The sequence below is a fragment of the Setaria viridis genome, chromosome 6 (assembly GCF_005286985.2).
Source record: "Setaria viridis chromosome 6, Setaria_viridis_v4.0, whole genome shotgun sequence".
Taxonomy (NCBI): Eukaryota; Viridiplantae; Streptophyta; class Magnoliopsida; order Poales; family Poaceae; genus Setaria; species Setaria viridis.
Genome location: NC_048268.2, coordinates 22,494,121 through 22,565,447, shown reverse-complemented (window position 1 = coordinate 22,565,447; position 71,327 = coordinate 22,494,121). Strand labels below are relative to the sequence as shown.

The following is a 71,327-nucleotide window of genomic DNA, read 5'->3' as shown; positions in this document are numbered from 1 at the left end:
AGATTCCAAACAATGATACAAAAATTACCAAGAACAAACGACTACGTACCTTGGTACTCTGCGACCCTTCAGGGGTCAAACTCGACATCGAAGAAGACTGCACGGCAGCCCTCTTTCGAACTACTCGCCATTTTTTCGCAGGAGGAGAAGGCTCATATTCAGAGTCAGCCATGACTATCTCCTCCCCCTCAGATTGCGATAGATAGCCAAAAAGAACCCGGGACTGCAAACAAATTGTTACTCGAAGATATCCCAACATCTCAAAAAATACAAGTCAAGCAAAAGAACATACCTCTTTCAGCCCATACCAACTGTCAAATTGATGAAGGACTCCTGGAATAACCGGTACCCCCTGATAGTTCCTGAAGAACTTCGCCAGCAAAGCTTCCACATCATCATCAGATATGTCATCAGGAGACATACGCGATGGGTCATCATACCCAAGTACTCCGAGCCTGAGTGAGCCCGCTGCTGCAAAGGCTGAACCCTCCGCTTGAGAAAACTGGCAGCCACATTGATGCCAGTCAAGCCCAATGACTTCAACTCAGCAATTTGAGACAACAGATTGGAAATCTCAGGGGTGTACTCAGGCTTGCTGACCCAATTCTCCACATGCTTTGGAGCATGTCCAGTGACTACCGGCAAAACAGGATCATGGTTCCCAATATAGAACCATCTCTTCTTCCAGTACCATGCGAGTCAGGCAAAACGTAGTTAAGATAAGCACCCGAGTTCCTAAGCTGAAACCCGGCACCTCCAAAAACTTCCTTCCTAGTTGCACTAGGCTGTGGCTTACAGCGAAACAACTTCCTAAATAGCTCAAGACTGGGAGGGACACCCAGGTATACTTCACACAAGTGTACGAAGATAGACATATGAAGCACGCCATTGGGGTTCAAGTGAACTAACTAAAGTTTGTAGTACTCGAGAATACCTCTGAAGAAATCAGAAGTGGGCACCGCCAGTCCTCTCTCGACAAAGGGTGCAAGCATGACAGTCTCCTTCGGATGCTCCTCGAACTGCCACGCATTGCCAAATGCAGGCCTCCACTCGAGTTGAAGTTTCGATTGAAGAAGATTAGCATCAAGTAAAGCTTGGACCGCCGGTTCCCTCATCACGGAGTGTTGCCAAGTGACTCCAGGCGGCAGCGGCGCAGTTTGATTCGTGGGGCCACACTTCGGCGCCAGCAGCACGAGCTCTTTTCCCTTTTTTGGATTTAGATCTCGCCTTACCAGCAGCCGCGGCTTGGCCTTGAGTTTTCTCAGGTTTCTTCCCCATCTTCTTGATGCCTATCAGTCAGCCTCGGGGCTAGCAAAGAAGGGAAGGATCAACGTCGGATCTCTCTCAAGGGCAAGGAGAAAGCAACAATGGCGGTGGCAGCACTGGAAAGCACGACGGCTCAAAGACGAACAGGAAAAAGGGGGGGACAAAATAGATCTGCTAAAAAGAACATAACCCTAATCATAAGCGGGCCCGCCCCATTATATCTCCATCACCTCTAGATTCCAAGCGTCAATTAAGCAACGATCAGATACAAACCGGATTTATCACCATAATATCCAATGGCTACTCAAATCAAGAGGTTTGACCACTTCATCGACCACGGAAAATCACCTAAGTGCTCGAGGGCTGCGGATACTGCACCCGCTGGACAAAGTTTTCTTTTTTTCAAAGACTGCTAAAGTCAAAAAACTAGAACACGAGATTGACCCTCAGCCTGATTATTCGATTCAAACTAAAGCTCGGGGGCTACTCCATATGGAGTATGATTTTCATCGCACTACCATATAATTCCTCCAAGGCAGAAGCAACTCGAAGCAAAAAACAGACGAAGAGTACCTTCCAGCCACACGACAGTATTCGAGTACTCGAAGACACTACAACCGCTGAACTAGGAATTACTCGGGTAGTGGCTTCTGAGTACTCGGAACTGTTCCGCTCGACTACAAAGTACTCGGGGGCTTGTCAGGCATGCATCCCAGGCCAACAAGTAGGCCCTGTGCGGCCCACTAAGGGGCATACTCAGGCGTAATCAAGACTCGGAGGCTACGCGACAAAGGAGAATAGCCCACTCAGACTCCCAGAGACTAGTCGACATACATATGGAAACTACCCTATCTACACCGAGTACGACTCTGTAACTATATCCGACTAGGATTCTAAGCTTGTAACCCTGCTCCCCTGATCATATAAGGGTGGGCAGGGACCCCCTCAAAGACAACTCAACTAAGTTCAATACAATCAACACACATGACGTAGGGTATTACGTGATCTAGCAGCCTGAACCTGTCTAAATCGCGTTCCTTGCGTCACCATTGACTCCTTGATTGTCGACGACACCCACCGCACAAAAGACCACCTAGGGTACCCCCTAGGCGGGGTGTCGGTCTAAAACACCGACAGGTGGGCCCACTTGTCAGGTCTGGCCAGTATGTGGTCGGTGGGGACCCATGGGGTACCCATATCCCTCTAGTCCCTAAGCGATGTGTAGGTGAATAGGACGTTAAGGTCATCACAACGAAGCTTGGAATGTAGTTGGCTGAAGCTACGATGGCGTCATGGTGATGGAGAGGCTGCACAGTGATAAAAAAAGATGAAAATCCAAGCGAATGTGGAGCCAAACACGCAGAGCGAAGTCAAGTGCTGCGTTGATGGATGGTGGGCATCTAGTAAGTCAAAGCGAAGGACATGGAGGGCGTCACAAGATGCACTTCATAGGAGTAGCCCTCGAGGATTGAAGCGATGAGTATAATCGGTCCAATGGTCAAAAAGGAAGAAAAAAGTTGATCCCAATAGCAGGTCCAAGTGCCTGAACACAAGGATAGGTGAAGCCATAGAGGCATGCCGACCAGAAGGAGGCACCCAGCCCTTGAGGACGAGGACCGGCAGAGCCATGGACTTGAAAACTTAACGGAAAACCCGTGACTCCGTCCAGCGCGTGCGCCGCGATAATGAAAAACCTGCATATTCCATCGCTATGGTTACGCCGTCACACCCTTCAAAAGCCCAAGAGGTGCAGATCCATTGTCATTTCCATCTGTTACACTCGTTGAGCCACCGCCATAGTCAAAAGAGCACTTCACCGCCGCGCTGCCGTGATTCCCAATTTGCTTGTGTGCACTTCGCCACCGCCGCTCGAGCCGCCGTGCCGCCATATGCGCATCAAGACCCTAACATCCATCAGATCCAAATCACAAGGCTTGGAGCCTGAAGAAATGGTGGAAGCGAACATTCTGGATCCATCCACTCATCGACCGGGGCCACCTCGGGCCCTAGGCACTGTTGGATTGGAAGTCAGCCACCGTCCAAGATTTCCCGATGGAGGACAAGACAGAGACGGTGGTCTTCACGTCGTTCTTCGAGTGCAGGTTTCAGGATCATGTGTGGAGATTTCTTCTGAGGTCTTCTCCACTACTACAAAATTGAACTAGTCATTTGAATCCAAACTCTATCTTGGATATATCTGTCTTCATCCATCTATGCGAGGCATATTTGGGCATTCCCCCGCATTTGGATCTATGGCGATATTTATATCAATTGAAGCCCGTTTCAACCAAGGGGAAACAACCACGGGTGATTGGGGGTTGTGGCTTTTCTCTGCGATTGAAGAAAGTCCAGGAGTACTTCGACCTCCAATTGAAGGATTCCAACAAGGGCTGGCACAAAAGAGTGGTTTACAGTCGCTAATCATCAGCCCGAGCTCCCGTCGCACACTGGATACGGGCCAGTGGTCATGCCCGAGTGGTCGAACCAACTGACCTCGGAGGAACAGGTGCAGTTCAAGTAGTTGCTGGCAAAGATCGCTAACTTGAAAGCATGACGGCTTACAGCCTGGGGTGTCAGCATCAACTTTTACCGAAGATTGATGCAGCCGATCAAGAACTGAGTGCATCTGGCGTATGAATACACAAGGCTGCATGACCCATCCCGGGAGGCCCAGCGATAGGTGCCCAAGGATGAAATCATCAACTGGGTGTCCAACTTCTTTGGGGGTGTTATCTAGAACAAAAGCTACCCCAAAGCTTACTCTTTGAAGACACCGCCGACCAACCCGGTACAATCTTAAACGACGTTTGATTTTGGCGTATTGTTTGTGTTGTTGCGTTGTTGTTGACTATGCTTGAGGATTGATCAGGACGACGAATTTGCATTCTTTTGCCCGGCGCAGCTTCCTGGAGGGGCTGAGCAGCAGAGGCCCAAGGTCCGCCCGGTCGATGAGCCCAACGGCCTGCCTGCCGACCTGGAGTGGGAGTCTGACTCCTCCTTTGGGTCGGACGAGAGTATGCTAGAAGAGGTTGGCCTGGCCCATGGCTCCAAGCCAGTGGGACGCCAGACACGTCAAGCCATGCACAAGCAGCCCACCTCCAAATTGCAGAAACTGAGTGGCAAAAGAAAGAAGATGGCCGGTAGGAAGGAGAAAGTTGCCCCTAGCGCAGCCTTCACAGTCAGGTCAGCTAGCGAGGCGAACGAGGAGTCCGAAGCGCCAAGCCTGATTGCGAAGAAGAAGAAATCCGAGCTCCTTGAGACAACCGCAGCTAACGCGGAGCGGGTCAAGGAGGCATTGAAGGCACAGATCCATGGGGGGGTCTAGCGGGGATGCGTCAGCATCACCATCACCATTACACCCCAAGTTCTGGGTGAAGAAGAAGAGCACCTTGTAAGTGCATTCTGGCTATACTGTCTATCTTGTTCCTATTTTTATTGTTGCCACCTGTCTTGCTGAGTTTACTATTCACACTGACAATACAAGACCGCCATGCTGGATGATGAAGTTGGCTCTGGGGCTATGGATGCTACTGTGGTCGACTCCAGGGTCGAGGAGGTGGCTAATGAGGGGGCCAGAGCTGAGCCTCACTACGAGGAGTTTCCCAGTGATGATCTGCCATCGAGAGGTCGACCGGGGAAGATGATGTCGACATGCAAGGTGGAGAAGATTCTGACACCTTGAACCTCCCCGAGTCCAACCTTGCTAGGGATGCAGCACAGAACAAGAAAGATCTGGCCAGGCTGCGGCAATCATCATCAGAGATTTCTAAGCTATTAATTGTAAGTGTGACGACCAACCCAAAGGGCTTGTATTTGAATTCCGGTTTCCTTGCCGAGCTCTAATTGTTAAGATGCATGCAGAGTCTAGCCGAGCGTGCTCAGAGAGGGCGGATGCCATCCACCAAGTCGAGTCCTATCACCTGAAGGTGGAGCGTCTCGAGGCCGACCTCAAGAACGCTAGAGAGGATGCCGCAAAGCATGCCGACCAACTCCTGCAGAAAGACCTGGACCATGCCTTGGAGAAAGAAGTTCTTACTTCGCACTTGAGAGGTATGTTGTGCCGACCTGTTGACTTGGTTTTGTCCTTGTAGTCTTGATGCTGATGTATACTTGTTTAAATGAGCAGATGCTGTTGGAGGTATGCCCTAGAGGCAATCATAGAGATGATGATATTCCATTTGTATCCATGATTTGTATATTGTGTTCATTGAATATCCATTAAAGGCTACTTGAATTGATTTGCAATTATGTGAATTGTATGTGAAACTCTTTACTTGTATGGTTATTCTAAAGTTGTCCCTAGTCGGAGTTCATGTGAGGACACACATGAATATTAGACTAGCACATGTATTAGTTGATGACTATGTTTCACAAGTCATGAACATGGAGATGTTGAACTAATAATGTGGACACATGTGGAGACATGTGTTAGGACTGACCCAACACGAGAAGTAGTTCTCTCTTTAAACAACATATACGCTTTGTCCTTAGACCTGAGATTGTCGCATGTATTCTAGATGTGGATCGACCTACTTAGGGGCTATCAAACGCTACGCCGTAACAGGGTAGTTATAAAGGTAGCTTTCGGGTTTGTCAAGAAGCATGCTATGAGACATGGTCAATCAAGATGGGATTTGCCCCTCTCTGATTGAGAGTGATATCTCTGGGCCCCTCGAGTGATTGGATCCGAAAATGCATGGCCATGCTACGTACGGTTAAGAGTTAACCTACAAAGGGATCCCAAATCACAGGATCGAGAAAGAGCGGTCGGCTTGAAGCTAGACCAAATATCGTGAGGCAAAGGGAATAGCATGTATATTATGTTGTGATGGTTCGTCTGATATGATCTTCGTATGCGTATAGGAGTTGGCACGTCTTGCTAGAGGCCGCTACCGACTATTGGGCCGAGTAGGAGTACTCGGGCCATGTCTATACGTATCCGAACCCATAGGGTCACACACTTAAGGGGCTGGAAGCCAAATTCGGATCTGATCCGAGTTGGATTAGGTTTGGGAGTACTAATGGACCTCGGATCCAGAGGCCCATCAGGAACCTCTATAAATAGAGGGGTGGGGGTGCCCTAGGGTTTACACCTTTTGGCTGAACACACTTGCCGCGCCTCCCACGCCCTCGCCTGTTGCAACTCGCGGATCTAGCAATCCGGCTTGCAACGCTTCCTCCCTGCACGTGTGGATACCTTGGAGGTGTTGCGCCTGCAGCACTTGGACGAGCCATCGACGAGCCGCCGACGAGCCACGACGAGCCGCCGACGGGCCGCGGTACCGGAGGCGATCTTGCTGTGCACGTGGACGAGCTGCTGAGGAGCTGCTGGACGTGATCGACTACGTACGACTACGTTGATCGACTACGTACGACTACGTTGATCGACTACGTACGACTACGTGATCGTCTTCACTGCATCGACGCATATCTACATCTTCCGCACCAGTAGTGCGTCGAGTGGTAATCCCGTGATCCTTATACGGCAGTTCTTCCTGGTTATACGCGGTAGAAATTTTGATTTGCGCTAGCGTAGCCTACCTCGTATCCCAACAGTGGTATCAAGAGCCGTAGCTGCTTAGTTTTGGATTCGGGATGTGTGCATATGGAGATATGCGGGTTCTCTGTTTGATCTATGTCCTGATTTCGTGCCCTTGCTGCAATGGTAGTGTAACGACATACTCCTACCGGTCGGTTTCCGCCATCGGAGTTAAGTGATACACGTAAACCCAGTTGCAGTGAGGGAAGATCAATATGATTGGTCAAATCGAGATCCAGGGTCATACGCCAGGCGCATTAGATTTGCAATAGTAGATAGGATCTACTGCCGGGGTCGGGATTTTGCCGTATGCGTATGCTTCGGTAAATCAGCCGTAACTTTTCGGTACGATCTCGGATCGAGGCGATTTCTATACGAAAATTGATCTACAGAAAAAGTTACACATGAATTTCAACGCTTTGCCGTTTTCGGCGAAATTAGATTTGCCAAATTCGGCTTGGAAGATGGAGTTTCGGGCCTCCGAAGTTTGGAACGTTAGGACGCATAACTCTATTTTGCAGGATGTATGCATGTATCTTGTGATCAGTATGGCTCCTTGTGTATGTGATGCATGTGTGTAACTAATTCGTGACCTGCGTGTCGCGCGTACGGCAACACGGCAGGAGCCATATGTGTTGTCACTTTATTGTAATTAATGGTCTGCGTACCAATCTGTGATGATCCAAGCAACTATGTAATCTTCATTACTAGATTCTTTACTAGCTATTAGGCGTAATAGCATGCTCTAGTTCTTGGAGGACTCATCACCAGGAGGATGGCGCACATGGAACATGGAGATGAAGATCACCATGGTGAACAGGTTCTATGGAGATGGAGATCACCATAAGAAAAAACGGGCCATACTGTGTCACAACTGTGTGAATGCTATTCTGTTTATGTTTTACTTTCTGCATGCTGTGATGTTAGAAGTAGAACGATCCCTCACAAAGTTTAAGTTAGTATACCCTCCCAACTAAAACTTGCACCGTCCCATATCTTGTACAATTAGTGGTGGGTCTATGAAATTAGGGTGCCACTAGTTTTCCTTGACTAGACGGGTTTGTGTCGGACACTTACACGCATAAGGGTTGGTTTGCTTAACGAGGTCATCTTAACGGTTAAGGACCTTGGGGCATAAAGGTTGGGCACCGAGACATAGAGATGTCACCCAACAACAGGAGTCATATGTGATATGATTAGCAAAAGTTGCTTACCGATCTACCTCGTTTGCTAGCGGTGATGCTAAAGCTCACTAGTGGACTTGTTAGTTGTGGATCCTGAATCACTAAGTTTCAATAGAGGGATATTGATTTTAGTGGGAGTAGATTCTGTTAAAATAGTTTAATGTAATTTGCTCTATCATGGATACGTTTGTCTTAGTGTATTTTGCATTACTTTTGTTGTAGATTAAATGGCACCTAGCAACACCACCACATCGTTTGCTTTGCGTTCGGTCCTTGAGAAGGACAAGTTGAATGGAACAAACTACTCGGATTGGATCCGTAACCTGAGAATTGTTCTCAGGGCTGAGAAAAAGAAAGATGTTCTAGACAACCCACTACCAGAAGAACCTGCTGAGGATGCACCCGCTGCTGCTAAGAATGCTTACAAGAAAGCATGTGATGCTAACCTCGAAGTAAGCTGCCTTATGCTTGCTTGCATGGAACCCGAGCTGCAGATGCAGTTCGAAACAAACCATGAGGCGCACGATATGATCGTGGCGCTTAGAGACATGTTCCAAACACAGGCTAGGACTGAAAGGTTCAATGTGTCTAAGGCCTTTGTTGAGAGCAAGCTAGCAGAAGGCGCAGCAGTAGGACCACACGTAATCAAGATGGTTGGTTACACTCAACGGTTGGAGAAGCTAGGCTTCCCACTGGGCCAAGAGTTGGCCACTGATTTCATTCTTTCGTCTCTTCCTCCTAGCTATGGGAACTTCATCTCGAACTACCATATGCATGGGACGGAGAAGGGTCTGAATGAGCTGTGTGGTATGCTCAAGACAGCAGAGGCTGACATTAAGAAAAGCGCTAGTACCAGCCATGTGATGGCGATACAGAACAAGCCCAGCTTTAAGAAGAAGGGCAATTCTTGGAAGAAGAAGGGCAAGGCTGGAACGTCCAAGCCAAACCCACCGCCCAAGGTTAAAGCTGGACCTGGACCTGCTCCAGACAAAGAGTGCTTTTACTGTCATGAACTTGGTCACTGGAAGAGAAACTGCAAGCAGTACCTAGCTTCGTTGAAGAACGGCGGAAGTAAGAGTACTTCTACCTCAGGTACGCTTGTTGTTTATGTTATAGACAACATATTTCTCGCTGATACAGTTATTAATTCTTGGGTATTTGATACCGGATCGGTTGCTCATATTTGCAATTCGATGCAGGGAATGATAAGAAGTAGAAGCGTGGAAAGAGGAGAAGTTGATTTCCGCGTGGGCAATAATGCAAGAGTTGCTGCTTTGACCGTCGGGACGATGCAACTCCACCTCCCGTCAGGATTTATTATGGAGTTGAATAATTGTTATTTTGTTCCTAGTTTAAGTCGAAACATTTTATCTCCTTCATGTTTGATGAAGGATGGTTATTCATTTGCGAGTGAAAACAATGGTTGTGTGATCTCTAAGAATAATATGTTTATGGCTTTTGCACCCATTGTGAATGGATTGTTTGTTTTAAATCTTGATGGTTCACCTGTCTGTAATGTAAGTGCTAAAAGGCCTCGGCCTAATGATTTGAGTCCTACCTACTTGTGGCATTGTCGTTTGGGTCATATAAGTGAAAAGCGCATGAAGAAGCTCCATTCTGATGGACTTCTAACTTCGTTTGATTTTGAATCATACGAGACATGCGAGGCTTGCTTGCTAGGCAAGATGACCAAGACGCCTTTCATAGGATTTCCTGAGAGAGCAGTAGACTTGTTGGAACTCGTACATAGTGATGTATGCGGACCAATGAGCACGACGGCTAGAGGAGGATTCCAATACTTCATAACTTTCACTGATGATTTTAGTAGATATGGCTATGTCTACTTGATGAGGCACAAGTCTGAAACCTTTGAAAAGTTCAAGGAATTTCAGAATGAAGTTGAAAATCAGCGTGGCAAGAAAATTAAGGCCTTACGATCTGATTGTGGAGGCGAGTATTTGAGCCACGAGTTTAGCAATCATCTAAAGAGTTGCGGAATTGTTCCACAACTTACGCCGCCTGGAACACCTCAGAGAAATGGTGTGTCCGAGCGACGTAATCGAACTTTGTTAGACATGGTTCGATCAATGATGAGCCAGTCGGACCTACCGTTGTCATTTTGGGGATACGCTCTAGAAACAGCAGCTTTCACACTAAATAGGGTACCATCTAAATCCGTAGTTAAGACACCATATGAGATATGGACTGGAAAGGTTCCTAGTCTGTCTTTTCTAAAGATTTGGGGATGTGAAGTGTTTGTCAAGTGACTTCAGTCGGACAAGATCACACCCAAGTCGGATAAGTGCATTTTCGTGGGATATCCAAAAGAAACTTTGGGATATTATTTCTACAACCGATCAGAAGGCAAAGTGTTTGTCGCTCGGAACGGGGTTTTCCTAGAGAAAGAGTTTCTCAAAGGAGAAAAGAGTGGAAAGACAGTGCATCTTGAAGAAGTTCAAGATGAGCCAATCGGGCAAGAATCAATGAGTGATGCTAACGTAGCAGAACAAGTTGAGATACCCATGGCAAGAGAAGCACCGCCACAACCACGAAGGTCAGCAAGGCTCCGCGAAATGCGAGAAATATTATTGTTGGACAATGATGAGCCTGCGACATATGCAGAAGCAATGATGGACCCAGACTCCGAAAAATGGCAGAGTGCCATGCAATCCGAAATAGAGTCCATGGGAGACAATCAAGTTTGGAACTTGGTTGACCCGCCTGATGGTGTTAAAGCCATAGAGTGCAAGTGGATCTATAAGAAGAAAAAGGACATGGATGGAAATGTTCACATCTATAAAGCACGACTTGTCGCAAAAGGTTTTCGACAAGTTCAAGGAGTTGACTACGACGAGACCTTCTCGCCCGTAGTGATGCTTAAGTCCATTCGGATTATTCTAGCTATAGCTGCACATTTCGATTATGAGATATGGCAGATGGATGTCAAGACAGCTTTCCTGAATGGAAACCTAGCTGAGGACGTGTATATGATACAGCCCGAGGGTTTTGTCGATCCGAAAAATGCTGGAAAGGTATGCAAGCTTCAGAGATCCATCTATGGATTGAAGCAAGCATCTAGGAGTTGGAACATTCGTTTTGATGAAGTGGTCAAAGGGTTTGACTTCACCAAGAACGAAGAAGAGTCTTGTGTTTACAAGAAGGTTAGTGGGAGCTCTGTAGTATTTCTAATCTTATATGTGGATGACATATTACTGATTGGAAATAACATTCCTATGCTTGAGTTCGTAAAGACTTCACTGAAAAATAGTTTTTCGATGAAGGACTTAGGGGAAGCGGCATATATTCTGGGTATTAAGATCTATAGAGATAGATTGAGAAGGCTTATAGGTTTAAGCCAAGATACTTACATTGACAAAGTGTTGAAGCGGTTCAGCATGGAAGAGGCAAAGAAAGGGTTCTTGCCTATGTCACATGGCATACATCTCAGCAAGACTCAGTGTCCTTCGACTGCTGATGAGCGGGATCGCATGAGTAGAGTACCATATGCCTCGGCTATTGGATCTATCATGTATGCAATGATAAGTACTCGCCCAGATGTTTCATATGCGCTAAGTATGACAAGCAGACACCAATCTGATCCAGGTGAGAGTCACTGGACAGCGGTGAAAAACATTCTTAAGTACTTGAGAAGGACTAAAGATATGTTCCTCGTCTATGGAGGTCAGGAGGAGCTCGTTGTAACAGGTTACACCGATGCTAGTTTCCAAACCGACAGAGATGATTCAAAGTCACAATCAGGATTTGTGTTCATGCTGAATGGTGGTGCTGTTAGTTGGAAGAGTTCCAAGCAGGAGACGGTGGCCGATTCTACGACAGAAGCCGAGTACATCGCGGCTTCGGAAGCCGCGAAGGAAGGTGTTTGGATAAGGAATTTCCTCATTGAGCTTGGTGTGTTCCCGAATGCGTCCAGCCCATTGAATCTCTACTGTGATAACAATGGGGCAATTGCGCAAGCAAAGGAGCCAAGGAACCACCAGAAGAACAAACACGTAATGCGGCGATTTCATCTCATTCGAGACTTCGTTAACCGGGGTGAGATCAAGATATGCAAAATACACACGCATCTGAACATTTCTGATCCGTTGACAAAACCACTCCCGCAGGCTAAGCATGATGCGCATGTAAGAGCTATGGATATTAGGTACCTTCTAGATTGACTCTAGTGCAAGTGGGAGACTGTTGGAGGTATGCCCTAGAGGCAATCATAGAGATGATGATATTCCATTTGTATCCATGATTTGTATATTGTGTTCATTGAATATCCATTAAAGGCTACTTGAATTAATTTGCAATTATGTGAATTGTATGTGAAACTCTTTACTTGTATGGTTATTCTAAAGTTGTCCCTAGTCGGAGTTCATGTGAGGACACACATGAATATTAGACTAGCACATGTATTAGTTGATGACTATGTTTCACAAGTCATGAACATGGAGATGTTGAACTAATAATGTGGACACATGTGGAGACATGTGTTAGGACTGACCCAACACGAGAAGTAGTTCTCTCTTTAAACAACATATACGCTTTGTCCTTAGACCTGAGATTGTCGCATGTATTCTAGATGTGGATCGACCTACTTAGGGGCTATCAAACGCTACGCCGTAACAGGGTAGTTATAAAGGTAGCTTTCGGGTTTGTCAAGAAGCATGCTATGAGACATGGTCAATCAAGATGGGATTTGCCCCTCTCTGATTGAGAGTGATATCTCTGGGCCCCTCGAGTGATCGGATCCAAAAATGCATGGCCATGCTACGTACGGTTAAGAGTTAACCTACAAAGGGATTCCAAATCACAGGATCGAGAAAGAGCGGTCGGCTTGAAGCTAGACCAAATATCGTGAGGCAAAGGGAATAGCATGTATATTATGTTGTGATGGTTCGTCTGATATGATCTTCGTATGCGTATAGGAGTTGGCACGTCTTGCTAGAGGCCGCTACCGACTATTGGGCCGAGTAGGAGTACTCGGGCCATGTCTATACGTATCCGAACCCATAGGGTCACACACTTAAGGGGCTGGAAGCCAAATTCGGATCTGATCCGAGTTGGATTAGGTTTGGGAGTACTAATGGGCCTCGGATCCAGAGGCCCATCAGGAACCTCTATAAATAGAGGGGTGGGGGTGCCCTAGGGTTTACACCTTTTGGCTGAACACACTTGCCGCGCCTCCCACGCCCTCGCCTGTTGCAACTCGCGGATCTAGCAATCCGGCTTGCGACGCTTCCTCCCTGCACGTGTGGATACCTTGGAGGTGTTGCGCCTGCAGCACTTGGACGAGCCATCGACGAGCCGCCGACGAGCCACGACGAGCCGCCGACGGGCCGCGGTACCGGAGGCGATCTTGCTGTGCACGTGGACGAGCTGCTGAGGAGCTGCTAGACGTGATCGACTACGTACGACTACGTTGATCGACTACGTACGACTACGTGATCGTCTTCACTGCATCGACGCATATCTACATCTTCCGCACCAGTAGTGCGTCGAGTGGTAATCCCGTGATCCTTATACGGCAGTTCTTCCTGGTTATACGCGGTAGAAATTTTGATTTGCGCTAGCGTAGCCTACCTCGTATCCCAACAGATGCTGAGGTCAGGGAGCAAAAGCTCAAGCGACACCTCAAAGAGTGCAAGGACTCGAATGCTTGTATCTAGCAGGAACATGATGTGGCGGTTCATCGTGAGTATGCTGTATTGCAGAAGTTGATTTACGAAGCCAACGCGTGCCAAGATGTTGAGCACTACTTAGAGGATGCAATGCATTGTCTTCAGCGTGACCAACATGTGATTGCAGGGCTGGAAGTGGAGCTGGAGGATCTTCGCAAGGCGGCCGGCTATGTGATGGACATGGTCCAACTAGAGGTCGACCCAACCACACCAACGCCACTGCTCGATCGTCTGAAAGCCATGCCTGGTCGGCTGAAGGTGCTGCTAAAGGACACCGTGGTGGAGTGCATCAAGAATGTCTTGGTGCTGGTGGCAACACACTTCCCGTGGATCCCTTGGAGCGTGCTACAACAAGAGTCGCGGCCCACTTTGATGTGGATACGCTTCCAAAGTTGGCCGACCGACTAGTATTATGATGTAGCGGATAACATTGTGAATGATCTGGACCTGTATCAAACTGTCTGATAAGACATGTGATGTAATTAACTTGACGTATGTGAGGAAAAAGGGGCTCCATCCCTTCGTTGGTGTATACGATAGGATAGCGTGTAGCTGAGGCTTGCAGTCGCTAAGCGCCTAGCCTTGCCTGACCAGCATCCTCCTGAGATCGGATCTCAGATTGTAGGAGGGGTGAACACAAGGTTGTCTAGGTTTCACGTGCTAGAACACCGACCACACGAGTTAGTCATATTGTCTCGAGAGGGGGAGAAGAAGGATACGAGACCTAGAGGTCGGCGTCGGGGGGAAGCCCCCGAGCTTGAGAGCGAGAAGTCTGTCGAACAGGTCGGACAGCCCCTGAGCATCATGAACAGCTCGGACAAAGGAATAGAAAGTCAGTAGGTACGCAAAGAACCTTAGGGGTTTTATTCATTCAGTAAAAAGAGGAAAGTAGAATACATAGCTTTTAGGCCTTAAGGGTAGAAGCGCCACAGGTGCTTGATGTTCTATGGATTGGGGATGCCTGAACCATCCGCCCATTTGAGTCGATAGGTGCCTGGTTGGATGACTTCCTTGACGATGAAGGGGCCCTCCTAGGAGGCGGCCAGCTTGTGCATGTCCTTGGTGGACTGGATTCGGCGAAGCACCAAATCGCCGATGTTGAAAGAGCGTTCTCTAACGTTCCGATCATGGTAGCACCGTATCTGCTACTCGTGGTGAGCATGCTGGATAAGAGCCACCATTCTATGCTCCTCGAGGCTATCGATGTCGAATTGCTGACTTTTTTCTACTTCGCCTTCCTCGTAGTACTGGATGCGTGGGGCACCAAAGGCCACGTCGGATGTTACATGGCCTCTGAGCCGTACACCATGAAGAAAGGGGTGTAGCCAGTAGTCCGTCTCTTCTAGGTCCATAGGCCCCAGATGATATGGGGTAGCTCGCATAGCCACTTTGTGGCGTACTTGGATGCGTCGTCAAAGATGCAAGACTTAAGGGACTAGAGGACCATCCCATTCGCACGTTGGACCTGTCCATGCAGCGCAGGTGCGCTACTAAGGAGTAGTATACATCAATGAGGTTATCTTGGCAGAAGTCCCAGAACTCGGAGCCTGTGAACTGCGCGCCAAGGTCGGTGATGATCCTGTTCGGTACTCCGAAGCGGTGTGTAATTTCCTCCATGAACTGGGTGGCCTTGGCCAACTCAATGCTGGTGACAGCCTTGACCTCAATCCACTTGGTAAATTTGTCAACTACCACGAAGATATGGGTGTAGCTACCTGAAGCGGTCTTGAAGGGTCCGACCATGTCCAGCCCCTAGCATGCGAAGGGCTAGGATGGTGGGATGGTGCGCAGGGCTTGGGCTAGTAATTGTTGTTGCTTGGAGAAGAGTTGGCACCCTTTGCTCCTTTGGATGAGCTCCTTTGCATCGGCTACCGTTGTTGGCCAATAGAAGCTAGAGCAGAACGCCTTGCCAACCAAAGTGCCCGAGGTGTCGTGGTTCCCTCATGTGCCCAAGTGAATCTCGTGAAGGAGGTCGATGCCCTCGTTGCGCAAGATGCACTTCATCAAGATGCCTGTAGATATGACCTTTTTGTAGATCTCCTTGCCAATGATGACATAGTTTGCACTGTGCTGAGCTAGTTTTTCGTGCTCTATCTTGTCCTCTGGCGCCATCTGGTCTGTGATCAAGGATATGAATGGAGCGTGCTAGTCTTCTTTTGCCTCAATCATCATGATGTCAGTAGGAGCTGGGTTGGCCAAAGCTAGAGTGCCAGCATTGTTCTGGTCTGGGTCCAGAATCTTGATGAATGGTTTCCAAAGATCTTGTACGAAGACACCGGCCGGGACTTGCGCACGCTTGGAGCTGAGCTTGGACAGGACATCGGCGGCAATGTTGTGGTCCCTGGGGATGTGGTGGAACTCAAGACTAACGAAGTGGGCCTAAAGATTGTGGATTTCCATGCAATAAGCATCCATGGACTCCTTGGTGCATTCCTAGTTCTTGTTGACTTGCTCGATGACAACCTTGGAGTCGTCGTACGCAAGGATGCATTTGATCCCGAGGGAGACGGCAATGCGGAGGCTGTGGATGAGAGCTTGGTACTCGGCACCATTGTTGGTGGCCTTGTAGTGGATCTAGAGCATGTACTTTAGCTGCTCGCCTTTGGGGGTTATGAAGAGGACCCCCACGCTGGCTCCGTCGAGGTTGAGGGCGCCATCAAAGTACATAGTCTAGTGTTCTGGCCTCTCCAGGGAGGGTAGCTTCTAGATCTCTATCCACTCAGTCACGAAGTCAGCCAGGATTTGTGACTTGATCGCATGACTCGGGCAGAAATCGAGGTCGAACTTGCTGAGCTCCATGGATCACTTGTCAACTCGGCTGTTGACATCTCTATTGTGGAGGATTTCACCGATGGGTTACAAGGATACCACTCGGATCTTGTGCGCTTGAAAGTAGTGGCACAGCTTTCTTGATGAGATCAGAACTACGTAGAGCAATTTCTGAACCTGTGTGTAGTGGATCTTGGAGTCGCTGAGGACCTCACTAACATAGTACATCGGTCGCTGCACCATATGGATATGGCCGGGCTCTTCATGTTCCACAACTAGCACGGTGCTGACAATGTGCGTCATTGCAGAGATGTAGAGGAAAAGCGTTTCTTGGTCGGCCGAGGTCGTCATGATGGGAGGAGTGGTGAGGAAGGCTTTGAGCTCTCCGAGTGCCTTGTTGGCCTCGTTATCCCACTCGAACTTGTCCACCTTTTTGAGCAGCTTGAAGAAGGGCAGACCCTTTTTTCCGAGTTTGCTGATGAAGAGGCTGACGGCTGCCATCATGCTAGTAAGCTTCATAACGTATTTCGTGTTAGATGGTTTCGCCATGTTTCTGATTGCGTCCATGTTGACGGGGTTGGCTTTGATGCCGCGTTGGCTGACCATGAAGCCCAGGTGCTTTCCAGACGGGACACCGAAGACACACTTGCCCGGGTTGAGTTTCCAGCGATAGGCCCGGAGGCTGTTGAAGGTCTCGCGAGGTTAGCTATGAAGCTTTCCTCATCCTTGGTCTTGACAACCACATTGTCAATGTAGGTCTTGACATTCCTGTGTAGCTGCATTGCGAGGAAACTCTGGATTGCCTTCTGGTAGGTAGCATCAGTGTTTCTCAACCCAAAGGTCATGGTGTTGTAGCAGTAGATGCCGAAGGGTGTTATGAACACCATCTTGTCTTGGTCGGCAGGATCAAGGGCGATCTAGTGATAGCTCAAGTAGCAGTCAAGGAAGCAGAGCAGGATGCTCCCAGCCGTAGAGTCTACGACTTGGTCGATGCGCAGAAGAGGAAAGGGGTCCTTAGGGCGGTGCTAGTTGAGATTGGTGTAATCGATACACATTCTCCATTCACCAATTTTCTTTTTTACAAGAACCGGATTTGTTAACTAGTCAGGATGTTTACATTCACGGATGAATCCGACAGCTAGGAGCTTATTAAGTTCTACCCTAATGGCCTCCTTGCGATCTTGGGCGAAGCAGTGAAGCTTTTGCTTGACCGGTTTTGCTGTCTTACTCAAGTCCAAGGAGTGCTCAGCTAGCTCCTGCGGGACACCGGGCATATCGGATTGCTTCCACGCGAATATGCTCAAGTTTTCCTGAAAGAAACTGGTGAGCTCGAGTTTCTATTTGGCGGAGAGGTCAGACCCTATGAGGGCCATCTTAGTCAGGCCTTCCAAGCCGAGGTAGATCTTCTTGACCTTGGGGTCGGGCTGCAGCGCCATGGGTGTCGGCTCCGTCTCCGGGATAATGAGCTGGTCCTTGTCCACCTTTTGGGCCTCGGCTACCATGGCGATGGCCTTGGCCCGGTACTCCAGGGCTTCAGCAAGCTGCATCGCCTCCGTGTCGCGCTTGTACGAAGTCTCAACGTCGTCGTAGATGGAGAGGACACCATTTGGAGCTGGCATTTTGAGGATGAGGTAGGTGTGATGCGGGATTGCCATAAACCTCGCTAGCATGGGCCTACCAAAGTTGGCATGGTAGGAAGTCTTTAAGTTGGCCATCTTGAAGGTGAGGTGCTCCGAACGGTAGTTGGTAGGCGTGCCAAAGGTGACGGGCAGAACAACTCGGCCAATAGGATATGATCCTTTGCGGGTACGATGCCGAAGAAGGGTTCTTCACAGGGTTGGTGCCGCTCAAAGTTCACGTCCATGCGCTTCAAGGTTTCTATGAAGATGATGTTGAGCCCACTGCCACCGTCAATCAGCACCTTGGGAAGGAGAGCACGGTCTATGGTCAAGCAGAGCACCAACAGGTAGGACCTGGGATCTGGAATGTTGACCCAATGATCTTCCCTGGAGAAGGTTATGGGCTGCTCTGACTAGCGCAGATACTGGACTGGCTGTATGGAGACAAAGTGCACCTCTCGCTGGTGCAGCTTCTGCTTGCGGTTGCTACAGAAAGCCTTTGGGCCACCCATGATGATGTTGCCCTACCATTCTGGTCATTGGAACTCTACACTCTGGTTAGCGTTGGGCCAGTGGGCATCTGGGTGTGGCTGGTCGCGGTGCTCCCCTCGGGGCTGGTCGTCACGACATTCACGTTGGTGGTTGTCGTAGTCATTGCGGTGGCGATCATCATGGCGATGGTCGCGGTTGTCGCGGTATCGATCGGCACGGCGATGGTCGCCACAGTCGTCACGGTCGTTGCGGCGGCGGTAGTGGTGACGGTTGTTGTCCCGGTGGTAGTCGTTGCGGCGGGGTCACTTGTATTCCACCAGGATGCCGAGCTCTTTCTTGAGGACTGTGCAGTCTCAAAGATTATGACTTGCATCCTTATGAAAGGGGCATAGAGGATTGAGGGTGTCATCGAACTCTTCCCAGAGGAAGGTGGTCGGCCTGGCGGGGTCATCTTCAACACTAACGACCTCGGGGGCCCTTTTCTGAAGTTGGGAGGACTCCGGTCGTCCTTGGTGCTCATCATGGGTCGGCTGGTCGTGGTTGTCACTCTGGCACTGCTTGCCGCCCTGTAATTGTACTTGCTCCACCTCCTTGATGTCAACCTCAGCCTGGGTACTGACAACCTGCATCATCTACCCAACCATCTTGGAGGCAGCCTCGTACAGTTTGCAGAACATATTGTGATTCATGAGACCAGAGTAGAAGTACATGATGATGTCATGATCTTCGAAGCCGACTAGCCTATTGCGGTTCTCAAAGAAGCGGTTGGCGTACTCATGGATATATTCATTCTTCCACTGGCGGAGTTGGCCAAGGTTCTCTGTGTTACCAGGTCGGCTATAGGTAGCCTGATAGTTCTCAGTGAAAGCTCTAGCGAGCTGACCCCAGCTGTTGATGCTGTTTGGTGGGAGGTTCTCCAGCCACAGGAGTGGGGAGGGACCCATCACCACCGGAAAGTAGGCAGCCATCTGGTCGTAGGTGCCGTGGGTGGCTTTCACCGCGGTGCTGTATGTCTTGAGCCAGATAGTAGGGTCGGAGCGATCATCATATTTTTCATCGATGGCTGGCTTGAAGGATGCCGACCACTCAACAGCCCCGAGGTGGGGTGTGAAGGCAACGAAACTGTCGATCGCTGCGTCGTCGTCGTCCTCAAGGTTGTATCCAACAGGTGGAGCCCTGGGGCATCTGCCATTGTATCGCCTAGGTGGTGCGTAGGCATCTTCACGAGCATCGTACATGCAATCGTAGTTGGCATGGCGACGCATCTCATCTTCTTGGCGCTGGCGATCCTCACATTCTGTGGTCATGGTTGAGTCCTGGAGCACCGTAGTCGTGATCGTACTCAGCACGGCGGCGGACCTCAGCCTCTTCCCGCTCTTGGTAACAGTTGTTGAGGTCAGGGCGGAGGTCGCGGCGGTCGTGCAACTCTTCATGGAGGTCACGTTGCCGACCTTGTCTGCCATGATCCTCACCATTGCCTCTCCTGCCATGATGTCGGTTGTCGTGGTGGTTGTTGCGTTGATGGTCATTGTTGGCGGGTGGGTTGGCGGGCTGCTCCCCCTCTTCTTCATGGACTGGTTCCAGCTGACCTCCCACACGGTTGTCATGGTCACCTCGGTGGTGGCCGGATCTGCTATACCCGGACCGGCTTCGAGAGTGCCGGGTAGTGGTAGACTGGGAGTACGTGGACCGACTGTGGACCCGCTCCTCGATCTGAGTGTTGGCGGTATGGATACGTGTTCGGATCCACTGTAGTTGCTCCGAGTGTAGACAATTTTCCAGGTCGGCAAAAGTAGCCCCCAGGTTGGCCTAGGGTGTGGTGAAGATGTTGTGGCCGGCCTGCTCGAGGTCAGCTTGTAGATTGCGGGCACGCGCAGGGTGCCTGCGCATGTCCCGAGCACTATCCTGGTCGGCGTTGCTGCTATCGTCGTGTAGTGGTTGGCGCTAATCGTCTGCTGCCTCCGCGTTAGCAACAAGTTGTTGCTGGGCTTTAGCTTGCTCTTGTTGGTTCCGTGCGCACGGTCCTAGTTCCTGGTGTTGTGGCCTCCTTCCTGAGAAAAGGTTTCATCATCCCTAGGTGGCTTGTGAGCAGAGACCAAAAAGGCATCGTGATCTAGCGTGGAGGAGTTTCTCTTGTCATCGCTTCCGTAGGGATTAAGCGTCAGGACGATGCGGGGGACCTGGAACTCACCATAGTCCAAAAACTGGATGGGTTCAGGTGCGCCTTCAGATTGGATTTGAAGGGACTGCGTGAGTTTTGAGGAGAATGCAGTAGCCAAGTTCCTCAAACCAAAGGGGACGAGGGAAGGACCCTGCACTGACCTGATTGAGCGTAGTGCCGCCTCAGACAGATCATGCACTCAACAATAGTGTTGTTGATGCAATCTAGCCCCACAATCAGGTCGCAGGGCATGGGTGGGCGGGTCACAGATAGGATGCTTGGAATCCTCTCAAAGAGAGAGATCGCCGACCTGCTAGGCAAGCGGCGTGAAGATCCTCAGGTGGAGGACTTGTTCCGTCGAAGTAGATCCGATGGGAGCTGAGCCAGCGGCAGACGCCGAGTCGACGGAGAAGGCGGTGGAGTCAGAGTCCACCGACGTGCTCCCAAAGCGGAGCTGGATCAGGTTGGCAAGGGAGTTGTTCATGCACTCAGGGAAAATGACGCTAGGGCGGGATCCCATCGAGCTCACTAGAGAGGATCTTGCAATCACCCCTGCCTGGTGCGCCAACTATCGAATTTATGAGCCCGCAGTCCACCAGGGGTTACCCAAGTGGTTGATTTGTAGGTGGAGGGGATTGCAAAACCAAGAACTCAAAGGTGATCACGAGATCAAGAGGGGTTTAGACATTTTCGGGCCTCCGGAGAGTAATACCCTACGTCCTGTGTGCTTGGATTGTATTGCTCGGGAGTTGATGAGGTCGCCCTCGGGAGGCCCACTTGGCCGCCTTATAAAGGCTGACGATCTAGAGTTACAAGTCGGTTTGAATCTAATCTACTTAGTAGTTACATGAAAGCTAATCTGAGTCGAACTACAATACATGTCCCGCAATATCTGGACTGATTTGAACCGTCCGACCTCCTTGACGTGTACTCCAAGTATCTTCATGTCCTCGGCCCACATGCCCTAGTCGGGCAGGCCCACTTGTCAGGTCTGGCAAATAACCTGGTCGGTGGGGACCCATGAGGTACCTATATCCCTCAACAACCTCCAGACCACTCTCCCATGCTTCACTTGCTTCTATTCCCTCTCCCAAACTAGACCACTGCCAACAATGTCTGAAGACTCAGAAAATTAATCCACCAATTTAGATGATTTTTTCACAAGTGACTACCACCACAACCTCATGTGGGAGGAAATCAATGACCCAATAGTAGCTCGAGTGGAAGCTAAGATGCAAGATCGCATTGAAGCTAAACTTCAAGCAAAAGTACAAGGTAGCAGCCCTAATCAGTGCAGCGGCTACTCACGAAGGTACATTAATAGAGACCATGGAGCTGGCCATGCCAAATTAGTTGTTGAGTACTTTTCCAACAATCCTTTGTACACTGATTACCAATTCCGCAGAAGATTTAGGATGAGAAAGCAATTATTTTGGAAAATTGTTGAAGCATTAGGAAATTGGTCCCCATATTTTAAATTATGGAGAGATGCATTTGGCAAGGTAGGTCTTTTGCCACTGCAGAAATGCATGGCTCCCCTCTGAATGTTAGCATATGGCTTGCCAGCTGATCTTATGGATGAATCATTTCGAATTTGCTGAAAGCACAGCTTTAGATTGCATGATTACATTTGTTCAAGGTGTGAGACACATTTTTGGCCAGCAATATCTTAGAAGACCTACAGATGATGATATCCAGCACTTACTTCATACCGGCAAGACAATTAAATTCCTATGATCGGATCGTGGTGGACAATATTTGAGCCATGAGTTTAGCGATCATCTGAAGAGTTACGGAATTGTTCCACAACTGACTCCGCCAGGAACACCGTAGTGGAACGGTGTGTCCGAGCAGAGGAACCGAACTTTGTTGGACATGGTGAGGTCTATGATGAGACAAACTGATCTTCTATTGTATTTTTGGGGCTATGCACTAGAGACTGCTGCGTTCACACTAAACCGTGTACCATCTAACTCTGTGGAGAAGACGTCATATGAGATATGAACTAGGTAGCTTCCCAATTTTTCGTTCTGGAAGATTTGGGGTTGTGAAGCCTACGTGAAGCGTTTCACGCCCACTAAACTCGAGCCTAGATCTGATAAATGTGTCTTTATGGGGTATCCTAGGGATACCAAAGGATACTATTTTTATAACCGTCAAGAGAACAAAGTTTTTGTTGCTCAAAATGCTGTCTTTCTTGAGAAAGAGTTTCTCTCGAAAGAAATTAGTGGGAGCACGGTGCAACTTGAAGAAGTTCAAGAAACACCAGAAAATGTTTCAATTCCCATTGATGAGGTGCAACATGATGAATCAGCGATGGTCGCTGACCAACATGATGAACCTCAACCACGAAGATCAATACGGGTATGTCACGCACCTGATAAGTACACGCTACTAATTACACAGTAGTGGGACATCCTATTGTTAGACAATGAGGAGCCTAAAACATACACAGAAGCATTGATGGGACTGGAGCCTGAGAGATGGCTTGATGCCATGCGATCTGAGATGGAGTCCATGAGAGAGAATCAGGTTTGGCACCTGGTTGATCCACCCGATGGCGTGAGAGCCATTGAATGTAAATGAATTTTCAAGAAAAAGATAGACACTGATGAAAAGGTTCACATCTATAAAGCATGACTGGTAGCGAAAGGTTTTCATCAAATTCAAGGTGTTGACTATGACGAGACATTTTCGCCCGTCGCCATGCTGAAGTCAATTCGGATCCTTCTAGCAATTGCCGCATATTATGACTATGAGATTTGGCAAATAGACGTCAAAATGGCTTTCCTTAATGGAAACCTAAGTGAGGATGTATACATGACACAGCCTGAAGGTTTTGTCGACCAACAAAATGCTAGAAAAGTGTGTAGACTTAGGAAGTCTATATACGGGCTAAAGCAAGCATCCCGGAGCTGGAATCTTTGTTTTGATGAGGTAGTCAAATCGTTTGGCTTCTCTAAGAATAAAGAAGAGGCATGTGTTTACAAGAAAGCTAGTAGGAGCGCACTTGTGTTTCTAATCTTGTATGTGGATGCAATACTATTGATTGGGAATGACATTCCGCTTATGTAGGATGTCAAGGCCTCATTGAGAAAGAGTTTCTCTATGAAGGACCTTGAGAAGCAGCCTACATATCGGGCATAAAGATCTATAGAGATAGGTCTAAACGCTTAATTAGATTGAGCCAGAGCATGTACCTTGACAAGGTGTTGATAGGTTCAACATGAATGATTCCAGGAAAGGATTCATACCTATGTCACATGGTGTAACCTTGAGCAAGACTCAGTGTGCGTCGTCGCCTGATGAGAAAGAAAGGATGAATCGGGTGCCATATGCTTTGGCTATTGGCTCGATCATGTATGCCATGTTGTGCACACGCCCAGACATTTCATATGCTCTAAGTGTTATGATCAGGTATGAATCCAACCCGGGTGATGGTCACTAGGTTGCAGTCTAAAATATCCTTAAGTAGTTCCGAAAAACTAAGGATATGTTCGTAGTCTATGGAGGTTTAGAGGAGCTCATTGTAAATGGTTACACCGATGCTAGCTTCCAAATTAACCAGCACGATAGCAAATCGCAATCGGGATACGTCTTCTGCCTCAATGGTGGGGCAGTGAGCTGGAAAAGTTCCAAGCAAGAGACAGTTGCAGATTCGATAATAGAAGCCGAGTATATTTGTGACGACCGGCCCCAAATCTTCCAAGTTAATCTTCATCCGAGCCCCTGATCACCTGTCTAGTTTTCCGAGCCTAAGTGTTCCGCCTCCCGACCGGTCCCGACCCCTGAGACCCGACCCCTCCCCGCTTCGCTCCGGTTCCGACCCCGCCAAACCCAGCCCACCGTCGGATCCTTCTAAGTCCTTCCCAAAACGTCCGTTCTATCTGACCGGTGGAACCGCGAGATCTTTTTCCCCCAGATCTTCCGCGACAGGCGCACTCGAGTTGCATGCCCGCTTCAGAGTCTCCCCGCCACGTGGCTCAACTTCTCCGACGCCCGCCGCTCAGCCTCATCTCTAGCACGCGACCGAATGGATTCTCACGCCCCCTTCCCCAATTGCAGCGGAAGCCCCTCTGTAACCTTTCTGCAACGCCTCGCCTCCCGCGCCCATCATCACATCGCCAGATCCCGGCCGCAGAGCCCGATGTCGCCCGTCTTTTCCATCACTTCGACACCGTCGCGCCGCCTGGTCTTCGCTACCCGACGATTCCTCCTTCGCCAACCCTGACCACGGCAGCGACAGCTCCTTTCTCCGCCCTGTCAGAAGCCGCCCGACAATCTGTTGCTCCGCGCTCGCCCGCGCGCCCGCGGCTGCCTGTCTTCTCACCTGTGCGCCCTCGATTCTAGCGCCGTTAACCCGGTCACTTCCATCAAATCTACCGCACGACGACGCCCGCCTCCGCCAAATCTCAACCACCGGCATACCCGCTCCTGCGCCGCCCTGACGCCAGAGCCCAATGACCGCTGGCGTCATCCCCGAAGTCCTGCACCACCGCCCTCGTCGCTCAATCGCCGCCTAGGCAGAGCACTCCATTGTTCTTTCCCGGCCTTCGCGCCGCTCCCCTTCTCACTCCCGCGCCGCTTCCCTTCTCCCTTCCCTGTCGCTATAAAAGGGAATGCGCGAGCCCCGCCGGAGATCCCTCCGCCATTGCTGCCTTCCGCCATTTCTCTTGCTCCCTGCTCAAGCTCCCAGCGCCACACACTAAGTTCTTGAGGAACTCTCCTCTCCACTCCGTTTTCACCAAGCCACCCAGCCGCTTGCTCCTCCGTGCTGCGTAAGAGCTCACTTGTGATCCACAAGGAGCACCGCCGGACCTAGCCTTTGTTCAAAACCTTAGCCCCCGCCCAATTCTGCTTCTTCCCGACCCCAAGCTTTCCTTGTAGGAAGAAGGTAAGCTGCCGACCCCAGTCCGCTTCGCCCGACCCCTCTTATCCGCCCGACCCCGGTTCCGTCTCACCCAACCCTATCTGTTCCGCCGACCCTTATCCGCCTCGCCCGAGGGCTCGGCTGTGATCTTTTCCTTCAACCCGAGGGTGTATGTGTAAAACTTGGGGACCCTTCAGCGATTGAGTCTGAGGATCCCTAGCATACCAAATCCTCTAGTTTAAGGATCAGATCATAAGTTCCTTTCCCGACCCTTACCTCTTGATTTCCACCAGCTCCCTTGAACCTCCCCACCCTCCTGCTTTTTGTCGCGAGTTTCTAGGCTCAGACTTGCAAGTGTTGCTGTTGAAATAACCGTCTAAGCTAATAATGCATTGCATTCGTGTAGAGCTGCGCCTCATCGACGGCTTCTACGAGCTGCACCTGACGCCAGAAGACGACGGTGTAGCTGAGCTCCTGCCCTCTGAAGCCGAAGCCATCCCCGAAGTCGAGAAGTTCTCTTCCTCCTTGCTCGAAGGCAAGCCCCGGTTGCATGAAAACCTTGTGTTGTTTTACCAGACTTGCGCATGCCTTCTATAACATGCTTGTGCATTTACGTATAGGAGTTGTTTGGAACCCTAGATGCATATCTTAGCTCCCATGATCTGAACACTAGCTGTTGGACTGAGTAGCTGCTTGCTTAACTAGGAGACGGTAAAAACCGAGTGATTCCCAATCACTCGCGAGTTGTAGGAGTTGGATGTCTACCTTTCTGTTACAACTGTAAGGACGATGGACGGGGCAGGGTTTGGGTAACTCTTTGGTGGTTGGTTGATCGCCCCGTCTATCTATGAAAACTTGCTAAGGCCCGACAGTGGTGGTGTTCGTGATCAAGTGTTTGAAAGTACTAACCTCATACTTAGTATGGGATGAGGAAGCCTAGTACCAGATTGAACCTAGACATGAGCGGTCGCCCCATTGTTCTTGGAATGGAGTTTCCCCTGCTGGTTGTCACACGTGGTGGCAGGCGTGGTCACAGAACGGCAGAGCTCGGGTCTGTGGAACCTTGCACCAAAGGAAATGGGCCCGACACGGGTTAGGGGATTGATGGGGAAGGCCGACAAAGGAAGCGACCTCCGTGGTGCGCGGATGTCGTGAGGTTAGGTTCACCATGCATGGTTAAAGAACTCGAATCGATTCGTCTGCCTCTCACAGCTTGAGACTGCTTGATCGCTATGTCACCCTGAGTAAATGAGGAATCTGATGATGACATGGCTTTGTTGATATCTACATACCTTGGTTGGTTCTATGATTGTTTAGCATAGTTGCAAAACCTAGACTGGATAATGAACTTAGAACCTGAGCTAAAACTTGAAACTAAGGTTCTCTTTAGTGCTTTTGGCAAACAAACCCCTCAGCCAAAAAACCTTGCATGTCTAGAAGTGTGGAGTAGTTTTGCTCCTGCCGGTTAATTCTTGTTGAGCTTAGTAGCTCAGCCTTGTTGTGGCTCCTGTTTTTCAGGTGAAGTTGCTGCTCCCGACCCTTCTCCTGCTGGCACTTGGCCGCCCCAGCTCCCTCCGGGTTGGACGGTCGAGTGGGATCCCTCCTCGGACGGCGAGGAGAGGGATCAGTGATGTCCCGGCTGGCCTCACCAGGGATGTCCGACCCCGACGTTGCTTCCGCTAGTGGTTTTTACCTTCTGTTGTCTTTCTGAAAACCCTTGTAAAACTCTGATGTTTATTTCATAATCAAACTAAGTGGTTAAGTTGTTAACTCGGTGGACTTGTTGTACTCTCTGGAACCGCTCACCTTCGTGTGGGTCTGCTAAAATGGTCCTATTTAAGTGGTTCAATCAGAGGAAATCCGACGGCACTTCGTGTTTACTCGGTTTAGGCATGAGTGTCGCGTATCAGGCGGCTAAATTATGTTTAACCAAGTAGATCCGAAGTGGATCCGCCACAATATTGCAGCTTCGGAAGCTGCAAAGGAGGCTGTATGGATCAAAAAAATTATTTCTGAGTTGGGTGTGGTCCCCAGTTGCTCCAGTCCGATAGACCTCTATTGTGATAATAGTGGTGCTATGGCATAGGCAAAGGAGCCTAGGTCGCACCAGAAGTCAAAACACATACTACAGCGATATCACCTGATTTGAGAAATCATCGATCGAGGAGATGTGAAGATATGCAAGGTGCACACCGACCTGAATATTGCATATCCATTGACTAAGCCACTCTCAGAAGCAAAGCATGAGATGCATACAAAGTCAATGGGCATGAGATGCTGGCATAACTTACTAACACTAGTGGGAGGCTTATGATAATGTATTCCATAAGGTAGTCATAAGATGATGATATCATGTCAACATTTGTAATCTGTATTTTTCAGTGATATGTTCCATGACTTTGTCATTATATGTGATTAGCGAATACGTGATTCGTTAGTGAAACTCCATGATACAATATTGACATTGTACTAAAAATGATCCCCAGCTTCCATCCGTCATGCGGGACTGTGACGTAGAGATGAGCTGGTACATGTGTTGGGAGGATGATCTTCTTTCACAGGTCATAGCAATATGGGATATTGCACTGACAATGTAGGCATGTGTTAGGAACATGGTGCCGGATAGACCCACTACGAGACACTGAAAATACACTGCTATCGGTGAGTCTCGTAACGACACGCATATTACGTCCTCAAACCTGAGATCTGTGTAGAGTTCCGGATTGTGGAGCATCGCATTTTGGGGTTGCTAAATGCTATTTCGTAACTAGGTAGTTATAAAAGCATCTTTCGGATGTGGTTGAAGCCAGTCATAGGGTGTACCGAGTTAAGAAGCAATCCGTCCCTCCTGTTTCAGGGAGAGACTCCTCTAGGCCCTCTCAATGTGATGAACTGAAAGCGCATGGCCATGCCTCGACTAAAGGTTAGTCGATAAGAAAAGTTCTTCATTGAGTGAGAAATGGCTAAGAATAAGGGTAGCACTTCACTCGTCTTATACTTGGCTAGGTGTCGTGTGGCAGAAGGATATAATATTGGCGAGTGTTACAGGTTATGCAAGATATGATCTTCGTGAACCTTCGGGAGTCAATATGCCTTGCTAGAGGCCAATGCTGACTATTGATCGAAAATGACTTCCGAGTCATGTCCGTTGGTTGCATGAACCTACGGGGTCACACAATTAAGGGATTGGAACACATGGATACTTGCATAATTAACTTTTGTGCAAGTGGGAGACTGTTGGTGATGCCTAAGAGAGGGCCTAGCCCAATAACTGGGACAGGGAAGAGCTAGAAGATATTATGATGGTATGCATTATTCTACATAATATGATAATTGAGGATGAGAAAAACTCCTATCAGTTGCATCAAGATGACACATATGAAGAAGGACGATCTACCAGACCAATAACAGGACTTGACCATGGACCAATACATGGATTTAGTAGAATCCTAGAGATCAATGATACTATTCATGACAAAGAGGCACACAAATGTCTCCAGTCAGATTTGGTGGAACATATATGGCAAAAAAATTGGTGGTCAGCAAACTTAGAACACAACCTTCGTAGTTTAATGTGTCCCAGTCCTTGCAAGTATCTTGTAATTTCCAAATTTTTCATCAAAGTTGTTGTATTCCTAAATTAATAATAAATTGTATTGACATTGGTTAATGTATCTCTAAATTAGATTAACATGACACATTCCATTGCTCGACCTGTTTATCGAGAAAACTTCATATGCTATGGCAGTATATATAAGTTAGCAATCATGCTACCAAACCACCTTAATTATTAATAATCCAGATAAACCAACATTGCGTGCACGTATACCATAACTAAAGGAACAAGTTACATCTATGCACTGCACAGAAAATGCACTAAATCCTGGCAGGCAGGCAGCATAATCAGAAGGGATCAAGTGTTCTGCGTGTGGGCGACCAAACCTTGAAGCGGCGGAGCACCTGCGTGGGGGCGGCGCGGCCCCTTGCAGGGCTAGAACTCGAGCACTGCCGCACCCTCCTAGGCCCAGCCGGAAGATTCGCCTACTGCGTCCAGGGTTGTCGTGGCCTCAAACAACGGAGTAGAGGTGCAAGCTGGAGTCGCATGCTTGGCACGGGCGGCGACGTCGCGGACGGCCACGGCCAGCGGTGCAGATCAGGATCCTCGAGCGGATGAGGACGCAAGTGGTGTGCGTGTTGGTGTTTTAGACCGGCAACCCGCCTAGGGGGTACCCTAGGTGGTCTTTTATGCGGTAAGGGCCGTCGAGAATCAAGGAATCAATGGTGATGCAAGGAACACGATTTAGACAGGTTCGGGCCGCTAGATCGCGTAATACCCTACGTCTTGTGTGTTTGCATTGATCTTAGATGCACTTGGAGTCGTTCTCCTTGAGGGGGATCCCTGCCCGCCCTTATATGCACGGGAGGGCAGGGTTACAAGTCCTAGTCCTAGCCGAGTACAATTACAGAGTTCTACTCGGTATGGCCCGAGTAGTTTTCCATATACATACTTGACTAGTCCGAGTGGGATAAGCCTATCCCTTTATCCTGATCACATCCTACGTCCCTTAGTGGGCCGTCCAAGGTCTACTCGTGGGCCTGGGGTGCATGACCGACAAGCCCCCGAGTACTTTGTAGTCGTGCACCTCAGTCTTGAGTACTGTGGGCATTATCCGAGTAGTTCTTTTGTAGAGGATGCAGTGTCCAAAGTGCTCGAGTACTGTCGCGTGGCTGGAAGGTACTCTTCTTGCTCCTTTGAGTTGCTTCTGTTCTGAGAATTTTTTATATGGTAGTGCGATGACAATCGCACTCCATATGGAGTAGCCCCCAAGCCTTAGGTTGAGTTGAAGAGTTAGGCTTAGGGTCAATTCTGCTTCTTGGCTGTTTTACTCTTGGTAATCTGAAAAAGAAAATTCTGACCATCGGGTACGGTACCCGCAGCCCTCGAGCACTTAGGCGATTTTTGTCGTTGAAGTGGTCAAAACCCGTTGAAAGGAGTAGCCGTTGGGTGTTTATGGCTTTAAATCAGTTTAAAACCTTTCCATTGCGTAACTGACGCTTGGAATCCGGAGGTGGCAGAGATATAACCGGAGGGCCCCCTTTCAGTTAGGTTTACGCCCCACTGTAGCATATCTGTTTCTCTTCTTCTCCCACCTTTCCGTTCCTGTTTTCCTCTGTCGTGATCGTCTATCGCCGCCACCGCTGTTGCTGCTCCTCTGAGAGAGATCCAAGGTTGAGTGCATTTTGCTGTGGGTGAAGTCGGCGGATGCGCACCAAGAAGATGGGGAAGAAACCCGAGAAGGCTCAAGGCAAGGCTCCAGCGGCGGGCAAGGTGAAGTCTAAGAAGGGGAAGGAGCTGGTGTTGCTGGCGCTGAAGGTGGGGTCGACGAATCAAACTGCGCCGCCGCCGCCTGGAGCGACATGGCAGCATTTTGTGATGAAGGAGGAGGCCGTTCAGGCGCTTGTCGACGCCAAGCTTTTGTAGCCGAAGGAAGTACTCGAGTGGTGCCCTGCTTTTGCGAATGCGTGGCAGTTCGAGGAACATCCGAACGAGACGGTGATGCTTGCACACTTTGTAGAGAGGGGGTTGGTAGTGCCCACCTCCGACTTCTTCAGAGGTATCCTCGAGTACTACAAGCTTCAACTTGTACACTTGAACCCCAATGGTGTACTGCATATGTCAATTTTTGTGCACCTTTGCGAGGTTTACTTGGGAGTTCCGCCTAGCCTTGAACTATTTAGGAAATTGTTTCGCTGCAAGCCTCAGCCTAGTGCACTTAGGACGGAGGTCTTTGGGGGCGCCGGGTTCCAACTCAGGAGCTCGGGTGCGTATATTGACTATAACTTGACTGACTCCCATGGGGAGTGGAAGAAAAGGTGGTTCTATATTGGGAACCATAATCCTTGCTTGCCGGTTGTTACTGGTCACGCGCCGAAGCACGCAAAGAATTGGGTGAGCGAGCCTGAAGATAGCCCAGAGCTCGATCACTTGCTGCACCAGATTGTTGAGTTGAAGGCACTCGGTTTGACTGGAGTCAATGTGGCGGCCAGATTCCTTAAGAGAAGAATTCAACCCTTGCAAAAGCAGGCGCACTTGGGTGGGGAGTACTCGAGTTTTAATGACCCGTCACGTATGTCACCGGATGATATTTCTAATGATGATGTTGAGGCGCTACTGGCCAAGTTTTTCAGAAACTATCAAGGAGTACCAGTTATTCCTTCAACGCTTCATCAGTTTGATGCTTGGTATCAGCCAGAAGTGGTATGGTCTTTCACTTTGACTTGTACTTTTTGAACTGTTTGGGATATTGTTTTAGTGTCGACTTGTCTTTGTAGTCCCGAGTTCTTGCTGGCTACTTGGCGCAGTCGGAAGAAGAAGAATCTGTTGTTGAGGAGTCAGAGGACGAGCCCTCTCCTCCTGTGAAGAAACGTCGAGTAGTCCGCAAGATGTCTGCTGCTAAGTCTGCCTCGACTTCTCCTCCTGAGAAGTCTCAGGGTGCCAAGGTATGTAGCAGTGTACTCGTAGCTGATGGATTTTAACTTGTAACCTTTTTAATCACTTTCTGTCACAAAAGGCTGGCGATGCGGTGCTTGGTGATGATGAGGCTATTTCGGATGAAGTAGTCGTGACCGCTCAGGACGTTGAGGTTGTGTTTGTTGAGAAGGTGCCAGAGGGCATGCCGCCAGCAGATGCTGGAGTAGCCCCCGAGCTGATAGCTCAGGGTCTGTCGGCTACCAAGCTGCCGGTTCCTGACCAGGCAGTCCTGGGTTTGCCTGCTGGAGTATTGGAGGCCGCAAAGGGAGTATCGCCAGTAGTTGCTACTGGCTCATTATTGTCCAACGTGATTGCTAGTGGTGAACTTTCTTCCTGACTATTTTTGTTAGTCTAAGTGTATTGTAGTCTTGATCCTGTGTTTCCCGGGTCTTGGCGAGAAGACAGTGCCAACAACTGCTCTTATGGCGCCGAGTACTCGGCCGCCTGTTGCCGAGAAGAAGCGTGTGCGATTGCCACCACGATCAACTCGGTGAGTTGTTTATCCTTGGTGTTTGTCTTCGAGTTTTCTTGAAGTCGTGTCATGACTTTGTATTTTGATGTAGGGATGTGGAGGAGACTATCCCTGTGGAGGCAGGAGTAGATTCGTGTCCCCTGACTACTCTGTCTGCTCCTTTGGAGGATTTAACTATCGAAGAAGTACCCGGAGTTGATGCTGGTCGCCTTGGAGCTACTATGTCCATGCTTCAAGAAGTGATCCGCTCGGTGGAAGATCCCTCAGCTGCTTCGGGTTCTGGGAATGTATCCTTGTCAGCGTCTACTGGTGGAGCGTTGACTGTAGTGGATGCAGAGAAATCTAAGGAACCAACTGCTCCAGGTATGTGTCTGTAGTCCTGGTATTGTAGTCGTAGTATTGAGGTGACTGATGTTAATCTCTTAGGTACTGCCTTGGGTGCAGCTCCTCATCTTGCAAAGAGTACTCAAGGTCCAGTACTCGGGCTTCCGTCTGAGTCAGAGTTCCAGAGAGCTGTCGATGTTTTTCGAAGCTTCCAGGTGTGGTTTCTTTGCTTGTCTAACAGATTTAGTAATTAAGGGACTTGACCGATTGCGTTGCTTTGCAGGATCTGTATGACTAGACGCAAAGGAACACTCGGGCCCTTCAGGAACGAAATGAGCAGTTGGAGCAGGAGTGTGCCCGGCTTATGGAATCCTTGAGGGTTCATGAAGCTGGAGCAAAATCCTTTGCTGTGGAGCGGTCAGATCATGAAGTCTTGCAGCAGAAACTGGAGAGCCGCTACAAGTCTTTGAATAAAAAGTATCAAGGTGAGTACTGTCCATGTTCCGAGTATATCCGACTGTAGTCGATTATCTAAACTTGGTCGCTTTTTCAGAGCTCAAGAGGAAAGAGGCTGCTGCGAGTAGCCAACTCCTTGACTGGAGAAACGCGCACGACCGAGTAGCGGATGAAGCTGAACATTTTCGGGCCGCATTGACGGAAGCACAGGCTGCTTACGAACATCAGCGTGACAGGAAGATCCAGAACGGGGTGATGCTTGCTATGGCCATGGTGGCATGCAGAGATCATGCCCAGACCGTTGGAAGATTTCGAAGCGAGCTTCAAGAGTTAACTGATACTGCTCAAGACTTGGTGAACGCCATTGCCCCCTTGGAAGAGGACGCAGGACCGCAATCACTAGTCGAGCGCTTGAAGGCTGCTTCGGGCAAAGTGGCCGACCTCTGCAAGGCTGTCTGCAAACAAGTCCTTGCTGTGGTCAAGTCATACTACCCGAGGGAAGATTTGTCGGCGACTGGTGACGGCGTTGCTCGCAACTGCACAGAGGAGGCCTATGCGCAGTACCTTGAGGAGGCAGAGCCAATCGTGTCGAAGATGTCGGAATTTGTATCTCTGGAGGAGCCTTGAGCTTTTATGTACTCTTGTAAACTTTCGAGTACTTTGACTGATATTTTATTTGAGATGAACGAGAACCCGTGGGATGGAAGAGGAGCTAGGGAATTTTTTAGTCAGACGGGTTCCACGTATGGACACAACTGCTGGTTTTTTGCATTGCGGGTCTGGTGATGTCAAATTTATGGTGGTCCCACCTTAGGACCAGGAGTGCATCCATACACTGAGAGACCCTAAGCCGGCATCAACATCGTATCTCGCGCCCACCGTTCCTCGTCCGGATACCTACAATCAATCAATGCTAGCTCCGACATCCGGGCTCCGGTTTCAACCACGCAGCAGCAGCCATGGTTGGTTGATGGCTGACTCCCACTCCCAACTGGAGTCTTGCAGCCTGTACAAGCTCCTGCTCGGCTGCTACGTGACGGGACGTGAATGGCATCCAGGCATGGATTGTTCATCCAGTCGTAGAACATCCTCGGCACACTGGCCAGTGTATAGGATACTATCCAGCGACTTGCTTGCTGGCTTGCTGCATCTGCCCATGGTTGCACTGTAAACATGTAAACTGAATCGCAGAATCGCAGTAACAAGAGCTATACGTGGCGTGGCATGGCAGGTGATCTGGTTGATTCATCAATCGCATCATATTCACAGCGGCAGTCACCAACAGGGAGGTGAAGCCAAGAAACCAGGGGAGGAAGCAGAGAAAGCAAGAAGAACAGAGGCAGAAGCAGACGCGAAGAGAATCCCCCAACATGCGTTCGGTTCACTTCTGCTGCTCCTTTTATTCCTCGATGGTGCCGAGCTCGATCTTGCCGCCTTCCGCCTCCGGGATGGCCACCAGCACCGGCCGCCAGCTCCGCCGCATCAGCAGGCTCCGCAGCCCGCCGGAGCCGAACCTCCTGCTCCCTCGCCACGCTCCCCCGCCGCCACCAGGATCCGCGCCGCCCGCGCCCGCCCTCCCGCCGCCGCCATCTTCTTCCTCGTCATCCTCGTCGTCGCCGCAGTCGCAGCTGCATCCCCCGCGGCGGCGCCCGGCCTCCGGGGACGCCACGAACAGATCCCGCAGCGTGCGGCCCCGGCCGCCGCCGAAGAGCGGCCTCCTGACGTCGTCCTCCTCCTGCTGCCGCGCGGCCGCCACGGGCTCCGTCCCGCCGCCGCCGCCGCCGCCTCTGCGGCAGAGGAAGCGGCGCAGGCGGCCGCGGCGCCTGGCGCTGGCAGTTGCCCCCGCGCCACCCCGGACCCGGCGGCGCAGGCGGTACCCGGGACTGGCGGCCCCCGCGTAGCCCGGCGCGGGGCTCCTCGACGGGCTCGGCGCCCCCGCCGCGCACCGCGTCGCCAGCAGCTTGAACCGCTGCGGCAGCGTCGCCATTGCGGCCGCCGCGCGCGCCCTCCCTCTCCCTCTCTCTCCTCTGTGTCAGTGGCGGCGTGCTGCGTGATTTGGACGGGGGCTTTGGCTTGGGGGTCCGTGCGAGCGATTTGTCTGCGGCGACGGCGAGGCAGAGGGAGCGAAGGCCTCGTGATCGGCGAGTAGGGGAGGGAGCGGACGGCCGGGATGGGCCTGACAGGGACTGGACGGGGAAGATGGACGGAGGAGATGCGGTTGGGGTGGGGGGAGTGGTGCCTCCGCGCTGCGCTTTTTGATGGGAGGTGAGGCCGGAATGATGGATGGCTCAACCGCGGAGGGCCAAAGGTGTGGTCTACAAAGGGTGGCATATGATTCCCATCCCCTGTAGCATAGGCTGATGATTGGATGGTGATTTTGAGGGCGTTTTGTGCGCGCTTTATGGCTAACAGGGGAAGAGGGTGGTTGGGAGATAGGGTTAAACTTGAGTCCTGTCACATCGGATGTTCGGATGCTAATTAGGAGAACTAAATATGAGCTAATTACAAAACTAATAGCAGAACCTCTAGGCTAAATCTCGAGACGAATCTATTAAACCTAATTAATCCATCATTAGCAAATGGTTACTGTAGCACCACATTGTCAAACCATGGACTAATTAGACTTAATAGGTTCGTCTCGCGATTTAGCTTAGGGGTTGCGCAATTAGTTTTGTAATTAGCCTATTTTAATACTCCTAATTAGTGTCCAAACATCTGATGTGACAGGGGCTAAAGTTTAGCCCCTGCCTTCCAAACACCCCCGAAGTCCGCATCTGCTACACCGCGTTTGACACATCACGACACGAAGGAGAGTAGTACTAACATAAGGGCCACAAACAATTTCATGTTTGGAGTACTGTTTGTTTGGAGTACTTATTGAATTTGACACTACGGAAAGTGCCGCTTAAAGAATGTTAAAATGCAATCGATTCATTTCATAACACACCATAATCCAATTTATTTTCTGAGGCCCGGCCACAACACACCAACTGGCACACAACAACTCCCACATTATTCATTCGAGGCCCAGCAGCAACACACAACACCACAACCGCTATGACGAGCCACTTCTGCCTTTTCCATAGGAACCATATCCAGAATTGGACAATTTGCTTCCAAGAGAACATATCACCTCGGATGACGCCCCAAGCGACTCTGCTCCTCCGTCTTCACCTCTATGGACAGAGGATGCAGTAAACAGAAATGTGTTCACCACACATAAAAAGATGTATTAAATTGCCATGAAAGATAAGAACATACATAACATCGTACAGAATATATTAGATTGTCCATACATATATAATACAGAGATAGACAAGTTAAGATGACAGTCTGTTACACCACCACATACTACTGATAAGTTTAGTTTTCAAACACGGATTCAGTAGCTCGTAGGTTCCTTTTTACAAAAATGCATCTATACTAAATTGTTTCGTGCATTTCCTAGACTCTTCATGTACCATAAGCCGCACACAATCTTGAAGCGTAGAAACTGCATTTCCTAGACTCTTCATGTACCATAAGCCGCACACAATCTTGGAGCATAGAAACTGCAGGAACAATATATAGTGTTATTTTCAATAAACATGGGATCCAAGACAAATTATAAAATATGAAAATAAAACTAACACACCTCACGACTCCAAGACATCTCTATAAACAATGTTCTTTGTGCCTTTTCCAGAGAGATCCATATCCTTATTCTTTCTAGCAAGAACCCACGTTGTCTCACGAGAAACACCTCTAGATAGAGCCACATACAGCTGCCCATGTGAAAAAACAGGCTCGGGGAGGTAGATACCCACATTTGGTATTGTCTGACCTTGCGCTTTGTTAATGGTCATAGCGAAGCTCAGCCGAATGGGGAATTGCTTGCGCTTGAACTTGGGAAGAGATAGATCTTCAGAAGGGGATATTGTTATCCTGGGTATGAATACCCTTTTTCCCGCATGTTGTCCATTAACAATCTCGGCATCGATAGAATTCTTCTGAAATTCTCTCACAATCAGACGGGTACCATTACACAGGCCATTGTGAGGGGCAAGATTATGGAGTAGGATGACAGGAAAATTCTTCTTTATCGTCAACTCATGTGGAGGCAACCCATTCGGTGTGATTGAATTGAGAAATCCAGAGGATAATTATTCTGTGGGTCATCCTCTATATAATCAAAACTGTAGTACACCTATTTACTACCTAGGAACCTATCAATCATTAGTGCATTCACTGCATCCATGTGCTCATTCCTAGTGGAAAGGATAGCACGTTCGCGCATGTAGTTTGCAGATGTACAATTAACATGAAGGTTTGGGAATACGTGGTCAATGAGCATACCAATAAAGATGTCATCTGTCGGGCTATCAATAAAAATGTCATCGGGCAACTGCACATAATCATCACCAATTGTTTCCTTAGTGTCGTTACCGATCCTCAACAGATAATCTGCGAACCAAGCATCGGACTGTGCTCTCATGTTTTGGGTCAACCAGATGCACCAAATACTTTCCCATATGTACGACTTTAGCAAAGTAGTATCAGTGATCTGTGCTCTTGTACCATGTTCCACGACTTGAAGAACCTGTCTAAAGTCACCTCCTAATAACATGACCTCACCACCAAATGGTTGTGGACAATCCATTACATCCTGTAGTGTCCTATCTAGTGCCTCAACTGCCTGTCTCTTAGTCATTGCTACCTCATTCCAAATTATAAGAGATGCCCTCCTAAGCAATTCAGTTGTCCCACTCTGCTTTGTAAAACTACATATAGTGCTATCATCCAACTTGATTGGAATCTTGAACCAAGAGTGGGCAGTGCATCCACCAGGCATGATGGATGCTGCTATACCAGATGTTGCTGTAGCTATGGCAATTAAATCCATAGAGCGCACCTTTGCAATCAATGCCTTATATAAGTACATCTTACCGATGCCTCCGGGACCATCCACAAAGAAAACATGTCCTTTGCCCTTCATTACATGGTCAAGTATCTCCTCGAAACCTGCCTTTTGTTTTGCATTAAGTGTATCTATGATCTTCAGGTGTTTTACATGTCCTCTGTAAGCTCCCTGTAATGGTTCCTAGTGCGTTGATCGTCTGAAATAACAAATAAACATGTCAAAATCAAAATACATTAAATATATAACTATACCATTGACGTGCATGATTTGGAGAGACAAACTAACCTGACTCATGTAGCTTTGGAAGGTCATAGTGCCTAATGTCTTTTCCCATGGACGTCAGATGGTATGAAATATCACGGAGCACCATCTGCTCAACAATAATGTTGTTCTCATTAGCATGATGGAAATTCTCAGCCAATTATTCATAATGCTTGTCCCAAAGATGATAGTGGCAAAAAGTCTGCGAAGAGAAAACCATAATAGTGGCAAAAAGTCTACAGAGAGAAGAAGGAAACCTGACCAAGGCACATTCAGTGAGACAATCATCTAATGACTTGTCGGTATCTACAAACCCCATCGCTTCAGCAGCTGCTCTAAAAGTCTCATATCTAACACCACACCAAGTTCTGAGGTTCTCATATGATGTTGCACCCCTAACATGATTCAGCAGCACCCGAAGGTAGTATCTATCACCTTCATTGGGATTTGCATACACCAATCTACTAATCTGAAGCTTTCTTTTGCAACTCTTGGTTTCCAGTATTTTCCAGCCTTGTTCCACATGAAGTACTCTGGGAACTCCTTGTATAGGTATTGGCGGGCCTTAGGATTGACTGCGTTCACCTTGAAGTACTCAGTTAGCATTGATCTTTGGGATTTCGCACACGCCACAACATCTTTGAGGTTGTCTATTGACTTGTAGGAAACCATGTGCATACCGGGGAGGTGTACTTGCATCTGCAGGACAGGAGGCCACATTGAGAACAACTTAAAACCAAACAACCTGTAGACCGCTTCTATAGCTGTTATCATCCTTGCATCACGATACTGTTTGATCTCGTTGATTACCACGTGCTCATTCCCTTTTGCATCAACAGTATACGATGCACGATCATGGTCTTTATATATGTATTTGTAGAGGTATTGAACTGACTTGATGCTGCTACAAATCTCAACATTGATATGGTAGTTATACCTCATAAGTAGCACTGGATTATAAGGCACCACCCACCTATTATCCAATTCCTCTCCTCTAATCTTCACTCTCTGCCCATCTTCCCTCCCTCTATATATTGGGTATGTGTCCTTGCCTTGTTTTGTCATTGCACTAAACTGTCGTGGATAGCGGAAACGGCACTGTCCGTCTACCATGCATGGACAATCCTTGTTGAGAGTACCGCACGGACCGTGCATCATATGCTTGACAACAATCTGGTGCAACTAAGGATATTTATCTGGGTCAGGAATTTCTACCAATATGTACTTATCATAATCATCAAGACTCGTTAACTTGCTTTCGGCCTCCATAACCAATAGAAAGTGCTCATGTGGCAGACCCCTCTTCTGAAATTCGGTTACATGTGCCCATGCAACAACAGTGCTGAGATGACCCTTCTTGATCAAGAAATCATGGAGATCTAATAGTTTAGCATGGTACACTCGGGCAACAACATCGGGCTGGTCTTGTGGAGTCTGCAAATGCAACAACTCTACCATTATCTCATCCTAATATGGATTGCACGTCATCATGACGAAATAATCGGGCTTGCCATAACGTGCTACCAGGGTCATTGCATCCATGAACCTACACTGAACATCACAATCACACCCAGGAAAGTCTTTGCTCAGAACAATCCTAACCCTTGCCTTGGAAGCATTAGCCTCCCTAGTGGCGAGAGTGTCAAGCAGCCCCTATTCATCGCAAAAGTATTAAGATATATTGGTTAGTTTGATTGTATATATTATCATTTTTTCATCATAGTGTAATAGGTCTCACCTAATAGAGATCTACACAAATCAACACTTGGTGTCACGGCTTCGAGTACCAGTCTAGGCGCATTGACTCCACCTTAACATGCCAATCAACCAATAATTGTTGGAATAGGTGACCAGCATGAAAGAACACATTGAATTGACCTTCACAGATCTAAAGCTTGTAACACTTGTACTCCCTCGCGCTGATGTAGATACATGACCCACCGATTTCTAAACAACCTCCCAACATGTTAGCATTATAATAAACATTGGCATAACACAATCATACAATGTACAAACACACACACCTAGTCCTTCGACATCTTCGTACATGTCTTCCTCATTATCACTATCATGGCCATGTTCTATAAAAATATATTAGAAAATGGCATTGGTCCCAGCATGCAAATTAATAGGAATGATAACATTATAATAGAACAATATCAATAATACACCTTCCTATAAAAAGACCTCACCATCTGTAATCATGTGTTTCATCATGATGCGGCTCTGTGTAGAAAACAAAAAGATATAAATATTTATATATACTATGATGAAATATGAAGGCAACCATGAATTAATTACTACATACACGCAGTGTCCCCCTTCTCTATCTTTGAACACGATTGTTCCCATCCCTTGCATCCTGGCTTCCTTCATCTTGTGGCGCTCCTGGATCATCGTAGTCACACAATTTCATGTTATGGTTACAGTTGGATCAAATGATAAAAGCATGGGAACATGCATCAAACACACAAACCTTTTCTCTTGCGATTCACGTACGTATATTTCCGTTTTGGCTTGGATGGCAGTGGATCTCAAAATTCTATCATTTTGTCCTCCCAACCGGTTTCACCATCGGGGAAAACTCTTCTTCTGCGAGACTTCATCCAAATCCACCACTTACTCGTTGGTTGGTGTTCCATTCTGTTATCTTATACTATGCTGCCTTCTTCAATTCCATTCTTCGTCTCCCTAGTCGAAGTCTTCTTGCTGGCCCAACCCAACATGCTATACCGAATCCCCCGCAGGCCATTGGGGACCTAGTGGTAAGGCCATGATCCACAAAATAAAGGGTATGCCAATGGGTCATAGCAATCATGGTACGCTCTTATATAGTGTGGGTCATTTGATTTCCCATATATCACTATGCTCCTGGAGAAACGATGCTGAGGATCATTCCCATCGACCCAAATAGCCGCAATCTGATCCATTGCTAGGGCATTATATCTTCTCTGATCAACCGAAATCTTGGTATTTAGCTCAATCATGTATTCTTGAATATCTACGAGAGTACCCAGGGACGTGAATAGCTGGACGTATGGATTGCCCCTTATTAAAACACCACAGATCAAATGAATCAAGTTCTCATCAAGATTAAGGGACCTCTTAACACGATGAGCAATACTATCATCTGTATCATAAATGTAGAGCTGCATATGTCGCGACCCTTTCCCACTTAGCACAAGTGGATCCAGCTTATGGTAAATCTGACCATATGCCTTAAAGGTATACACGCCAATACCTCTTGTGGATGCAAGACGACGATCAATGGAAACCCTAAAGCTGGTGAATGAGAAATGTGAGTTGAAGTACCGTATGTGCTTTCTAAAATCCCTTGCATCCTTATCTATTTGACTCGTAAATAACCGACGTAGCTCACGCGGAACTTCTGGTGTGTGTGTGTATGTATATATGTGTGTGTGCACCTTCCCATTCCTATAGTAGAAAGCAGGACCTTCACCGTCACATTGCAGTACTCACAGTTTTTGACCTTCTTCAAGACATGATGCTTCCTAGGAAGATTATTGTACACTCCATCATATGGATAAGGACCCAGAGGAACCATATTGGGATCTCTATGGTACTCGTACTGGACATCTGCAGGAGTGAAGACAACAACAAATAAATATTTCATGCGAGCCAAGATGTGTATTAAATTTTATAATCAAACGCACCCCTTTGGTGATAGACCCTAGCCTTATCATCATCAAACATGTTGGGACCTTCTGTTCCGGGTCATCAAACATGTCGGAACCTTCCTGTTCCCATCTCATCCAAATCGTTCTCTGTTTCAATAGAACGTAGAATGTAAAAATTAATTAACGATAACTCAACTCCCATATATGTGATCAGCCTAGACCCAGCTACGATATAGATACCTTCGATTCCGTGCATGGGATCGTCTGGCTCCCATAGTCCAGACGCGTTAGGTTCCTTGGCTGGCTCACGCACTGTTGCAGTCTGGGTTACGACAGACTGCATGGTTCCCCCAGGGTTCGACAGAACAGCACCACCTACAGCTCAGACATGAAAAAATCAGCATATTTTAAATAGTAAGCAGGGCGTATGAAAACGACCGACCTATATTACTGGTAAGCAAGGCCCCAGCTGGCGTCCCACGTTCAGTAACACCTGCACCACAGACGTAACCATATCATCTACAAAATATGCACACACCAATCAGATGATACGGTCAAAGAGGCTTACATGAAGCAAGAACAGGCGATACACCATCGATCATGGTAACCTCACCTATTCACGTCATTATTTAACGTTAAAATGAAAGCAAATTAGGATACAACAGGACCAGTCCACCCAAACTGTATGCCATGTACTAACAGATAAGTACGTACCAGGCATCTGACAAAAATTATCTCCACGACGCTGGCTCGCAGGCATGGCTAGCCTACTGTTTTTTTTCTCTTCTGTTAATCCTGCATATCTTCTCTTCTCTTCTTCTGCCTATCCTTTTTCCATCTCACGTTCCTTTGGATACATCCGTTCAACACCACCTATGGAAAGTCTCCACTAATACTTAGATCTTGCATGGAATTAAATCAAACAAGTGAAACATCCATGAATTTATGGTAATACCTGTTCATGTACATTGAACTTCCGTATCAAGCAGTGGACCATACACAGGATCGGTGGTGCACCTAAACGGCCTTGTATATGTATCATTCCGATGGAGCCATTCTTGCTCATCGTCAGCGGGTTCCATATCAATGTTTATTGCTGCACCTTCCTGCCCCTGACGGACAACACCAATATGTGTGTTTGAACTTTGCACCTTTGCTGGAGACACAACACTGCTGGGGAAGCGGTCCCTTTAGTACCGGTTGTGGAACCGGTATTGCTACTTCGGTACTAAAGGAGGATCTTAGTACCGGGTCAAATAACTAGGGTCAAATCAAATTAATCTTGACATACTAAAAATAGAGTTAGCAATCCTTTGGACATGCATGCATAGTGTATGAGATACCCCTGCCGATTATAGGTATACTAGTTGTTTAGCAAATCATCACGGTCAATAAAAAAGTGAAACTTTGATTAACTTGCAATGTCGTTAAATAATATGGCATCTAGAATAAAAAGGATTGTGCATTATGAAACTATTTCCAATTATGAATGTACTGACATCAATTTTATATTGTCGATCTATCAATTTTTGTATATTAGCAGTTACAACAACAAAAAAGAAAGGAGTAATAGCCTCATGAAAACCAAACTGACTTGAATGTGTGACAGGAGGGAGTGATCGTTAGTGGCATTTTAATTTAGTCATTTTAATGGCCTATATGAAATATGAAAATGGCCTCACTCTAATTTTGGACCGACAATATAATTAAGAAATGTTGCTTCCATTTGCGATGCATACAGTACCATCCAAGAAATAAGGGCAAGTACAACGCATATATGGCTGCCGTCTTTTTTGTGCCACGGCAACGACTCTGTCCTACGTGTGCAACAATTACTGAAGAAAGAGAAACAAGCCGTCGTCTAGTGAGATGACGACAGCGGCTTGTGCTCCCAAGCCAAGCAACGTGTTCGTCACCTACTGTACAAGCGAGCGCCGTCCCCTTTAGATCGAGTGAGAAATCGATTACTTGGCCGCCGGCTACACCGCGGCGGCCATGTAGACCCGGTGGCGCTGGACCTTCAAATCCGACAGCACAGCTCTGCATCCACGCCTAAGACAAGCCAAGGAGGTGCGTATAGGATTGAATATGCCATAGCCAAAAGGAATTGACGAATCTACCACTGTGTGCAATGGATTTCAGGCGAGCCAGTGGCGTAGGCAGAGGGGGGACAGCATGGGCCAGGCCTCCCCTAAGCGATGCAAGTTTTCACTATAAAATTCAAATTTTGATTGAATTTTTGAAAACTTTAATACTACTGACCCCCTCTAATAAGATAAAATTCCAATTTCTGACTCCACCACTGGGTGAAGCTCATGGAACCAGGAAGCTGGATGGAAGACAGATGCGGGAGAAGTCTAGGAGGTTGCAGAAGGATTCTATTGCCATTTTGCAATTTAACCCTTCACAAATATAGTTCATAAAAAACTCCTTAAGGCTAAGGCATGCAAAAGGAAAAAATAAAATAAAAATATACTTAAGTCCTTTTTGATTGGGTTGCATCCTCATCAACAACATAAACTATCCATTCTCATAGACAAGCCACAAAATAGCATACAAAGATAAAACTTGTTCTTAATCATCAGGTAGTGTGTCTATGCATGAATTAATTAGTTTTCAGACAGCTACATGGATAAATCATTATATAAGTTGTTTACGTTGTTGTTTTTGTATAACATGACAAGTTCTTACTGACAGCAGTTATCTACAAGGTTGTACATGCCTAATGAGTCATCTATTAATTTCGGGCACCCCGACCGAGTATTAATTGGTTTAGCCCTTATCGGGCGTTGGAGCAGTACACTCGCATGCATCACTGTCTAGGTCTTGCTGAAACGTCCTCTCGCAAATGATCGTGACACAGTGAGAGCTCAACTGAATAAAGCCCATGTAGGAGTATCTGATAGACTGAGCAGTTGTTGGCGAGGCGCAATTAGGTTGTGCAATGGACTGCAACTAGCTAGACTCGTGTCGGTGGTTGCCATACGGTACTAGCTAGGACTCAAAGCATGGTTCAGTGAGCATTCAGATTTATTTAAGATGTATGAAGTGAATCCGCGGCTGATGGTGAGGCCGCCAATTTTGTAACAGCTCCTTTTACCTCTAAAATGCACTTGTGCACGGGCAATATTATTTGCACATAGGTAAAATTAAACGCCCACGACATACCCTGTACTGTACGTATATAACTGAATGAAAGGGCCAAAGGAAATGACAAGATAATCATAGGTAATAGGTTAAGTTGAAACGATCATCCACGATGCTGCTTCTTGGGCTGCGTTCTAGCTTTAGGCTGCGGCGGGAGTGGACAGGATGAGAGACAATGGCCACTGGTGCAAGCCTCCAAGGCGGATCTCGTTCTCTAGTAGCAGCAGCAAGGTCCCCCGGGCTAGCCGCTGGCGAAAGAAACAAAAGGAAAAGGACCCGGTCGGCACGAGCCAAAGTGGACGGCCGGACGGGCGTCGTCCACCGCCGGGGGTTGCGCTGCACACACACACTGACACGCACAAGAACGTGCATGAGCACGACGGGGATCATGTGCCGTGGCTGCCTTGCGTGTCCCTTCTCCATCCCTTGCACGGACGCGACAGCCTTTCCCACGGAGGTGGCCGCCGCGCCCTCGGTGGGAGACTGGTGAACAGCGAGCGAGACCGCGAGAGGTGAGGGCCGAGGGGGCGTGGCGCCCACGTGGTTGCGCCATCGATTCGTCCCGACGGGTGGCATGCAGCCGGGCCAGAGGCCGATGGCCCTGCTGCCCTGCTTTCGCCAAAGGGTGCGTGCGTGGTGCCGTACTGCCGTGGTGGCACGCGCGCATCATGCAACCCACCGCCACCGACGTGCCGGCAGGAAGGCCGAGGAGGAGGAGGCCGGGGGTCCTCGGCTTCTGGATCGGAGAGTACTTGGCTACTGCTAATGGCAGGCGACGTCGTCGCAGACGGCCACATGTCCGAGCTGAGCTTTTTGTACGCGACGCCGCAGGGCGGCGGATACGCAGATGCGGATCCGGTCTCGAGCTTTCGATTGCTCCGGTGTGCATGTCAGCGACATGTTCGTCTGAGAATCGAAGCTCGATCTACGTGGCAGACAGTGTTTCAGCTTTGGAACGCCCCAGGCTGGAAGGACGGACGACAAAGTATATCATCCGTCCTTATAAAAGGGCAGTCTTGCCTTGTAGCGTGGGCCCTGGCCTCTTTTTTTCTTTCCTTTGAGCGAGCGTGGGCCCTGGACTCCAGTTGGCACGCTAGCTACACATGGAGGACCCGAATGATGATACACCATCCACATTACCGATGATCCACGTCGTCCGGGCAAGTATATTGGTGTCGCAACAGATGGTCTTATCCATTAACACGTAATCCTATAAGTTAACTGGTAGAGCTATATAATTGCTTAATTTGTGCATATAAAAAAAAATATTATGAGTTGCATGGCAACAATAACTCGCACAATGGTTGTTGAGTTGTCTCGTAGTCCTACAATTTAGCTCATGAGGCGGTTGTTTCGCGAAACAACATTTTTCTCTCTCCTCGCGCTCTCTTCTCCACATCATCAAAAATTCTACATGGCACTGCATGAGACGACCTACTAGATCGCTGACGTGTAGCAATGTACTTGCTTTTAACATGCACCGTGCTAAGGCCCTCTCTAGCGGTGTAGCTCTAAGAGTAGCTCTAGCGTTTAAGTATAGGGGGTAGTGCTAGCACAAAGTAACTCACCTAAGCTAGTTTTGCAAAATTTGCTCCAGCGTGAGGCATCGAACTGTGGGACTCATGAAAACATTGAATACTAAGAGCATGTCGTTTTTTATTCAATTGCAAGCTCCAACATACTTCCGAGCGGAGGGAGTGAGTTTACAGCAATTATTTTGTGTTCCATGGCACCGGGAGCCCAGTTGGGCAGCAGGTGCTCTGAAAATTTCCTTAGCACCCTCCCCTCCAGCGTATAGTCACGAGGCCAAACTTAAAAGACTCCTTTAGCCCCTCAAGTTTTACACGCTACAGCTACTCTAAGCTAGCTGATAAATTACATTATGTGATGAACAGTGGAAAAAATGTTGCGCTAGTGCTTCACTTCTCGCTTAGTTCGCACATATCCTGAAGCCCAACTCTCCCACAACACGTTCGGCCTGTTCGGTTGAGCTTATCAGCTATTTTTCTCTCACACAAAACAACAGGAACAGTATTTTTCAGTTGGAGAAACCATCAGCCGAACACCACTGTTATTCGAAGCTGCCCTGTTATCCCAGTTCTTTCGTCTCTCTCCTCCTGTTTGAGCTAGTAAGTGTGTGAGCAGGAGCAGCGTATAGTCTGTTGCCTCGGGGCAAAGGAAGCCACGTCACAGGTAGCTAGTCCAGCAAAAAACGCTCCAATGTTTAGCTTCTTGTCGTGTGCCAATAGTAAGTCCCACTTTGAATTAAAAAAATATTACTAACAACCATTCACAGAATGGAAGCGCATTCCCTTCCTGCTTCCTGACAAGATGCTGTCTTTTTTACTTTGCGCCGGGCGCTCGACTTGACTACGCCCCGTCCTTCTCCTCTTCACCGGTGAAGTGACAAAACAACTTCACGCTCCCGTGATTTTTTTTCCTCCAGCGTATGGCGTCCAAAGTTATTAGGACCGGACCGGTCATCGAACTGGTGAGACCTTCGGTTTTAATGGTTCACTGATCAAATCGTTAAAAACCGATTGAACCGTCGGTTTGATAACTTTGAACCGGAGAAGTGAACCGGCCAAAGATACCTTTGAACCGGTCGAATATACCAGTCATAATTAATATATAATTACATATACAAGTTCAATAGGGACAAGTTCACAAATTCAAACAGCAACTTGGCAATAGGGACAATATCTAAGTTCAACTATTCAAATGTTAAACATGCAAACCACAAATTCAAACAGCAACTTGACAATAAGGACAGGTTCACAAATTCAAACAACATGACAATAGGCAGCCACAATGCACACAGCCACACAATGCAAAGACAACCACACAAGTACACAACCACAATGCATAGCCACACAAAGTCACAAACACGGACAAGTTCACAAAGCCACAACTCAACAACTAGTAAAATGGCACCCAATCTTGAACTTCAGCTGCAGCACTCGGACTTACTTCCAAATCTTCATCAAATGCAATATCAAGATCATCCAGCACATTTTCGTTGACAGCAGCCATTACTTCATTTTCTTCCATTGTATCGGCCTCATCCTCATCCAAGTTTAGCTCTAAATCTGAAAAACATTATCAAGTTAGATGCTAACATAGGCAAACATGTATGCTGATTGCTGAAAAGAAACAATTTGAACACTTGATATTACCATCACTACATTGTATACTCAAAGAAGCAAATTCATCACGGAATTCATTTAGCTCTTCCAAGTTTAGACGTGGTGATTATCTTCTACTGTCCATGTTTCATTTCCCTTTCGAATCTCATCCAAACTGATTGGATCATAATTTGTAACCGTTTTTTGACCTAATGTAGGAAAAAATGAATATAATCATGTATTATTTCTAGAAACAAAATGAACAGCAATGCATCTCTTGTAAGTTGTAATGAAGCAAAACAAAAAGGTACCTTTGGTGCAATCTCAAGTTGCAATGAACATAAACAATATCATTTAGCCTCTGATGCTCAAGTCTGTTCCTCTTTTTGCTGTGTACATGCTCAAACAAACTCCAGTTCCTCTCACATCCTGAAGCACTACAAGTTTGGCTTAACACACGCAAGGCCAACTTTTGTAAATTTGGAGCGCTGCAGCCATAGGTTTGCCACCACTCATCTGTGTGAAAGAAAAAAAAATTAAAGGTGCTAAAATATAACAAAAAATTACAAGACAACAATATAATGAAAGCGTAGTTACCAGCAAGCATGTGTTGTCGATCATTTATAGCGGTTGAACGTCCAAAATCACCTTCTCCCATTCTAAAAATTCTCATCTCTCTTGTCAAAGAACTCCGAAGAGCTATATCTTTCCCAGCATATTTTTCAATGATATAAAGAACTCCAGAAGTAGTGAAACTATACTTCTCTCTTAGTTGATCATTATACTGGTTATTAGGATTGAACCAAAAGCCGGCAGCATGAATATTCTTATCAAAGTATTTATCCCATCATGCATCTATGTATTCCAAAAAGGGCTTAACTAACTCCTTCTTCCTCTGAAACATCTTCTCAATTTCCTCTCTAGAAGCATGGAAGGCTGCAAATAGATAGCCCATTGCAGGTCTCTTATCACTGTCCACAATTCTCAACACCCTAACAATTGGTTCTGATAATTGACAGACAACAGCACAATCTTTCCAAAAGTTCTGATCTAGCATATCTTTGGTAAATTTTTTCCCTTGTGGATCCTTATAATATGCAGAGTTAGTCCACTCACTACAGACAACCATTGCATGAAGATCAGCCTTGTGCTTGTATATGCTTTGCAAAGCAACAAAATTTGTAGCAAAACGAGTTTGCGCTGGCCGAAGAATTTCATGACCCTTAGTGAACTTCCTCATTAGATATAATGGATAACAATGGTTGTAGATATATTTTGTAATAGATGATGCATGAGCTACAGTGGTCTTCACTAAATTTTCCTTGTCAAAGTCAGACAATACTAAATTCAAACAATGGGCAGCACAAGGGGACCAATAAATAGATGGGAACTCATCTTCTAATCTTCTACCAGCAACAACCATGTTTGAGGCATTATTAGTGACAAAATGAACAACATGTTCAGCACCAACAAAGTTCACTACATCTCTAAATAATCTGAACAAGAACTCTGTAGTTTTGGAACTTTCAGTGGCATCAACTAATGTGACGACCGACCCCTAATCTTTCGGGTTAACCTTAATCCTAACCCTGATCGTCTGTCCTGTTTTGCCACGCCTGAGTGCTTAGCCTTCAGCCCGGTTCCGACCCCTGAGGCCCGACCCCTTCCCGCTTCACTCCGATCCCGACCCCGGCGAACTCAGCCCACCGTCGGATCCTTCTAAGCCTTTCACAAACGCCGTTCCATCCGACCAGTGGACCCTTGAGATCTTTTTCCCCCAGATCTTCCGCGACAGGCGCACTCGAGTTGCATGCCCGCTTCAGAGTCTCCCCGCCGCGTGGCTCATCTTCTCCGACGCCCGCCGCTCAGTTTTGTCTCTGGCTCGCGACCGAATGGATCCTCGCGCCCCTTTCCCCAATGACGGTGGAAGCCCCTCTGCAACCTTTCTGCAGCGCCTCGCCTCCCGCGCCCATCATCACACCGCCAGATCCCGGCCGCAGAGCTCGATGTCGCCCGTCTTTTCCGTCACTTCGATCTCAGTCGCGCCGCCTGGTCTCCGCTACACGACGATTCCTCCATCGCCAACCCTGGCCACGGCAGCGACATCTCCTTTCCCCGCCCTGCTAGAAGCCGCCTGACAATCTGTTGCTCCGCGCTCGCCCGCGCGCCCGCGGCTGCATGTCTTTTCACCTGTGCGCCCTTGATTCTAGCGCCGTTTAACCAGTCGCTTCTATCAAATCTTTCGCACGACGACGCCCGCCTCCGCCAAATCTCAACCACCGGCATACCCGCTCCTTCACCGCCCTGACGCTAGAACCCAATGACCGCTGGCGTCATCCCCGAGTCCTGCACCACCGCCCTCTTCGCTCAATCGCCACCCCGGCAGAGCACTCCATTGCTTCTCCCCGGCCTTCGCGCCGCTCCCCTTCTCTCTCCCGCGCCGCTTCCCTTCCCCGTTCCAGCAGCTATAAAAAGGAATGCGCAAGCCCGCCGGAGTTCCCTCCGCCATTGTTGCCTTCAGCCATTCTCTTGCTCCCTGCTCAAGCTCCTAGCGCCGCCGCTAAGCTCTTGAGGAACTCTCCCCTCGGCTTCCCTCAGTTTTCCCCAAGCCACCCAGCCGTTTGCTCCTCAGTGCTGCGTAAGAGCTCACTTGTGATCCACAAGAAACACCGCCGCCGGAGCACTGCCAGTCTTAGCCGTTGTTCAAGGCCTTAGTCCCTCCGCCCAAGTCTGTTTCTTCCCGACCCCAAGCCTTCCTTTTAGGAAGAAGGTAAGCTGTCGACCCCAGTCCACTTCGCCCGACCCCTCCTATCCGCCCGACCCCGGTTCCGTCTCGCCCGACCCTATCTGTTCCGCCGACCCGTATCCGCCTCGCCCGAGGGCTTGGCTGTGATCTTTTTCTTCAACCCGAGGGTGTATGTGTAAAACTTAGGAACCCTTCAGCGCTTGCGTTTGAGGATCCCTAGTATGCCACATCCTCTAGTTCAAAGATCAGATCATAAGTTCCTTTCCGACCCTTGCCTTTTGATCTTCACCAGCTCCCTTGAACCTCCACACCCTCCAGCTCTTTGTCGCAAGTTTCTGGGCTCAGGCGAGCAAGTGTTGCTATTGAAATAACCGTCTATGCTAACTCTTGCATTGCATTCGTGTAGAGCTGCGCCTCGCCGACGGCTTCTACGAGTTGCACCCGGCGCCAGAAGACGAAGCAGCAGCAGAGCTCCTGCCCGCTGAAGCCGAAGTCGCCCCCGAAGTCGAGCAGTTCTCTTCCTCCTTGCTCAAAGGCAAGCCCCGGTTGCATGAAAACCCTGCGTTGTTTTCCAAACTTGCGCATGCCTTCTGTAACATGTTTGTGCATTTACGTATAGGAGTTGTTTGAAACCCTAGATGCATGACTTAGTTATCCCCATGATCTGAGCACTAGCTAGCTGTTGGACCGAGTAGTTGCCTTGCTTAACTAGAAGACGGTAAAATCCGAGTGATTTCCTGTCACTCGCGAGTTGTAGGAGTTGCATGTCTACCTTTCTGTTATAACTATAAGGACGATGGACGGGGCAGGGTTTTGGTAACTTTTTGGTGGACGGATGGTTGCCCCGTCTGTCTATGAAAACTTGCTAAGGCCCGACAGTGGTGGTGTTCATGATCAAGTGTTTGAAAGTACTAGCCTCATACTTAGTATGGGATGAGGAAGCCTAGTACCGGATTGAACCTAGACGTGAGCGGTCGCCCCATTGTTCTTGGAACGGAGTTTCCCCTGCTAGATGTTGCACGTGGTGGCAAGCGTGGTCACAGGACGGCATAGGCCGGGTCTGTGAAACCTTGCACCAAAGGAAATGGGCCCGACACGGGTTAGGGGATTGATGGGGAAGGCCGACACAGGAAGCGACCTCCGGGTGCGCGGATGTCGTGAGGCTAGGTTCACCATGCATGGTTAAAGAACTTGAATCGATTCGTCTGCCTCTCACAGTTTGAGATTACTTGATCGCTATGTCACCCTGAGTAAATGAGGAATCTGATGATGACATGGTTTTGTTGATATATATATTCATACCTGGTTTGGCTCTATGATTGCTTAGGATAGGTTGCAAAAATCTAGACCGGTTAATGAACGTAGAACCGGAGCTAAAACTTGAAAATAGGTTTACTTAGAGCTTTTGGCAAACAAACCCCCTCAGCCATAAAGCCCCGCATGTCTAGAAGTGTGGAGTAGTTTTACTCCTATCGGTTAAGTCTTGTTGAGCTTAGTAGCTCAGCCTTGTTGTGGCTCCTGTTTTTCAGGTGAAGTTGCTGCTCCCGACCCCTCTCTTGCTGGCGCTTGGCCGCCCCAGCTCCCGCCGGGCTGGACGGTCGAGTGGGATCCCTCCTCGGACGGCGAGGAGAGGGATCAGTGATGTCCCGGCTGGCCTCACCAGGACATCCGACCCCGACGATTGCTTCCGCTAGTGTTTTACCTTCTGTTGTTTTCAGAAAGCTTGTAAAACTCTGATATTCCTTTCGCAACTAAAATCCAGTGGTTAATTTGTTAACTCTTGGGTGGACTTGTTGTACTCTCTGGAACCGCTCACCTTCGTGTGAGTCTGCTAAATCGGTCCTGTTCAAGTGGTTAAATCGGAGGAGAATCCGACGGCACTTCGTGTTTACTCGGCTTAGGCATGAGTGTCGCATATCAGGCGGCCAAATCATGTCTAACCCAGTAGATCCGAAGTGGATCCGCCACAACTAACTTGAGAAAGATAGTACCTTTGGGACAATACACCAAGAAGTTGATCAGGGTCCTTCTTTTTTTATTAGTCCATCCATCAGCCATAATAGTGCAACCAATTTGCCTCCAAGTTTTACGAAATCCATCAACAAAATTTCTAATTTCCTCAACACACTTTGCAAGTAATGGACCACACAAACTATTGAAATTTGGCCCCTTGTATCCTGAACCATATGCACACACAACATCAAGCATTGGCTGATAAAAGATGAAGTTACTTGCATTAAATGGAAGTGATGCATCAATAAACCATCTTGCCATACACAAATCAGTCTTTAACTTGACTTCTTCTCCTTGGAGCACACTCTTTATTGTAGGTTGATCCCCTGGGCCAGTTCTAGGCTTGAAATACTTGCCAAAACTAGGTGTAGCAATGTCTCTTTTTCTTCCTCTAGTTGCTGCAGTAGGAACATGCCGGGTTGGGGCTGCTTCAGTATTAGAGACATCACATGATTCCTCATCTCCAGGGTTAGGCCCATACGGGTTTTCTTCCTCATAGATCTCTTGCTGCTTCCTTTTCTTATCTTTCCAATTTTCAATGCTTTGATTCATTGCATGTTGAACCTCTGGACCAACCTTTGGACATCCAGCCACATTTCCTGGATATTTGGCTAGATGTTCCTTGAATCGATGGATTCCTCCTCCTTTCAAAATCATGTCACAGTACATGCACTTGATCTTCTTTTTTCCTTCCTCAGTAACTTGTGTACAATACCCCCATGCCGGATCAGTTTTTCTTCTTGTCCTTGCTTCTGTTCCAACCTCTTGGCTAGGGTGCTGCGCTATTGGGAGTGACTGAAGAATCCACTATGAATGTTAAGTGCCCAAAAAGACCAATCAGTACTTCAATAGTTCAATAATAAGTATACAAATCAGTAGTACCTACTCTAATTTTGTGCAATAATAAGCAATAATACTAATTTGTAGTGAGTAGTGACTAGTGAGTACTAACCATTAGTCATGGTAGATCAGAAATTCAGAACTTGCTGTTGCTGTCGATTGTCGAAGATCGACTGATTCAGGCACGACCGGCGCTTCGCCCAGGCGCGGTGGCGCTCCGCCGGTCCGCCGCTCAGGCGCGGACGCGCGCTGCCGCCGGTCCGCTGCGGCGCCGCCCAGGCGTGGGCCGCGTGGTGGCGCTAGCGCCCCGCCGGCAGCTGCCCAGGCGTGGTGGTGGCCCCGCCGGCTGGCCCACTCGCCCAGCGTGGACTAACGGAGGGAGGATGGGGGAACCGGCCAACCGGGATGGACCTGGGAGGTTGGGACCAGTGGACGGCGATGAAGGGGGCGGCGTGCGCCGGGCGCCGGTGCGTGCAGCGCCGCCGCCGGCCGCAATTTTTTTTTTCCACGCGATTTTTCCCTCCCGACTTCCCGAGTGCTTTGCTGCGCAGCGTGCCTAACCCTAAAAATTGAAGAATTCCATTTTTGCCCTCATGGAGATAAGGTTTCCCTGAATTGATAGAGGGGTATTTTGGTGAAGAATCGAACCAGTCCGGTTCAATCGGAACCGGCCGGTTCCACCAGTTTTTAACGGTCCAATTGCACGACCGATCTTTTAAGCGAACCGAGCTAGTTTAGGCCCTGGTCAGTCTTTTACCGGTCCAACCGCCGATCCGATCCGGTTCAATTAACTATGATGGCGTCCCTTCCTGCCTTTCTCTCTCCCGCTAGCACTGCCTTAAAACACACGCTGGAGCTGCTCCGAGTGCTTCCGGCTATTTTACCCTTCGACTCCTGACTTGTCAATTTTTTGCAGTAGACTTTTCCTTTCGGACCCGTCCATTTCGCTGCTACAGCCTGCCTGCCTACAGAGTTGGCAATTTTAAACAAGGCCGCAGCCACAACCAGGCCCAGCCTCACACAGCCCAACTCACTCACTCACCAGAGCGACCCCATCCCGGCCCATCTCGGCCCATTGCGCCGCGTGCCCGTGGCTAGTCCACAGGTCGGTCCAGGCTCCAGCCGCCCTCCATTCCCTACTTCACTTGCCCTCCCCCCTCCCCTCCCCTCCCACTCCCGAAAACCTCACAAAACCCTCGCTCCCCACCATCCGCCGCCGCCCGCGCCGCCGCCTGCACCACCCGCGACAAGATGAGGTGAGCACTAACCGTCCGCGCCCTCTCGATCTCGCGTCTCCTCTCCCTAGATTCGGCGCTCTCGCTTCCATGGGTTCGGTGGGAAATCGGGAGTTCGCGGCGTCCGCCTCCGTCCGCGTGGCGGATCTGGGGGCGAACGGGCGGGGAGCGCGTGGTCCCTTGCTGCCGTGGCCGTTGCTCCGTGCGAGCGCTAGGGTTTGCGCGCGGTGATGCGGCTGGACTAGATGGAATCGTTGGGTTCACCCTGTTTTTAATCCGGTTCAGATGTGCCGCTAGGGTTTCTGCGGTGCGGGTTTGTACGGCTTCGTTATGTTTCATTACGAGGTGCGGCTGTTTCGAATGGTTCCGTTGGTTGGGTGTGGATGGATTAGGAGGGGAAAGCCTAGGCGATTCTGCCGGTAACTGCAGTTCATGGCTGTGCCAGGATTTTGTGCTACACTTCTGTTTCAGTGTGTCCCTAGTTCTGATTCCGCCATTGGTTTCGGTATAATCCGGTGGTGGCTTTGTTAATTTACTGTTGTTGCATTTGATCTGGTACTCTTAAGATTTTGTTTCTTCGTGTGTAAGTCTAGATTCTTTATGAGGCCCTAGTAATGCCAGATATTTTGATGTGGTTTTAGGCATTTATTTCAGGACATAGATGGAGTAAATTTAAAGATCTGCCTTGTTATATTTTTCTGTTGTCCCTTTTGGTTTGCGTAGGTATTTATAGTTTAATAGACATGCCTACAGCTGCACTGTTCTATATTATCTTTTTCATATATGCTTTAACCGTATTTAGATTGTGCTTCTTACCACGGCTTGGATATATTTTGACTCTTTTCTTGCTTGTGATTGTGTAATTTCTCATGCTATTAAAATATTTGGACTCTGTTTATAATTAAACAAACTTCTTACAAATTAAAATGCATATTGGCTGGCTGGTACTATTTTCATGAAGGTACCTATGTTTTAACAAGTATTTGGACACGCAAATATTCAAAATAATATAGTTTTGTTCTTTTGTATATGAGATGGTAAATTAATTGTTCTATTTGTTGGTTATTTGATTCGTACATGCATGAATTTCACAGTGATATGCAATTTCATTTTCTTGAATGCTCATGATGAAACATTTTAGATATCGGTAGCTTGGTACATAGAATGGTTTAACCTTTTCTGTTCCATTTGAGGTTGTGGTTATGTTTTTCCTTTATTCCACTATTCTATATTGTTAAGATAAATAGCTATTCCTTCCGTCCCAAATTATAGGTCATTTTGGCATTTATAAATTCATAGGTTTTACTATGTATCTAGACATATTGTATATCTAGATGAATAGGAAAACCTATGAACCTAGAAATGCCAAAACGACCTAGAATTTGGGACGGAGGGATCATTGTGGTAAAATCTTCGTTTGATATGTAACATTGATACTGATGCTAACTGCCAATTGTGTTAATGCTCTGTTTGTCACTTGTTGCTATTACGAATGATGGATATTCCTTACGCTCACTACACATTTAAGCAGCGAGTAGGCTAATTGTAGAGGTTATTAAGTATGCTTTATAAGGTTATAGAGATATAAATTTCCTGTTGTGTGTTGATTTCTTGATGAGTGGTAATGTCTTCTGTAGTCGGCACCCTGAAGTGAAGTGGGCTCAGAGGATTGACAAGGTTTACATCACCGTACAGTTACCTGATGCAAAGGATGCTAAGGTCAATTTGGAGCCAGATGGTGTCTTCACATTCTCTGGCAGTGCTGGTACAAACCTGTATGAATTGAAACTAGATCTGAATGACAAAGTAAACGTGGAGGTAATGCATTGTCTTGTGGTACTAATATACAGGCTGAGTTTTAGTCCTTGATGTTGAAATGATGTGCTTGTTTTTTTCCCTTTTAATTTAACAGGCTAGCAAGATAAGTGTGGGTGTCAGGTCCATATTCTGTATTGTGGAAAAAGCTGAGGCCAAATGGTGGAAGAAGCTTGTTCGAGATGATCAAAGGGCACCTCACTTTGTCAAAGTTGACTGGGACAAATGGGTGGATGAAGATGATGACGGTATGTAATGTGCTCTTTGTAGCTCCTAAATTATTGGATACTTTAATGGCAGGTCATTTACTTTGTCATTCAGGTCTAGTTTCAAATCGTACAAGTTTAAGCAGCTGAACATGAATTTTGATAAACAGAAGGCACATAAGAATTTAGTTACTTGATAAATCCGCTGCACCTTCGGACAGTGCATGAGCAGCTGTATCTAGTTTTGACTTAAAAAAATATTTCACGAGCAGCACCTTTGCATTTAGATTGTACCCAACTTGGTCTAGAGGCTACATGCAACTTACTCGAGGCAGCAAACTTCTCCCTTAGTTTTTTTCTCCATCTGCTTTATCCAAAAAAAGATGTCTATCCTTGCTTCAGAATACCACTTGGCCTATTTAATATGTGAACTTGATAGCACGACTTGAAGTTTCGTAAAGTTGAACTAGAAAATTCTGCTTGACACTAATCTGCAAGTAGATTATTCATTACATGGGGCATGGGCATCTTAAAGTTCTTACATTCAGATTTTCCTTATTACATTGATATTTTCTTTTCTTAGGTGGTGATGTCAACTTGGATGGGATGGACTTCTCGGTAAATATCCTTTTATCAGTTTTTTTATCTTGATAGATTATGTATTTGTGTCATTGTGTTACACTGGTCTGATGTTTTTCATTCATGTCCTTTTTGTAGAATTTTGGCGGTATGGGCGGCATGGGTGATATGGCTGGTCTTGGCGGTATGGGTGGCATGGGTGGTCTGGGCGGTATGGGTGGCATGGGTGGTCTGGGCGGTATGGGTGGTCTGGGTGGCATGGGTGGTATGGGAATGGATGAGTTTGAGGATGAGAGTGATGATGAAGGTTTGTATTTCTTCTGTTTTTGTACCCTTCTACTTTTCTTGCTAGATGATGCCTAGATGATAACAAAAACATACATCAAATCCAAATTATGGCAGCACTCCTAGGAATATGCAGCTCAATCAATAAGCTAATTCTTTGTTATTTATTTTCATTTGATATAGCTTGACATTAAACAAAAGGGCAATCTATGAAAGATTGTAATTTCCCATCTAATGATGACTTAATAGTGCTGATCACATCTGTCATACTGATTAAATACGAATTAGAATGCTGATTACATTGTCCTTTTCAACAAGGGAACTACGTAGTTAATGTTGTAACAGATATAAAGATTAGTTTATCCTGAAATACATACATAGCTACACCTATCTCTTAAAGAACTCATGGTTACATTATGCAAGATGATTTATTTCAATTACTACATTATACATATCTACTACATAAATGTACTCTTGATGCGTTATTATGGTGGGTTAGACCTGATTGTATTGGCCCTAGCTGCAGTATAGGTTTCTCAAAAAGGTCCTATGAGCAAGTGTAAGTCTGGCAAATCAGTGTCAGCTCCAAGTTTTATTCCTTTTTTTATATAAATATTATCATGCAGTGTACTGGAACTATACTTTACGGTTTGTGCGGTCTGCATATGGTATCACTGTAGCAAATACTACCTCAACATACTAACGTCATGTCTTTTACTCTTTTTGCCCCCTTGTTAGAGGAAGTGTCAAAGCCGCAAGCTGCGGAGAAGGCTGGTGAGGCCGAGAAGACGGAGGCTGCTGAAGCCAAGACAGAGACGGCTCAGAGCAGTTGAAGAGGCTTCCTGCATGATCTAAAAAAGATTTGTATCGCATGTTCTATGGATTCTGTCTGAGGAAAACCTTTTACGCTGTGGCACTGGCTGGCAGGTCCCGTTGACTTGTCATGAAAACTAGCGTTGGTCTTTTGATTGGGCTTCCGACTTTCGCGCCCAGCATATTATGGATTCCTGATATTGTTTCCGTGATGCTTTCCTTTTTGCTAATGTGAGATTGGTTGTGTTGATTGCTTTGTTTCTGTGTTTTTGGTCTTACGAAAAGCTGGAGCGGTGCGAACGGCCTGATCAAAAAAGTCTCACATGATGAGCTTGGGATAAGTGGTCATCAGGTCTACCCTTGGGACAAATTTAGGAGGATGCAACGCGACCGAAAGAGACATAACAAAGCATCTGGCAGTTTTGATAACCTTGGTATGTTTTACTTGAGAAGGTTTTGATTTGTGTAGTGAGGCGATCCATACCTACCTCGTTGAAATCGGTTCATCCTTTACTACCCCTCCCACGCACAGATGACCGTAAACCAAGTTCAACCGACAGCAGACAATCCCATCATTTGTCCGTCGCCTACCAATTACAATCCCATCATTAGAAGAGCTACTGCATCATAATACTTGCGCATCTGTCAACCAGCACAAACACAAATGCAGCCACAGTCGAAGAACAGAAGATAAGGTTCCCATAATTCAGACCCATAGCCTTAAATTCTACTTGGCTAACATGAGTGCAGCAACATTGGACGTTATTCAGTACTGAGATAAACCAACACCCGGAATAAAGTAATTGCTCATGGAGTTAAGATTGGAATTGCCAAAGGAGGGCTCTTGGCAATTCTTGCTCCATTGCCTTCCTCCATTGACGACCATCCCACACAGTATGGAGCCAATTAAGAGTAGCTGGGCTTTGATACAGAATTTGGGGCTGTCTCCACATCACATCTGTTCGTTCATTCCTCCTCTTCTGGCTTCAAGTTAGGAACAAGTTCACCTAGCAGTTGTGTTAGCTCTATGGCGTGGTGGAAGTATGGGCAAGCTTGCTTTTGTTCCAGGGATGTTGTTCCTGGAACCATAGGGCATCGTGATCCCAATTGTCGGTGGCATCCTACTGCCATCGTTCCTGGAACACAGCAGCTAATGATTGCATGCAATCTGCTTGTGTTTTCGAGCGCAAGATACATGCTTTGAGAAGATACGTATGTCACCATGTGGGAAATTAGGGTACGATAACGTACTCTCAGGAAGACTTCGGATTCACTAGGAGAGGCGAGCAGTGGCTTCCTCATCGTCGCGATCAATGGTGAGAAGGTGGCCAGGTTCACACCCGATCAAGGAACTTGTTTTCCCAGCCAGCGCAGGAAAAGTGATGTGAAATACCTTGTTGTCAGCCATGGATACGAATTCCACAGCTCCAGACTTGTCAACATCTTTGCTTATCAGAATCCATAGGGCAGACATGCCCTATCAGAATGAAGGAGGTTCCAAACATAGCAGACTGCTGTGAATATGATGAAATATTTTACATCTGTGATGGTATCAATGATGCTCACAACAAAATCCTGCATAAAAGTTGTCCATTAACTATTTTTCATGCAGATATTTTTTTACAAGGATCTTCCATATGGAATGGTGGAGAGAGATCAGAGCTGCTATGCTTGCTAGCATATATAGATCTACTAAGAGAGTATGTAGTGGTGGGATAATTGCAGGTAAGGAGAGGAAGAGAGGATAATGAGGGGATCGGAATGATATTGAAACCCTAGCACTGAACCCTGCATTAGATATGTATTCGAAGCTAGGTTTGCATATGGCGGCATATACATGCATTTAAACTCACTCTTGATGTTTAATTTGGCGTCTCTGGGAAATGGGGGGGGGGGGGGGGGGGGGGAGGGCAAGGCGGTTCGTCAAATTGTCACGATTGATGTTTAATTTGGCGTCTCTAGGAAATGGTGGGGGGGGGGGGGTGGCAAGGCGGTTCATCAAATTGTCACGATTCAAGACGTGTGGGGATACTTCCAAACAACGGCACCCCAAAATTAACTATATGTTGGATATGCGCGGAGTGCCTGAGTTTGGTTGCATTGACAATAAAAACACAATGGCTTGAGAGAAATTGGAATTGTTAACAAACTTTCACATAAATGTTAACCATTAACACAATGGCTTAGAAAATGCATTTGAGTCAATTAATCAGACGGTGTTACGTGGTACCGTCTATTTTAGGGTCTAAAAAAGGCAGCTTTTCTTAAGGCAACATTTATTTAGGGCTTTTAGTCGATAGTGGAAAAAAGAATTGTGTGCGATATCCAGATTGCAGATGCATTTTGATCCACCATTTGGAATATCTCGTTGGTTTTGACCCTTTCTGGCATGGTGCTAGCTCTAACCAGTCACTAAGCATGTGCCAATTGCCTAATAGGATGATCACAGCACTTAGTGGTTTGGATGTGTCATCAAGTGTGGTAGCCCTTTCTCGTTGATTTTTTTTATTTTGGAACAACAAACACTAATTAATAAAAAAATTTCTGTATTCTAAAATATTTGGTAGTTTTATAGTTATCAAGATCTTTATTGTATTGAATAATATTTTCTAAAGTAATACAAAAAAATATAGGATATATAAATTTTTTGCATTCATGCCATTGCATGCAATTTTTATTTGCTTAGAATAGTTGTTTCTGAATTTCGTAAATTTATCCAGGCTTAATTAAATTCTATTTTCTTGATTTTTTAAATTTTTGTTGAGTAGTAACCGCTTTTCCGTTATTGTCAAAAAATCTCCTTTTAGATCTGAAGCGGTCATGAGATTGGGCCGAGCCCTTTCCTACCCCTAACTCTAGGGACCAAGCCCAGTCTTCAGCCGACAACAAATTGGCGCTTTGGCGAAGGTATCTGCGCGAAACCTTCATTTGCTTTGGAAGCTGGGCCCATCCCAAAACGTCCTCGATAACAATATGTTTGTTCGTGCCTTTGCTTCAGGTTGTGAATCAGATAAGGAAAATATAGGTGTTACACATTAATACAAAAGTGTTAGTAACCATCATGGTATGTGGAAAAGGATAAGTGATGTTTTGGTAAATGTAAGCAGTAATTTTTTTTATGCTGGATCCTTGAAAGAAGAAGGACCAAAAACTTGATGTATTATACAATATCTAACCATCTATAGGATATCTTGTCTTCTCGTGTTGCGAGACATGATAGCTGGCTCTCATTTTTATCTTTTGGCTCGACCATCTTAAGCCTTCCGTCGGCATCGCTACAAGTCATGTTATGGATGGATATTGTAGCTATACCGATACCTTTGCCGTCCATCAATATAATGCGCCAAATCTTGGGGTGGCATAAATTTGTGCTATTATATAAATAGGTCGGTTGCGCTTCATCTTCCTCACCGACATCACACAAACAACTTATACCTGTGGAAAACGATATAGGTAATGTTTTGGTAAAGGTAAGCAATGATTCATTTATTTTAACAATATTTAACCATCTGTTGTGTTGCGAGACATGATATATAGCTGCCTCTCATTTCTATCTTTTGGCTTGACATCTTAAGCCTTCTATCAGCATCGCTACAAAGTCACCTACGTTATAGATAGATATTGAGCTAGACTGATATCTCCGCCGTTCATCCATACTCTATCCTGAGCAATTCTTCGGGTGGCATCAATTTGTGCTATTATATAAATAGGTATGTTGTGTTTCATCTTCCTCAACTTATAACACTGGTTTGCAATGTGGGCCTCTAATGATGGAAATGATCCTGTGGAGACTACCAACACAATTGGTTCTCCTCGTGTGCTCTTAGTTGATGATTCTCCATCTGATTGCCTTAGGACCTGCGTCCACTTAAGGCGCCATAATGTTCTAGGTATGCCTTGGTATATATTATGAATTTTCTACGTATTTTAACATGCAAAACAATCTTTGAACAAGTATTTCTTTCAAAGCTTCAATTCTTTTCCGCCAACTTTAACTGCTTTATGGGGCACTAATATATCTGTTTTGGATCAGATACAACTTGAACTGTAGCATCAGTAGGAAGTTAGAACCATTAAAGTTAGATTACAGTTTATGTTACATTTTGAGTTCTCCGTCCTCCTAACTACCTTACCTGTTTTCCTAATTTTTTTTGTGATTGATATTTCAGTGACTGCTGTCAAATTCCCATGGCAAGCCTTAGAGCTCTTGAATCAGGTATATTATTAGTTTTTCAAATCCTATTGGACACAATCTTTTTTCTATCTATTCTTTAAATTTGTTTTATTTCTCAATATTTTTTTTCTTGTAATGTCCTGTTTGAGGTGAATGTGCCTATGAACTATGTTTACGTTTCAACACAGGAACATGTGGTGAACCTAGTTCTAACTGTGGATCGAATTCTAGATCATATGAGTGGATATGATCTACTGATGGAAGTGAAGGTACAACACATCCACTGGAAAAAAAAGAACTCCTAAATTTATTTTTTCCCATTGGATTCCTCTTTGTTTGCTGAACAAATTTAATCTCCAGTGTATTTAATATTCTGAATATAGTTCGGTAATGACCAAATATTTTATCTTCCATCCAGAAATCACCAAAGTTAAACCATCTCCCAGTGGTGATTATCTCCGATGATATGATCCATGAAAGGGTCAAAAGGTAAGTAAGCACAACATCATCGGTAAATTCCATTAGTTAAAATGTTAAACATATGTGTTACTCCTATATGAGTAATAAAACTATATTTGTGCAGGTGCTTGGATGGGGGAGCCAAGGACTACATCCAAAAGCCTATGGAGTATAGTCATGTTACTCGCATTTTAAGCTACATTTGATGTAGAAAATAATGGCAGTAAACAAAAGATGGAATAAAACTTCCATATATAAGGGACTACCTATCTCGCATCCTATTAATCAAATATGTAAGCCTTAATGTATTATCTCATTACCATCTCATGAGGTGTGCTTTAATTAATTGGCCTCAACTGGTTAATAATACTATTATGTTCTCTGAATATTTGAGTATTGTTAATGTTGGTCACTGGGTTCTTCTCTGAATATTTGAGTATTGTTTATGTTGGCCACGGGGAATATAAGGCCGAGTATCTGATGTGTATGTAGTGATGTGCTTTCCTCTTGTACTGCATAGTAATGTTTGTGTCTCTTGGTGACTTGTGTGTTCACAATAGAAATTCAATTCAAGTAAGAACGGTTCCTCTGCAGTTATTGCAGAGGGACTCGGTCACTGTTGCATGGGTCCAATCATGGTGGGTCCATGTGTCAAGTGGACAAGTCCCCTGAGGTAACTGCGGAGGATCTCTTTTTTTTCATAAGGCATGGTTTGGGGAGCGTTTGATACGAGGTGCTAAACTTTAGCAGCGTCATATAAGATATTTGGATGCTAATTAGGAGAACTAAATATAAACTAATTATAAAACTAATTGCACATATGGAGTCTAATTCGCGATACGAATCTGTTGAGGCTAATTAATCCATCATTAGCAAATAGTTACTATAGCACCGTATTATCAAATCATGAACTAATTAAGTTTAATAGATTCGTCAAGCAAATTAGACTCCATCTGTACAATTAATTTTGTAATTAGTCTATATTTAGTATTTCTAATTAGCATCTAACATCCGGTGCTAAACTTTAGCGGAGGTGGTTACAGATGGATGCAGGGGCGGATCCAGGGCCCGGGCTGCCCGGGCTGCAGCCTGGGGCGAGATCATGGAGTCCCTTTAACCTATGTGCTGTTTAGCCTAACAAAATGAAGCTTAGGAGACAAAATTAGACTATTTTAGGTGTGATTCAACAGCTCAGCCCGGAGCGTAGCCCCATTCTGAATCCGCCTCTGGATGGATGGGTGCAAGAGGATGGTGATCTCAGGACGTGACTAGTAGCATGGGATGGAGATGGAGGAGGGCTGCTCCCGGGCCCTCACCGGCGGTCGGCGTTGGAGCGCCCTTTGTATAGTTGCACATGAACTACTGTCTGCGCATCCCTGTTCACACCGCAAAGGCACCACGACCAAGCCGGCATGTTACGAACCCATCTAGGGATTAGATTTGCTTTACGTCCTTGGAAAGAAAAAGATACCATATCCAACACGATGTTTACGGGGGCGAAGACCAGCGAGGGCGGTGTGCAGGTGTTGGGCTAAAAAATTTTGGGCTATGTTTAGTTCCTTCAAAACTTCCAACTTTGACACTATGCGAAAAGAAGATTTCCCATCACATCAAACTTGCGGTACATGCATGGAGTACTAAATGTAGACGAAATCAAAAACTAATTGCACAGTTTTGTTGTACTTTGCGAGACGAATCTTTTGAGCCTAATTAGTCAATATTTGGACAATAATTTACAAATATAAACGAACGCTACAGTGTGATACAATGCTATAACAGTAATTTTGCACCTCCAAACTTTGGGCAACTAAACAAGGCCATTGTTTGAGCTTTCTGATAGTTTCTTAGCGTAAAAAGCTAGAAGTTCAAATAAATAGTGAACTTCTTGAAAGATTAGGAACTCAGAAAATGAGTTTACATGAAAAACTTCGTATCATTTTGAGCCCAGAAAACTAAACACGTCGTCTAAAAGTTATTTATTGTTGGTTTTTCAGAACAAAAGCCAGCAGCAGTTTTTTAGCTTCAAAACTACTAAAGAAACATGCCTTAAACAGATTAGCTCGTTATTGTGGGAGACTAGAGGGGTCTCTTGCAAAGAAACAAGTGTACGATAGGGTCCATTAGTATGATTGGGCCCCTCCGCCAATGGACCAAGCTATCTCACGTTTCAGCGGTGCAGCCGGTGCTTGCTGGTGCTGCAGCGTTTCATGTATCCCGTCTACACTCAGTCACGCTCACACGCTCCTACTCCCGTCGGGAAAAGCCGACAGAAGCGTTAAACACGTGCCGTTGAACAAACCGCACCAGCTGTGGCACATCCACCACGCATGGAGCAACCCTAATAAATTATCCATTTAACTCCGATAAAAAGATTCCTCTCTACATTAAGTTGCTTATTCCAACACACTATTCATTTCCCACTCTTTAAATTTCAATAGCCAGGTTCCTCTCTAAAAATCTACACTCTCCATCCAATCCAACAGCATCTCCATTTCACACTACAACAAACTCCATTTTGCAGTCTCCAATTTTAGCGTGGGACCCACATTTGGCAAGCCAAACTTGCTTGCTAAGTTTGGAGAGTGTGGGTGAGTATTTAGCAAGCTGAATGGGATAGCCATTCGGATAACAACTCTGTTAGAGCATACTTTTCCAGCAGACTTACCAAAATTTGGCTCGAAGAGTGGGATAGCCATTCTCTTGGAGATGCTCTTACGTAGCCCCATTAGCCTCATCCTTGTTCCATGCAGGGTCCAGGCTTTAAGGCATGTTTGTTTGTGCGAGATGTAGTTCTTGGAATTTTTTTTAAAAGAGCTACCGCTAGTTTTGTCTAGAAAAGTCAAAAGTAACTTTCAAAGATGTTTTTAGCTTTCAAGTTTTAAAAAGTAAAAAAATTTGAAAACATTTTTTTAACTTTCCAGAAGTTGTGCTTGAAGTTTGCTTTTTGTTTGATCTTATAATTTTTCACGTTGAAAAGTTGCCTAGAAGCTCAAATAAACGTACCCCAAATCATGCACTTGACCATCGTGATCCCATTCGTAGGTGGTATGCGTCAGCTTTCTCTTACAGAAAAAAAAATATTTTTCATCCCTACGTGACATCCATTATGTTTTAATTGGCGCAAATCAATCCATTATTTCCTTAACTAATTAAATTAACTAATTAAATCGGTACACTAATCATCTCTACTTAGGTTTAACTGTGGTTTAGTGCCATCTGATAGCTGTTTAAATTATAATCATTTGCCCAATCACTGCTTAGACACGTCATTATTGCTAACATCTTCCGTGTACTTATATACTACTATGAATAAAGAATCTATTCTAACTTAAATATTTTAGACGCTAATAAGAGTCTAGTATGAATCGTTTTTTTTTTATTTTTATTTTTCCCCCTTTCTCCTTTGTTGTGCTTCGATGACCATCCTGGTCGGTATGATGATTGATGAGCATCGTGATGCCGCATCCATGCATCTGTCAAACTTCGCTCAGTTTCAAGTGTACAAGATTTTCTCATAAAATTTATATTTTATCATGATAGCATTGATTAATCAAATAATTGTATAGCTAAAAAAATGTCAGATGGCATGAAACCATTTAACAAACGAAACATGGAGGAGGATTAGTGCATCGATTTAGTTAGTTAAGAGATTGATTTGTACCGATTAAAATATAAAGGATGGAAGTCACACTTTCGTGATATTAATATCCTTCTCTTAAAGCATATCTAGTAGTTTTCCAATAAATATTTTCTAATACTAGTTAATAGAGATATCCCAATATCACTTTCAATGTTATTGGGAGAGTTGCTTTTGCAGTATAATCTCATCCCAATCCAACTACCGTATTGGAAGAGTCACAACTCCTTTATTTTAGGGAGAGTTGGGGTGAATTGGGTTGTCCCAATAATTATTGGGAAAAGATAAAGGTAAAGGGAGACTGCTGGAGATCCTCTTAGAGCATCTCCAGCAGATTGCTTCACCCCTAATACCAAAAATCTACCATTTAGGAGATATTGGAGATGAGAGAGAGTTCCAGCCAATCTCTTCCCCAATAACAAAATTTTTTTGGCTGCCAAAAACTCAGCTCCTTGATGTAGGGTAGACGCAACTCTATCAAGTGCTCTCCCATATCGACAGTTAATTTGGCGCGTGGAAGTTTCCGAATGGGAGATGCTCACCTCATCGAGCTCCATGGCACCAAATTCGCACGTGTAGCTGTAGCCGAAGTGCAGCCCAACGGCGTATGGGAGTTTGGCAGCCGTCGCGGGAAGGAGGAGACAACAGGTGCCACTGTTGCACGTTTGCCTCGCCGCCATGGCCCAAGGCTGTGACAAGGAGCAACTTTGCCCACACTCCTCTTCACCAGCTCGATCTTGGTGCAGGGGTAAGGAGGAGGCTGGACCAGGGCGGGTGAGCGGGTGGAGGCGAGGCGATGTCTAGCATGTGGGAGCTTGCCTACCACCGTGGGTAGGAGGAGTCGGCAGGTGCCGCCGCCACTGGTGAAGCCGAGAGGGTGGTGGATCTGAGCGGCCGCCGCCAGCGGAAAGGGATGGTGCCGTCGCGGGTGAGGTCGGGAGGGGACGTGGCTATCACGAGTGAGGCCAAGAGGGGTGGTGGAGATGAGCAACGGCTGCCACTGCTAGGAGGGTGGGGGCAACGCAAGCGAGGCCGGCGTTAGTGCGAGGCAGAGAGAGGAAGAGTGGAGGAGGAGGAAGGACCGGAAGGGGAGGTGGGGACTCAGTGGAGGGGATGAAACATTTACACACTGACAGGCGAGGCCCACCTATAAGGAAGGATTTTGGAGATGATCTTTTGGTAGTCTGCTGTAGCAATGGACTCTAAAAACCCAAAAACTGCTATTGGAGATGGAAGAGAAAATATTTTTGCAATAGGATTTTGGTAACCTGTTGGAGATGCTCATACTGACTACCAACCACTCAAATAGGCCAATGGGTTGAGACCTGCGTTGTTGGTGAGCTACGCGTTCGCAGCGCTCTGCACTCTGTGCGACTCAGGCCCTATTTGGATGCTTCCAGATTTTGAGAATCTGGAAGCTAGAAGATGACCTGCTTCCAATTAGGTCGGATTTTGGAGAAGATTCTGGAATTCAGATTCTCGAATTCTCACAATTCCAAAATCCGCAGCCAGGTTGCTTCCAGCAGCTACTGGATCGCAAAATTACAATTCGTCCCACCCCCAATCCATTCCAGCAGTGTCCCGTCCTCTCCCCCGGCTTCCATCCGTCCGCATCTCCATCCTGCGTTGCATGCCAGGCTCGCTCGCCTCCCGCATCTCCAACCTCTGCCACCTCCTCTCCCCGTCTGTCCCTGCCCAAGAGCCGACGTGCGGCCTCCTCCTCTATTCCTCACTGCCCCAGCTCCCTTCCCTCCCTCCTCGCCTTCTCATGCTGTCTAGGCCACTCGAGATTGGATTCATGCAAATTTCTGTATTCGGTCCACGATGCATGAGCTGCTAATTCAAGGGGATGGAGACATGGTGGAAATTGTGCCAGCTGATGAAACTGCTATCATCGTTGTAGCTGATGTTCCATTCTGGGAGTCTGACAAGGTGCGATGTTTGTCTGGAAAAGTTTGGGAAGAAGATGAATTCATGGATGTTGCAGGTTTCTTGTTCCAGACAGGTCAAGCAGATGATGAGGAAGCGTAGATGAAAATGTTTCTATCAACTGACTGGTTAATTTGTATTCATATGCAATGAGTCAAAGATGACAGTATGTAAAAGCTGATGAACAATTCATCGCCTTAGATAGCCAATATCTGTTGATATCGCCTTTAGCACAAAAATATAAATAAATATGTTTTCATTTAAAGAAAAAGTATTGCCGATGGAAGTTAACTACATCAATAAACTTTGTCGTGCGAGCTTTTTCATATTGATGGATTACAGAAGCCGATGATTGTATTCATCATCTGTAGGATAGCCGATATCTTGGGATATCATCTTTAGAACAAAAAATACAAAGAAAATACAAGAGGAAGTGCAAGTTTGATGAGGAGTGAAGTCCTTCTATTCTGGCATCTTCGAGAAGCTAGCTGGAGATGGTAACGGAGGCACGTCACGAGGATTCTTCTTGCATCGTGACCTCCTGGCTTCACAAAAGAGACAGCGAAGGGAGGAAGCATCCTAGTCTATTTCATGAGAATTCTTCTAGCATCTGGTGGTCATGGATTTTCTATGAGCTTCAAGTATTATTAGCTTCTAGCCTACGAGTCCTATTCTTTGAGCCATAGTTTTTGGTGATGAGAGGTGCTAGCGCTGGTGGTCTATTTATAGCAAGATTGCTGGTATGCAGTCAAGGTAGTACATAAGGCTCATGAGTTATAACGACAGGAATTTTCAGCTTTTACGTATCGCCAGAGTAATAGTGTACCCGTGAGGTTTGGCCTGGTCTAGAGTGGCAAAGATGATTCATTACATCAGGTCAAGAAAAGTAAAGGTGGCATTGACAGGTCGCTTTCAAAGGGTGAAATAATTGTGCACAAGTTGAGGATAGAGATTAAAGCAGATCAATTGTTCTTTAAAAGACCTTTTCAATGACCTCTATCGCGCGCAGGCAGATCTGGTCAACATCAGCTATCAGCTGCAGGTTTTCATCGTCAGATCCTGGGATATCATTGACTTGTAGATGCTAACGACGCACTTGGTTGATAGAGGTAGCCAAATCTTTGATCTTTTCCTGGATTGGAATGGGATAAACATTGAGCTTGCCTTGAGATTTTGAGATTGCTTGGTTCACTTGGTTTAGTTCAAGCATCACTTGGTCTCATTTTGCCTCTAGGGTCTTCAAATTGTGTTCTTCAAGAGAAAGAGAGGCGCCAAGTCTGTCAACTTCTTGCTTTAGTTCTTTGGCTTTTAGCTGAATGGCATTTAATTGAGTGCTAGCTTGACGATTAGCTTGCCTATCGGCTATACGCTTTTTGGCTCCCTGGACTTCAGAATAGTGTGACTCAATGAAGGTTGCAGGAGTCAATAATGAGATTAGTTCATCAGTCAGATGAGTCCTGATTTGCCTCAATAACCTCTGGATTGGCTCAGCATTTTCTAGCAGCACAGATGTGTCTTGATGTAGTAGCTACAGGATGGCTGATAGCTAATCTCTGATGTCTGGATGGTTCTGTACTGAATGGCTTGTGCCAGTATCTTCTTCATCTGCAAATTCTTATATGCTAACAAGAAAAGGTCTGGCATTGATGGATTGGCAGCCTGTGGAGAAAGTTGTTTAGATCAAGAATCAAATATTTCAATAGGTGGAGATAATTTACATACTTGGATAGGGATTTCTTGTTGCTGAATGCCATGTTCAGAGTCTTCCTCATCGGCTGTAATTCTTGGTGATTGCATAGCCGTTGGGGCATTTCTGGCTAAGTAGTCTTTTCTTCAGCCGATGGTTCACCCTGCAAGTAAGCATGGATTAGAATATGTGTTAAACACAGAAGCATTGGGTTGCATGGACGAAGATATTACCAAGGTGATTTCTTGGATCAGCGACTGCTGTCAGCTTGGCACAGGATGGTCTTCTGGGATTTCCATGTTCAACTGAGGAGCCGATGCTGATGCTAATGCCGATGCTGATGCTGATGTTCCCATTAACAACTGATTGAAAGAATCCATCAATGCAAAACAAGGAGAAATTCATAGGTGGAGTTAATGTTGCTATACCATTGAGACCATTTTCTTCAACCGGAGATGTGTTTCTTGTTG

At 46.8% G+C, this 71,327-nt stretch overlaps 4 protein-coding genes across 5 annotated transcripts; 2 read left to right on the top strand and 2 right to left on the bottom strand.

The window, feature by feature from the left end:
* Positions 1-17,779: 17,779 nt before the first annotated feature.
* LOC117861817 (uncharacterized) lies at positions 17,780-18,157 on the bottom strand. Its single transcript, XM_034745348.1, has one exon. It carries the CDS (start codon positions 18,155-18,157, stop codon positions 17,780-17,782), a length of 378 nt encoding a protein of 125 aa, XP_034601239.1.
* Positions 18,158-34,583: 16,426 nt separating this feature from the next.
* LOC140223063 (uncharacterized) lies at positions 34,584-35,709 on the bottom strand. Its single transcript, XM_072294462.1, has one exon. It carries the CDS (start codon positions 35,353-35,355, stop codon positions 34,768-34,770), a length of 588 nt encoding a protein of 195 aa, XP_072150563.1. The 5' UTR covers positions 35,356-35,709; the 3' UTR covers positions 34,584-34,767.
* A 19,440-nt stretch (positions 35,710-55,149) lies between these two features.
* LOC117861288 (uncharacterized protein OsI_027940) lies at positions 55,150-59,221 on the top strand. Of its 2 annotated transcripts, XM_034744820.2 has the most exons (6): positions 55,150-55,294; positions 56,911-57,091; positions 57,186-57,336; positions 57,878-57,912; positions 58,012-58,180; positions 58,897-59,221. In XM_034744820.2, exons 1-6 carry the CDS (start codon positions 55,290-55,292, stop codon positions 58,989-58,991), a joined length of 636 nt encoding a protein of 211 aa, XP_034600711.1. In that variant the 5' UTR covers positions 55,150-55,289; the 3' UTR covers positions 58,992-59,221. The 2 variants fall into 2 exon arrangements, with proteins under 2 accessions (XP_034600711.1, XP_034600710.1); XM_034744819.2 differs by lacking the exon at positions 55,150-55,294 and having other exon boundaries at positions 56,873-57,091.
* Positions 59,222-62,725: 3,504 nt separating this feature from the next.
* On the top strand, positions 62,726-63,810 carry LOC117861816 (two-component response regulator ORR12). Its single transcript, XM_034745347.1, has 5 exons — positions 62,726-62,861; positions 63,141-63,187; positions 63,334-63,414; positions 63,564-63,634; positions 63,729-63,810. The coding sequence occupies exons 1-5, from the start codon at positions 62,726-62,728 to the stop codon at positions 63,808-63,810; spliced, it is 417 nt and encodes a 138-aa protein (XP_034601238.1).
* The last annotated feature ends 7,517 nt before the right edge of the window (positions 63,811-71,327 follow it).

What these genes read in the sequence shown, in the direction of transcription:
- LOC117861817 (XM_034745348.1), bottom strand. Translation starts at nt 18,157, where the DNA reads ATGGCCAACTTAAAGACTTCCTACCATGCCAACTTTGGTAGGCCCATG.
- LOC140223063 (XM_072294462.1), bottom strand. Translation starts at nt 35,355, where the DNA reads ATGGCGACGCTGCCGCAGCGGTTCAAGCTGCTGGCGACGCGGTGCGCG.
- LOC117861288 (XM_034744819.2), top strand. Translation starts at nt 56,888, where the DNA reads ATGAGTGGTAATGTCTTCTGTAGTCGGCACCCTGAAGTGAAGTGGGCT. An exon ending in GGTGGATGAAGATGATGACG is followed by an intron (nt 57,337 to 57,877) that starts GTATGTAATGTG and finishes TTCTTTTCTTAG; the next exon opens with GTGGTGATGTCAACTTGGAT. An exon ending in TGGATGGGATGGACTTCTCG is followed by an intron (nt 57,913 to 58,011) that starts GTAAATATCCTT and finishes TCCTTTTTGTAG; the next exon opens with AATTTTGGCGGTATGGGCGG.
- LOC117861816 (XM_034745347.1), top strand. Translation starts at nt 62,726, where the DNA reads ATGTGGGCCTCTAATGATGGAAATGATCCTGTGGAGACTACCAACACA. An exon ending in AAGGCGCCATAATGTTCTAG is followed by an intron (nt 62,862 to 63,140) that starts GTATGCCTTGGT and finishes TTGATATTTCAG; the next exon opens with TGACTGCTGTCAAATTCCCA. An exon ending in CCTTAGAGCTCTTGAATCAG is followed by an intron (nt 63,188 to 63,333) that starts GTATATTATTAG and finishes GTTTCAACACAG; the next exon opens with GAACATGTGGTGAACCTAGT.